Raw genomic sequence first — 72089 nt, 5'->3', positions numbered from 1 at the left:
AAAAAAATGCTTTGTGCTCTTTTGGGATGTGAGACAACCCAAAGGCCAGTTGCTCAAAAATACTTTTATTTTCCTAATCCTATGAAAACTTTTGGTTTGGTCGGAGGAATATCAATCAAAAATACAGCTTCGCCATCATAGTTAAAGATGAAATATATTAATTCCATTATTCCAATGTCCACTCAAAACTGGCAGAGGAAAAAAAAAAGTGAAAATAAAACAAAACTGTGAACTGTAGAGCTAGAGTTGTGGGGAGGGGGTTTGTTTACCCTTGATATGATACTGTAAGTCCAGCCACTTGTGAGTTGTCACATTGCAGGAAATACTGAACAAGCATTGAACAGAAGGCCAGAAGAGACGTTCCAATGCAGACCTTCGTTGCTCCGACAACATTCAGTTTAAACTTCTTCATTATAAACCCACCAGTGACAATTCCCAAAGCCACAGCTGGTAGATTCATAATGCCTGGAAAGACAAAAGATGATTATATTCATGATTGTTTGTTTATTTCAATTATTTATTTTATATGATATTTAAAAAAAGATTTTAAACATTTCATCAACGTATCAAAAATTTATAAATATAATAAGTATAAAAGTATTGGACATAATCATGCCTTCTGAAGGGTAACAGGGTTGACCATTTTAATTTAACATTAAAAGAATTGAAGAAATTCATGCTGCATCACTCAGTTAAGTTCAATGTTATGTCCACATACTGACACATGGGGATTCCCTTGGGAAACCCAATCACCTCTGAGTTGTAAAAGAAAAGGCCAACGAATATTGGTGAGTGGAATATCCATACCCAGCCACTTCCCCATACACACGGATATATAAGATGGCGTTGTGCATCCATTGATTCAGATTTTTGCTTCAGAGCTCAGTGGATGCAATTGTTCTTACACAATTTACGTTGAAGAACAGGAAGCTCTCTTTTGCTGGAAGTGATCACTATTTACGGTGCATTCAGCAGTGTTTCGCTGGTCAGAGTACGGCTAAATGCTGCAATAAGCCCTCCAAGCACACAGCAGCCCTGACATGGGCAATCCAGAGATGGAAGAGATTGTTTTTTCCAAGAAGGTGGTGACAGCACTACTCCTTCTCCCAGAGGAGGACATTTGCTGCCTTTGTTTTCTGTTCTGCTGCTGGTTCATCAGCTCATCGGTACCCAAATTATCAATGAAAGAGCAGTTTCCCCAGTCCCTGGGTCATACTCGTTGCAGTCTGGCAATCAGCATAATGATGCTTGATTACTTCCAGCCTTATCCTCTCCATTTACCACAGGCCAAGAGTTCACACCTCAAAGATGTGCTGCTTCCCCAAGCATTTCTGGCCAGGATCCAAGGAGCTCTCCACACTCACAATAATCCGCACCCCAGTGCTCCCCCTCACTGCCCCTCCACGGGTGTATCAGTTATCCTATGTCTGTGTACGGCTCCAAGATTGGTTTGCAGCAGTCAACCGGAAGGATGCATACTTCTCAGTCTTGCCTCATTTTGCTTTTGAGGGTCAGGCATACCAGTACAAAGTCCTCCCCTTCGGACTGTCTCTTTCTTCCAATGTTTTCACCAAAGTATCGGAGGGTGCCCTAGCCACATTAAGGGAAATAGACAAGCATATTCTCAACTTTATCGATGACTGGCTCATTGTAGCTTCCTCTTGAGATCTGTTGTGCAAGCACAGGGACCTGGTGTACTGGCACCTCAGCCAGTTGGGGCTTCGGGTCAACTGGAAGAAGAGCAAGCAGTGTCCCACACATTGCAATTCACTTCTGGTAATCCCATGTGTGTATTCTTCAACGTTACAGTTTCACTGTTGGTAAACCCATGTCTTTCCTTTGACAGAATTATTTCTTTCCAGTCTCTGCACTGGTAGTGACTACATCCCTCCTGAGGTAGGGTCTACCGCAGAGACTTTTCCATATGTAGTACTCCCCTGTCGGTCAGTCCATATGTGTTCTGCCTACATGACACCTCTCTTCGGAAAGGATGTGGTCTTCACTGCATCTTTCTCCACAAAGACTTAGTTGCACTTCCCCAGTCTAATACATGATCCTGGCTGAAGCTGAAGCTCTTTTGTTGTTGTTGTTGATGTGAAAAGTCACAAACTCAGGGTAAAGGAACAGCAGCTGTGAACCTCTGTGCGGAGAGTACTGTTCTTTCACAACCAGGCACTAAGCAGGTTAAGACTTGGGATGCCAGTTGTTACTTGGCACACAAGAGCTTGCCAACATCTGCATCGCTAACACTCATAACACAGTTTAGTGGTTGTGGCGCTTTCCATTAGGACCTCATACGTCAGTATGTTGATATAATATGGAACATGACTGACTGAAAGGAAACATCTAGGTTACATGTGTAACCCTTGTTTCCTGAAGCAAAGAACAAAGACATTACATCCCTCTTGCTATAACCTTGAACTACACCACTTAATGGCTGGAACACAGTCTCAACTCCTCAGCACAAACTCAGAGGTGAATGGAGCTCCCAAGGAAATACCCATATGCCAGTATGTAAATGTAACGTCTCAGTTCTCTCCTTCAGGGAATGAGGGTTACATATGTAACTGAAACATTCACTATATGAAGTCATTGTAACAGGGTTAACATTTTACAAAATGACAACACATTAGCTAAAATTATTTTTAAAAAGAGGGAAAAAGAAGCAGACTTTAACTTCTTTAAAATATGATTATAGCATTAAGCTATTTTTTTATTTATACAATTTTTCAGCACTGTAATAGGAATATAAATACATATAAAATGGATAAATTTGCGAATATACAGTAATATTAAATATTTAGAAACTCAGGGCTAAGGACTGGCCTTTTTTGCTGCCATTAGCTTATTTTTGTAAAAGTCATTTTTTACATATTTGAATAAGACTGATACAACAGTTCTTTTGTAAAAAGGCCTCACTATGTGTCTTTAGACAAACTTGACATTAATATTAAACAGAGAAAAATAAAATGCAATGAATGTACAATAAATGTAAACCCACCTATCAAAAATATGGCCCTCGATGCTGACTGGCCATAAATTTGCTCCATAAATTTTGGCTTGAATGTGATCATTCCTATAAAACCATTGACTTGCACAAAAGCGGTGCATACAAGGAGCACGTAAATTGTGTTGCTGAAGAGTGTTTTCAGTGATGGCAGAAAATCTAGAACATGTCAGGAAAAAAGGTTTTACATAAGTTGAAGAGTCATGTATGCTCAGTATCTTGATCAAATCTTATAAATAAACACATTTAAAATTAAATCATTAATGAAATGCACACCTTTAGCCAAAGCTACCATGGAAACTGGATCTGTTTTGTTGGGAGCAGTACTGTGTTTGTTGTCAGGAATGAAATGGTCCTGCTCACCCTCTAGAGCATTCGATTTTTTCTCAGTTTCAGTCTCACCCTGCTTAGGAAGAGACTTGGGAAGGAACCAAAAGGGAATTCCAGCCAGTAACATCACTCCACCAGTTAACAAAAAGCCTAGCCACCAAGCGCCAACCCAACGCGAGTCTTTGTGGTTGATGGTGATGGTATCTTTCAAAAAAAAAAAAAAAACAGACAAGCACATTATGTTCATTAATCAGCCAAAAGAATTTATAATTTGAAATCCTAACAAACAATATGACCGAGGACCCCTTATGTCAAAGGGTAACTGTGTCAACCAGTCAGTTATATAGAAAACTAGTTATCATAAAGTCAGGTCATTCATTAACAATGATGATCTATGTTGACTTCAGGTAATAATGTGTTACTGCAGAGTTATGATCTGCTCTTTGGCAAACTTTTTCAAAGTTAAACTTTTGAACCTACTTAGTAGAAGTGAACTGGCCAATTGATTAGACTAAAAGACAAACATCTACTTTTCACATACTTCATATGCAACAAGCAACTATGGTATACTAACACTGAAGGTACAAAGGCTAGTTTGCATGCATCAGATACCATTAAGAAAGGTTGCTGGGATTTTTTTCTAAAAATGTGCAAAATATCACAGTTTTATGTTTTATATATTTTCTTGCCACATTTTGTAACCATAAAAAATGAATATTTGATCTCCAATTTGGCCAAGGGATAATCATATGTAAGATCAGAGTAGGACAAAAAGTCATTATCAGTTCAAAAGAAATTAGTTTGCAGTCTTCATTGGTTGAAGAGGTGATTACCTAAGTCCACTGCTCCTATGTCCACATAGAGCTTGGCACAGAAAGATCCTAACATAAATCCAAACATGGGCCCCATTATTCCCACAGTCTGTACGATAGCTGAGGAAAAAAAAAAATCAATACAAAAATGCTGATTCACACTGACATCACTTAATCAGAGAAAGAGCAGGAGGGTAAGGTCAAGAACATGCCCAATTCATATTTTACACCAAAATTAAGACAATTTTGCATATATTTCTCATATTTTGTTTCCTTGACATTATATTCATGACAGTCGAACAACTAAAATGGAAACTGGTATGTTTTGACATCAAATGGGATTTCAGTGTAGCTAACAGGAGGTTAATAAGGCTTGAATGTATGCCAGAATTGATAATATATTGATTGAAACTGGTAATCAATCATACCCATGTAAAGAGCAGTGTTTTCTTCCCTCGAAAAATCATCCAGATAAGACAACCCAAGAGGCATGACGGGTGTCTCTCCTACCCCACGAAGCATGTTCCCAAGAAAGACATAGAGCCACAAAGAGGAACTGGCTGCTTTCTCACACTCTTTAAAAACAAAAGCACCACAAATGAACAACTACACACACAACTCTGTAACACACTCCAATATCAGCATCTGAAAGTAAGATCAAAGTCTACTTTTGTAGATTTTAAGTGTATCAGTTACATAGAAAGCAATCAAACCCAACATATTAGGCTTAGCAAATTTCAAAGTTCAGAAAAGAGAAGCTAGATAAGCAAACTAGAGTGACAGATCAGTGTTTTGGGGATTGTGGGCAGTACTATCATATTACAAGCCAAACATGACAGATGATTCCACAACTGAGCTTTTTCAAGTTATGTTTTCTCTGAATTATTGTTATTCCTTATAAATATGGATGGCAGTATTATAGTAAATCTTACAATAAAATTAGTATGTCTGGGTCATAAATCACCCAAAAATGAAAACAGTAAATAAGACATTTTTATTATGCAAAATTAAAAAGAATATATGTGACCCTGGACCACAAAAACAGTCTTAAGTAGCATGGGTATATTTGTAGCAATAGCCAAGAATACGTCAAAAATCATTAGGATATTAAGTAAAGATCATGTTCCATGAAGATATTTTGTAAATTTTCTACCGTAAATATACCAACACTTTTTAAATTAGTAATATGCAGTACTAAGAACTTCATTTGGACAACTTTAAAGGCAATTTTCTCAATATTTTGATATTATTTTGATTCTCTTTTTTTTTTCACCCTCAGATTCCAGATATTCAAATATTTGCATCTCAGCCATATATTGTCCTATCCTAACAAACCATACATCAATGGAAAGCGTGATTTATGTGATATTGCAAAAAATTGACCCTTATGACTGGTTTTGTTGTCCAGGGTCACATATGAGGTGAAATATGACCCAGACATTTCAACATTCATTATCTCATATTTCAGTTATTAGATTTTACATAGGATTTTTTGGAAGAAGAAACTTGGAGAGGCTATAGATCAGTTTCTTATTATTCAAAAAAGGGTTGCATTATCCCTTTGGTTTAATATCTTATCTAAGGTCTGTCTCGGGGTCAGGGTTAGACAACTTACCTGCTTGAGCTTCCGCTGTGGGATTTTCATTATCTTGTGCAAGACTCCCGTTGGTTAAGCATGGTAGAAAACTCTTTGTACCATTAGAGGAAGACACTGTTGACTCATATTTGTACCTGTGGAAAGCAAACATACATTGACACAAAAATGGAAATTCGTTGAAAACAACCTTGTTGATACAAACATGGTAACTCATATATAAAGCAGTTGACCAGTGTTCAAAAAAGAAACCTGGAATTGGCAAATGTTGTAATTTGTTTATCTGCATAAACTTACAGTCCTTGAAAGAAATGTGGTGCCGCAGTTATGAAGGATCCCATGGCCATGATTAAACATCCAGCTCCTATGAGTCGTGGTCTATGAAGCTTAGCACCAAAGTAACTCACAAAAGCTATTACAAGCAGATTTCCTGAAATGAACAAAAATTGGTATCCTATTAAAATCACCACTGGATTTTGACAAGGTTGTGATTTCACATAAATTTGTACAGTGTGATTCAGTTGAAAAGGTACAATGTTTAGGAAAAAAACTTAAGCATGAAGGTCCACCCCCATCTTATAGGGCATAAGAAGACTGTACGGAAACACTCAAATGAGATAATACAAATTTGCTACTAATTCACTAGAATGCCATTAGAGTGTGTGGGGTTTTAGCTTTCTGCTACATTTAGACCCAAAATAAATCATATTCTCACCAATTTCAAAACTCCCATCAATGAATCCAATCAGCGAGCTGGGAATGTCAAAACGTCTCTCAATCTGTGTGACAGAGCTCTTCATGTAGCTGCCCTGAAATGCTTTGGCAAAGTACACAAAAGACAAAGCAGCCAAAAACATCTGAAGAAAAGACACACACACACACACACACACACACGCACAAACAAACATAGTTGGTTAACAATTCATGTAACTAGAATCCACTATGAGTTTGTATACTAACAAACATTTTTTTTTTTTTTACTTTTTCTTTGTATGTGGCACATGGGTAGATCATATGAAAACATACTAATGAGATTTACAAACTACATACTAAAGTAGTACAAATGTAACAACCAATTCAAAGTCTAAACTGCCCTTACGAAAAATAAGTTTATTTAAGTGTGCTATTAGAATACTTCTTTTAAACTAAAAATAGGAGAGTATAATCTTGGTCTGCTTTTTATGTACTTCTCAGAAATATACTTAAAATGACATTTAAGTATACCTGACTTATACTTAGAAAAAGTCTAAATATTAAGTCTAATAATATTTAAGCTATATTTGTGCTCCTGGAATCTGTGTTTTCATTGTTATATGGTAGGGGGTGCTATTACACATCTTCTGTACAGAATTTCCAAAAAAACGCAAGTGAAGAAGAAACTAACACAATAGATGCTTCCACATGTAATCTAACAGCATCATCAGACATAAAACAGCATAAAAATTGTGTAACGTTATGGAATAATATGTCGACCAAGGAAGAGGTAATAATGTCTGTCAAGCTTTGGGGTGTTGATCAACTCCATCTACATTTTGATTATATACCGAGTTTTGCTACTAATTTAGTGTTCTTTGTCTGTTTGATTACCTCATTAATTGATCTTTACCATACATCTCTGCCATATGTACATCAACCTGACATAGTCACCACTAGTAAGCTACTACTAAATATATTGTAAAAACTTTAATTTGCTGTAAAGTTGCTTTGCAACGATATGTATCGTGAAAAGTGCTATACAAATAAATTTGAATTGAATTGAAGATGGTTTAGTTCAAGATAGTTTTAGCTGGTGAAGGTTGGTCTTTCCAGGCTCATCTTCAGCTGGCCAGCTATAAAGTGTCTCCTAAAACAAGCCAGCAAGTCAGTCTGACCAGCTAAGGCCTAACTGTCTTATGCTAGTGGAACCAATGACAATCACGTACACGTTGACTGTTAAAAAATTAAGAGTAATTACTTATTTAAAAATAAGCATAAGTACTTATTCAACACTACACTGGACAGATGCACTTGGCAGTGACACAGATGTTTAACCCATGTTTTGATGAGTAGTAAAACTAAAATCTACTTGCACCACCATGAGATTTCATTGTATGTTTATGGTATGTGAGTTAACCATTAAAAAGTTGTATTTTGTGTCAGAAGCCATGCTATTGATTGGTTTACACAAAAGGAGGTACACTAATCATCAACTGACACTAAAACTCTGACTTTGCACAAAACATTGACCTTCTAGAGACTAATTTCTTCTTAGCCATAAGGTCAGAAAATGTCCTAGTAGAATATTGTTTTGGAATGGGAAAAACCCCATGGTTTGAGTAATATTTGTGCAGTTGAGTAACATCTGTGTGTTGGGATCCTAGCACTAAGTAAAGTCTAGAGTTAAAGCGACCCAGAACTCACCAAACCTGCATGATTGTTTTGCACAGAATAAAAAAGTCAAACAGGAATAACAAAAAGGTGAGTAAATGAAATAGATTTGGGCAAACTAGATGTATTTGAATGTTTAGTGAGTCTTTTTGTTGGTGATACACTGAATTCAGTACATAAAGTGGCCACAAAAATTGCCTAATGCATGCATTTAATATGCAGTGACATTTACACATTTGTCTGTAACTTAAATGTCTACATTTTGTAGGGCCATTTTACGAAAAAATCTCAGAAGATGAGCTGAAACTATGCAGAGAAAGTCAATAGAAAGTAATTGCGTAGTGATGGGATTAAATGATCTGTAATCAGTTTCTTGTCTTTGATCATAATGGGCCAATGTAAACAAGAAACTGAAAAGCAGGAGAAGATAAGTCAAAATTACCTTTAATTTGGAGCAGCATGGCTCTCGTGCCGTCTTCTTTTCCACGCTCATGATGCCCTGGAAGCAAACGATACGAATGACAGATGACAGAAGGGTGCAGAGTGTGTTAACACCAGGTTCATTATAAAAAAACATCACATTGTTGTCATGCAAACAGCAGGGTCTATTGTTCACGGGAGTAAGGAAAAATCATTTGAGGGGAAAGACCCCTGATGGTGGAGCTGAGAGTGGATTCAGAAAGTGCACCACATTTCCTGCAAGAGGAAGGATGTTTGAAAAAATCAAAGTTTTCAAAAATCATAGATAGCAGGGCAAACTTTGTTGATGTTGGTTTGAAGCTGAAGACAATGAAACATGATGTCGGGAATGTTTTTTAGTTTTTTGTTTTTTTTAAAGAGAGTAAGAAAGAAAAGAGAAAGAAAACCCAATGAATTGTTTGATGCTATTGACAAAAGAAAATAAGTGTTTATTTAGGCTAAAAGAGACCAGGGCTACTTGCAACAAGTTGCTACAAAAAGGGTTTTGGACACAGTACAATTACACTGATATGGAGTCAGGCAATATAATGAAAGTAGATTTTAAATGAAATGTGATCAAGAATATTATTATTAACTAAAACATTGACGAAATAACTGTTCGTCATTTCTTTGCATGCCAGACTGGCCACTGTAACCCCTTACAGTGTGTCAAGCTTTTACTAAGATAAAATAAAACTAGAAATATTCACAGATATGACAAATAGCCCTGGTCATGTGTATAGTCTAATAGAATACAATACATATTAATACAGATAAATCATCTCTGCAAGGATCTTTTAAAAGACAACAAGAAAAACAGTCAGACAGTAAGAGATGCAGTGATCGTATGTACCTGTGCTGTTGCCTGTGTCCCTCAGAATGGATGGAGGACTCTGGCACTTTGCTCACAGGTAAGGTCTTATCATTCAATGTTATAACATCTTCTCTAATCAGTAACCAAACAGTCATGTCCATCTGCTGATCATGTCAACAGATCACTGCTCTACAGCGAGGGGGGCTGGGGTTTCTCAGTGGTACAGAGGACAGAGGAGACCAATGTCATCTCATATGCTTTGGACAAACAGAGACAGGACGCTGCAGTGAAAGGTAACTGCTGTCACTGGAAAATAGTGTGCGTGTGTGTGGTTTATTGAACAGCAGTGACTTTCACTCTAGTTCCTGTGGCTGAGAAATGACCCTTCACTCCAGTTCAATTACTTAATAAGGGTCAAAATACTAATTTTAAATTTGGGCACAGACAGATGAATGGAGTTGACTCACTTATACTGAAAAGTACAAATTGCAGAAATGTGTTTGGCTTGAAACTAAATCATCCCACACATCAGCAGCTAATTATTAATTGTGCATATTCAACACACACACAGGTTAATCACATATAACATCCTGTGATACGCCTATATGTGAAGTGGGTTGAGGGGTTTTAAAGCAAGTCAGCATAATTTCATAAGCTCTCTCCTTACAGCTGGTGACTCTAAGGTTGGTAAAACTAGAGATAAAGCACTAAACTTTTGTGCAATAGTACTTTGTAAAATAATAATATATTGTATTTGAGTAAATAATGATGCTAAAGATAAAGAGTACTCAAATCTTATTTCAAATGACTAAAATCATAACATTTGGCTGAGGGTATTATATTGAATAAATATGTATTTAAATATATGCATCACAAATATTATTAAATATTAAACTATTATTATGGCCCCAAAATGTACACTTTTACACATTTGGCACTTTTACCATTACTTAAAAGCCTCCACCTTCTTCTCCATAATTATATCTTAATATTTAAATTATTTCTGGTCAAAACAAACTTCTTTCATCATCTTTTTGGACAAAATTATTTGCAGCTTGGTAATTGCAGCTAAAGGCCTCCCATACAGAAAATGTGTGTACACATGAAACACATGAACAAATACACACGAAACACACACACACACACACACGCTTCTATGTTTTTATGGGGACATTCCACAGGTGTAACGGTTTTTACTGTACAAACTACAGTAGTCAGCATTTGAAGTGGATCAAAACCTTCCATCAAAGTTGTCCTAAAACCGAAACAATGCCTGTTCTTGTCTTAGAACAACTTTGATGAACTTTTTTGATCCACTTCAAATGTTGACTACTATACAATAGTAGTAGTAGTATAAAAATTTGTGTTGCAAATAATTTGCCAATATGAAAATAGTTATTTGAATGAGACTCAATATTCATAAATACATTTAAAATCTCAAAAAAAAAAAAAAAATGTTCCGACAATACCCTCTAGTGGCCAAAGGGCTAATTTATGTTTAGTAGATGTGTGATAATCAATTTAAATTGCATATCTGTGCCTTTAATACTACAACAGACCTTAATGTGAACATCCAGCTAACAAAGTGTTTTTAACAGTGTCACTAAAATAATGAAGACTAAAATATACTAGCTTGTTTCAGAATACACAGGCTATAAAATCAGATATTAGATGTGCCTGTTGTGTATGGAAATGTTTCTACTGCATTATTCTAAATAAATAGATTATGATCCACAATATTAAACGCATTTACAGTTAAATAGAATGAGGTCCACACATACATTTTAGAGTTTAACAAACATGAATTAAATCATATAAATGTATAAAATGAGATATATATTTGTATACCTGCCATTAATTTGTTAATCGTGTCCTGTACAGTTGTAGATTGCTGCATACATTTGTGGATATATATATAGAGAGAGAGAGAGAGAGAGAGAGAGAGAGAGAGTGTTGGGGAAAGTTACTGTTAAAAGTAATGCATTACAATATTGAGTTACTCCCTAAAAAAAATAACTAATTATGTTACTTAGTTACTTTTTATCGAAAGTAATGCATTACTTTCCTTTGCATTACTTTTTAAATCTGGGCAGGGCTTGCTTGTTTGTTTTAAATATAAAAAGTGCTGTTTTTGGCAAATGTAAAAGCCTTTTTACGCCAAAAGCCTCAGGCTTTGACAAAAGTAAATTAATGTCTGCACAGTAGACTGCAGAAGAAAAAAATGTCAACTCTTCGGCAATAAAAAAAAAAAAAAAAGGAAAACAAATGTTATATTATCTTGAGTAATTTTTGCTTATTAGTATGGTTGAATTGGATCATCGAAGGTCGCAGCAAAGACATTGGTTAATAAAATGGGATTAAATGCATAAAGGATATTTGTATTATTTAACATATTAAATTATTGCAGGTTTGTGTCATATTCCAAATTGAATTTCAATGTTTTGAATCTACTGAATACTGAATCTGTTTTTGTGTGAGAGATGAATTAATGCATGTTCACATTTATTCTACAACTAACAACTTACTCCCATTTTCTCTCAACATGGGGACAGGAGAGCTTTTAATCAATAAATGGAGGGGAAAAGTAATTGGCGTTACTCATTTGAAAAAAGTAACTCAGATATTTTCTTGTCAATTAAAAAGTAATGCATTACATTACTAGTTACTTGGACAAAGTAATACTATTACGTAACTCGCTTTACTTGTAATGCGTTACCCCCAACACTGTATATATATATATATATATATACATCTGTTTTTACTGTATTTTTATTGAATAAATGCAGCTTCGGTGAGCAATGAACAGTGTTGGGGTAAGTTACTTTTAAAAGTAATGCATTACAATATTGAGTTACTCCCCAAAAAAGTAACTAATTACATTACTTAGTTACTTTTTATGGAAAGTAATGTGTTACTTCACTTTTGCGTTACTTTCTAAATCTGCCAGGGCTTGCTTGTTTGTTTTTAATATAAAAAGTGCTATTTTTGGCAAATGTAAAAGACTTTTCACACCTAAAGCCTCAGGCTTTGAGAAAAGTACATTCACATCTTTACAGTAGACCGCAGAAGAAAAAAAAACAACTCTTCAGCAATAAAAAAAGGAAAAAAAATGTTAGATTATCTTGAGTAATTTTTGCTTAGTATGGTTGAATTGAATCATCGAAGGTCGGCAGCAAAGACACCAGTTGATAAAATGGTATTAAATGCATAAAGGATATTTGTATTATTTAACATTTAATTATTGCAGGTTTGCGTCATATTCTGAGTTGAATTTCACTGTTTTTATTCATTTTGAGGAATACTGAATCTGTTTTTTTGTGAGTGAGATGAATTAATGCATGTTCACATTTAGTCTACAACTAACATCTTACTCCCGATTTCTCTCAACATGGGGACGGGAGAGCTTTTAATCAATAAATTGGGGGAAAAGTAACTGGCATTACTTATTTGAAAAAAGTAAGTATTTTCTTAGAAATTAAAAAGTAATGCGTTACTTTACTAGTTACTTGAAAAAAGTAATAATATTACGTAACTTGCGTTACTTGTAATGCATTACCCCAACACTGGCAATGAACATCAGGAGAAACTAGATCCCCACTGTACTATGGTACAGTTCCCCTTCAAGGGAATCTCGATTTGTGCTGCGTCATGACGTAACATAAAACGCCGTACATGGAAGCTACAAAGGTAAGCTGAAACACAACACTATTAGCTTCTGGTCTTCAGCAAGCATTCTCTGTGTGAAGTTGTCTATCTGTGGTGTTGTGTTGTCAAACACGAAAGTGCAAGTGTAAGCACTATCACTCTTGTTCGGGATAGAAAATCCCACTCTGCTGCTTTTGCCCTAAAAAGAGTCAATTGCTGCAACTGTCTACCTCCAAGGAGGTGAACATTCTAAGCATCAAGGTGGGGGATTTTGAGTACTAGTCACCTTTTACAAGGATCTTCCTGAGGTTGTGACCTGTGTAGTGGGCAAGTTAAAGATTGATTGGCCATCTGAAAAACAAGAAGCTTAGAAAAAGCTTGAACATATGGGCCTGTATTTCTTTCCCCATACCGAGGTATCAGGATCATATAAAAGGCTCATGTTCTAATGAGTAATGCTAGTTACTTTGTACTCCTCTCCCCATGAGAGAAATCGGGAGTAAATACAGAGGTGTGTGTGCTGTGTAAACATGATGGTTACTGTAGTTCTAGGCTAAATGTGAACATGCATTTACTCACCTAACTTTGTGCAAAAACAGATTCAGTATTGCTATTTTATATATACTATTTTAGGAAGTAACGCATTATTATAATGAATTACTTTAAGAAAAGTAACTTTATCCCGACTGTTTATATAAACCTACATGAATAGCAGCAATAATGTTCATCCCACACTTGTAATTCATGGTTACACACAAAATCATAATACATTAGTTTATAGAAGAATCAGAAAAAAGACTTACTAGCTATGCACATGAGCAACAAACTTGATTTAGATTTGCGCTACTGATGTGAGTTTGGTCATTCTCACTTCAGCGCAGGTTTGCGCCTGACTCACGTGAAGGGTCTGTCCACTGACCACCCACCTGAATCCAGCAGAGAGAGAAATCACATATTTATACAATGTTCAATGTATTTTGTACTAAATTTAGTTACAGCAAGGTCTTTTAAAGGGGCCTCTAAAACTATACAAAACAAACAAAACTCCTATTGTGAGTAAATATGTGAACTATTTCCTTTACCTTAAGTCTTTCCGTTGTACTTGCACCTCGTCTTAACTGTAAAAAGTGAATAAAAACATACTCTAAAACTATTTTTGCAACATAGGGACATCATGAAATAATCAATGAAAATATATAAATGAAAATAGTTAATTGACACTTTTGAGTTTTCTGTATTTTCTTTTTGGATCTTCTTGTGTAATTCTTATCTGGGACTTACCCACAATTATAGCGACCCCGTGTGGGGAATTTAAGGATTAAATGAGGATTGAGGATTGAAAAAGGATTGTTTAGATGAGAGATGCTGAATCATCATTTGTTGTGTGTTAAAACAAATATTTGCTATAATTTAAGATCCCAAAGAGGAAATCTAAATAATTAAATAAAGTAAATAGAAACCAACCACAGAGACTGCAGGCACACGTTCTGATTTGGAACAACATTCTAATCCAAAAATTTAATTTTGACCACATCCCTACACCTAAACCTAACCTTACCCATGAGTAATCCCTAAAATCAGAGGAAATGATAGATGAATGACACTGATGTTCAAGCACCAAACACTGATTGTAAGCCTAAACTTCACAAAAACTATGAACTGTTTTTTTCAAATCTCAGTGGTTAATCACAGTGTTGTTCCCGGGTCAACAAAATGTTGATGCAGGAACATGTCGTACTTGGTAAAATCAGGTTCTGCGCAGGCACACACTGTGGAAAATTTTAGATAAAGGTGGTAAACTGGCTTTTTTTCCCCCTTGAAATTCAATCTTTTAATTAAGAGGTGAAATATGAAGCAGGTCTTGAACTGTGGGAATGCTTGAATTATTTAAAATTAAATCTTTCTCACTTGCCTGACATTTGGAAACTCCATAATCATACATCATTCCTTCACAACGTGATTTTGGAAGGTGAATGTTATTAGAAGGGAGCAACACTTTAAAAGTCTACTACTAAAGCATTTGGTAATGGAGATTAAGTTACAAAATCAAATGCTCATAGAAAACAAGTTTTGGCCAATAAAAATGCAATAACGTGATGTCTCCCGGTTTGCACAATATTTTTAACAGTATTTGAGAACATGCCTTAAAATGAAATATGGGCCACACTAATAAAACATAAGCAGAATAAATCTGCATAAAAATACTTTTACAATTTTTATTTAGAATTTTAAGCTAATTTAGCTACATGTTAATGCAAACCCAAACAATATGTAACAAGAAGCCTTACCAAACTACATATTTTGATTAGAGTATAATTAATACACACCAAAACCAACCTACCAATTCTATAAATTCAATATTTGATGAACCTCAAAGGATTCATGAAGACTCGCAGGTTAAATTTGTTTTACATAAATATTTAGGTTTTAAGATGGTGTTGTAGATACAGCAATGTACAAAATATAAGTATGCTACTACTACTTTCTGAAAGTACACTTTAATGCTGTTCTGTTTCCACAGGAGCCATTAGTAAGTATCTTTAGTCCAAACAAACATCAGTCCTCCTACACTGATGGTACATACTTTTGGTGGTTGACCAAGAAAAAGCAGGACAGGCCATAGACAAATTAAACAAAAGTTTATTACTTCAGCCCAGGTGGTTAAAATGGCCAAACAGCACCAACAACCACTAGTAGCCTCTACGAAATCAAAAACAGAAGTACATAATTAAATAATACTTTACCAAGTAAACCCCTAACAATAATAATAAAACAAAATGTACACATTATAAAAACTAACATAATACATAATAAAAAAAAACAGTTTTAACAAATAAACAAACTGAATGAAACAGAGTACAAGATCCCTCTGGACTGTACCATGTTGATAACGAGGATACAGTCCAGTTTACAACAAAATATCACTGGAAAGGAAAAATTGTTTGATCACCAATCTTGATATTTTTTGAAGGGATATTCTACAGTGAAAAGAAGAGAGAGGAAAAAATACAAATTTAGTATTTTGTTTAGGAAATTAGGAATTGGGAAAACAAAGGAGCAGTATGTAGTAGTTGAAATATAGAACCTAGATAAAAAGAAATTAAATATATTTTTATTATAATTTGTGCTGCCAATAAACGGAAGAAGTTGTCCAGTTTCCTCTGGCACAGCACAAATTTGGGAACTGAAGTGCCACCTCTCCCTTTGTGTGCTGACATAGGGAATGTGGCTGTTTGCTCCATAGGCAGCAGAATCTAGGACTCAAACTTAAAACCCAATGCTTACAGTTACTGACCTTAAAAGTGCACTTAAAAATATCCAACAGTGTCTTACTCATGGTGAAGGTAGTCACATATTGTAGGATTGCAGGGAGGTGGAATCGAAGGTGGTGGGACACATGGAACACTGGTGAGCACAGATTTGCAGTAGGGTTTTAGAGGGTCTTATACAACCCAGTCATATGCAGTCACAGCAGTTATCATCTTCGACTACACCGTTTCTTCATTTGCAAGACTGCCCACCAGGTAAAATGGAACAAGAGTATCTAAGGTTATCACATGTACCATGAACAATACGGACTCTAATGTGTCAATTACTTCCCATTAAAAGTTAAATGACTTAAATGTCATGTAACTGTCCTTGGGTGTTGTTTTGGAAGTGCTCCATCACCAGGTTGATTAACAGATCATTGAAAGATGTAAGAGAATCAAATGAACAGTTTGATGTAGATTTAGACCTGGCTACCACTGCTTTCAAATTTGAAGTCAATTTCAAATGTATGAAAAATAGAACACAAACAGCATCTAATCAATGAACAGATTTCACAGACAAAACATTTACATTTCACATAGATGTGGTAGTTACATTTTCAAAACACATTTTGGTACAGTACACACATTTGACTTTGGAAGCGTAACTTCAGATAGTGGTCTCCTGGTCTGGATTTTCATCACATTTTATGATAGCTGAAGTTCTATTCCTATTGGCAGTAGAAACACCATTGCCGTCCTGTTCTGGTTCTTTTAATTGGGCCTTCAGCGCTTGCTTCTTTTCACGATGAGACAGTCTATTGTACAGGACTCCACACAGCACAAAGGATGCAGCATACAGACCATAAATAAGCCCCAAGAAACAATTTCTGCAGGGCAAAAAAAAGAGACAATATATAAACTTCAAATTTTATGACTGCAAATTGTAAAGGTGGTGCTAATGTAAACACAAGCTCAGTATGAGTACAAAAGCAGAATTATTGTTTTTTAAAAGGGTTTTAAAAGGTATAAGCTGCACTACAGTGCTTAAACGGGAGACTCTCAAATTATTATGAGGATTGTTCTTCTCATTCACTAACAAAAGAGTTTTTTAAATTGATTTCTAGGACACTTTTTAACTTTATGAAGGGCAATATTTTCCTAACCTTACTAAATGCATGTGTCATCATTTACGTAAAATGTTTACATTTTATCAATACATTAAGTTAGATTAAATAGACTCTGTATAGTTGTTACCATTCAGATGAAATCATATCAACAAACTCCATCTTTCCACTGCAGAGGAAACACTGAAGCTGCGTCGGAAGTACCATTTAGATGTATTTACTCGGACTGTTTAATGAAGATAAGCGGTTCCATAAATGCATTTACACAATAAAAATTGTAAATGCATAAATAAGATTAATGTTTTACTTTTTTAACAAATAAATCATAAATGTTGGAAAAAATGAAATACTTTTAAATACGAAACCAAACCACCAGTAGGTGGCGGCAAGTCACTGTCTTAATGAGTGAGTCACTGATTCAACCAATTCGTTCAAATGGCTAATTCATTTAGTTAAATAAAGCAAGTGACTGTCTTTATGAATGGCCCACTGAATCACTGACTCACCCGATTCGTTCAAAAATGCTGAATCATTCAGTAATGAAACACCGCTGTGTGTTACTTGGAGATGCGTGACTCTTCTGCTGTGGCTTTTGTTAGCAAAAACAGTCAATAACGTGTCCAAAATGTAAGTCACTTAATATTAACTACTCGTTTATTGAACTACTGCTGTATAAAATCAATGTCACATTTTCAATCGTGCAGGTGCTTAGTCGTGTGATGTTGCATACATATGTAACCTACAATATTTATCTTTTTTTCCCCTACCACAGTATGTTTGTTCATGTTTATTTCTATGCGTGTGTTGTTGTGCCTTTTAGTTTTAATTTTTCCGCGAGTCAGATAGGCTGCACGAGCCTTGATACTGTCTGTTATCAGTCACCGTTTAAACTGAAAGTAATAAAATCAGAAACATTCTTACCCAAGTTTTGGTGCTGCCCTAGTTATTGTTTGTTATTGATGTTTTAATCAGGTTACTTGTCCGGTCGGGCAAGTAAAATTCTCTTTCACGTGCACCTTCACAAAATTCACTTGTCCCGGAAAAGTGGACATGTGGACAAGTGGACAAGTGTCAATGTTGAACCCTGATTCAACTTTGGTGTTTTGTACCTTAAAAAGTTGTGACCATATGGTAAAATACATATTATTGAGAATAAACTTCAGATAACCTTTGCCAGCACCAATAAATAAGATGAATCCATGCACTAATTGTACTGTAATTGCTTACTAGCTGCAAAAATTAAACATTTTTGTTTGTTTATTTATTATTTTTTAATATGGTAAATTTCTGAAAGTGCCCATGTAAGTTTACTAACCTGAAGGCAATGGAATCATAGATACGACATGCTCCTCTCCCTCCACACTGTTTTGTGCCCCATTTCAGACAAGTCCTGTCAATCAAGGCTCCAAAATAAATTGTAGGGGGAATGACACCTAAAAAAGTTCCTCAAATAAACTTTTTTTTCTTCTGTTGTTTTAGAATCTTGGGTTGAAAAGAAAAACCTCTTACCCAAAGTCCGCAAAAGCAAAGTATGCATACCAATAGCCAAAGACTTTATTTCTGGATTTACAGATCTAAGAAAAGAACAGTTGAGGACATTAATTCATTTTTTAAATTGTTTTTTTCTTTTTTTTTAAATCTGTTTCTCATTCAGAAGTTTCCTAAACAAATAATTCTAAAACAACAGTAATACAGGATGAAAAAAATACTGTCAAATACTGTATTACATAGTTTTTCTCAAAGACAATCAAATATTTCAAAGGTGCACTGTTGGGAATAGTCATTACCTGAGCATAATGATGTAACCTGGTGTAGCTCCACAAGCTGAGAAAAATGAAACAGCGACTGTAACCACCATGTAGAACTTAAACATGTAGTCACAATCACTCTTACGAGGGCATTGGCCCAGCACTGCTGACATATTTGCATGTAGGAGAAGTGACTCTCCAATGCAGGTGCAGTTGTGGAATACCTTTGAAAAGAGTCAGATTATGTCAACTACAAGCCATAAAGAAATTATGTTTTTTTGTTTTTGTTTTTTTTTTTTTGAGGAAAATATTTCAGCATTTTTCTCCATATAATGGACTGATATGGTGCCCAGATTTTGAACTGCAGCTTCAAACGTTCCCAAATGCAGTTGTAAATGATCCCAGCCGAGAAAGAAGGGTCTTTCGACATACCCTAACTGTCTTGAGTCAGAATAAACAGAGTTCAGGGAGAGTAAGGCAAGCAATTGAGATTAAAAAGTATTTAAATGTTATTTATTAATGATAGTAATAATTTGTTTAGCTAGAGAAGACCCTTCTTCCTCAGCTGAGATCATTTAAACTGCATTTTGGAAGTTCAAAATCGGGGCACCATATCAGTCCATTATATGGAGAAAAATGCTGAAATGTTTTCCTCAAAAAACTTTTACGACTTAAGAAAGAAAGACATGAACATCTTGGATGATAAGGGGATGAGTACATTGTATGTGAATCTTTGTCTTGGAAGTGGACTTCTCCTTTAAAAACACAAAAATTGTTAGGACATTTAAAAGATTATGTCACTTCCGGCACGACTCGTCGCCGCCGGTGCGTCACTACCGGTGCGACCACAGTATAAAAGGACGCCGGTAGAACAGGACGGTCTCTTCTTCGTCTTCACTGACCTTTTGTCTGTAACCAAAAGCTCGAATTGAGTGCATGTTTGCTCATGTTCATGTTTTCTCAAATGTTTTAAGTACGGCTCGCGTGTGACGATGCGTGGTAAGGAGCAAGCGCTCTTTGCTTGTCTCTTGCGAGAGACAAGCACACTCTGATACCCGCACCTTTCATACGGTCCTTAAATGGTGAGGATTAAGCGAATATCGGCTCTCGAGGGAGTTGAATGAGATCATTGCATTTATTGCTTGTTGCGAGAGGCAGACACGCTCTCATACCCGCTTACACAGGGCTCGCGGGCTGTGTGTGCGGTAGCCAGCTGCACCTTCAGTTCTCGAGGGAGTTGAATGCGATCATCACATTCAGTGCTTATTTCTTGCGATGGAATGGCGTGCTCTCGTAGCCGCTTACACAAAGCTCGCGGGCTGTGTGTGTGTGGTCGGGAGCAGCGCGTCCAGCTCGCGAGGGAACTGGATGTGCTCATCACGATGCATTCGCAAAGGAGGGAGGTGAGTCTTCTCTATACCCGAATTTGCATGAGTGTGTTCGCCTCTCGGGCATTAACAACGCATTTGCGGCGGCGGCTCCGTTCCGCCTGATTCCCGGGGGAATCTGGCACGTGGGCGGATTGTGTTCAGCTCCCGAGGGGGTTGAACATATGCTGCACGTTGCGATTGTGGTGTTAATTTTCTGCCATACTCGGGGGTATGGACAGAAAATAAAGAGGATAGTATAGCCATCTGAGGATGGTTATAGTTTTGCATTAATTATGTGGTTAAGTGCAGCTATCTGAGGCTAGCTGTGTGCTAACCTGTCCCTCCCTGGAAAGTTTAGCAATGTGCTCGCTGGGGCTGTGCGAATGGTCGGATGTGATTGCTGGTTCCATGGTTGGTCATGGGTCTCCGTCACCTGCTGTCGGGTGGGGCTGCATGTGTTGCATGGTGCCGTGCTTCGCTGGTAGGCTGCGCAATGTTGCGTGGCTTGTCGGTGGCCTGTGGCCCTGTGTGGTGGGTGCTGTGGTATGCACCGGAGTTCTGCGTCCATTCTAAAATCCTTTATGGTAAGGGATTCACACGCTATTGCCCGTACCCTTTCTTGAGATGGTTAAAACCCCGGCCACCTTGTGTCCCTCTCCAGAGCATCTGCCAGGCTAAAGGAACGGTATTACGCACTCTAGTTCCAGCGTGCTCTTTATTCACACTCAACCGAGTTGAGCAGGGAGTTACCACTTGCGTTCTGTAATACGGCTCCTGAGGGAACCTTGCAGAGCTGCGGTAGCTCCTGGGTGACATGCCAACCTAGGTAATCCTAGGCACTTGGCCATATCCCCTTAAAGGAATACCTCGGTTTCCAAGCTTGAGGCTCTACCCCGGGTCCAGTGCTCTGACCCTTGCAGGTAAGTTGGGGTATGCAGCCCAGGCTCTGGCCAGAGGGGATATGTCACTGACAGCCGTCACTACATCTCAGGGGCAACTCCCTTAAAGCTTAGGGAGTTGGTACTTAGTGCTACATGGCAGCGTGGGTATAACCGTTCCCCATAGCGACCCCTAGAGGACGCAGTTCGAGTTCCTCGAAAGGAACGTCTCAGGCTACGTATGTAACCCTGGTTCCCTGAGAAGGGAACGAGACACTGCGTCCTCTAGTCTCTTCGCCATGCTTCGGATGTGAGCTTCAGACGAAGAAGCGACCGTCCTGTTCTACTGGTGTCCTTTTATACTGTGTTCGCAAAGTGACGTCATAGGCTGTCGCCGGCCAACTTTGTTGATATTTTTGTATGTAGGCTTCAGACACAGGTCACGGAGATGGCGTTCCCCATAGCGACCCCTAGAGGACGCAGTGTCTCATTCCCTTCTCAGGGAACCAGGGTTACATACTTAACCTGAGATGTTATACATGGATGTTGTATACTATCAAAACAATGACAGCAGTATAGAAACATAGAGGTCTGTTGGTAAAACAGATTGAGCAACAGGCATGTGGATGTCTGAAAAAGTGGAAATTGCTTACCATCTCCTTGCCAACCCCAGTGGAGGTTTGGCAGCCAGCAAGGCAGGGTGAGGCATAGGTTAAGTCATTGCTGGCACATATGGGATCCCAGTGCTTAAGAGAGCAGGAGCAACCCACGTTACATTGAGAAATTAGTGTATTCTGCTCGTAGGACACATCTGGAGCCCTGTTGGAAATACACTGAATAATTAAACCACTTAAAATTCTGTTTATTTACAGTAAATAGAGTTAAAAACGACCCAGATAAAAAAAAAAAAAAAACCTGCACTTCAATAATGTACTTAAAGTGCTCTATTTCCATGCACTAAATTTGTACTTAACATACTAAAAACTATTCTTTAGAACTTCTTACGATAAACTTAAGTTTATCTAAGTGTTCTCAACTGTGTTATTTTAGGACACCATGAATTTGAACTAAAATGTGTTTTTAACATACCGTCTCTGTATTTAAAAAATGTATTTAGTTACCACTTGTACACTGTAAAAACTTTATACCAATTTCAATTTAAAAACATAGGTTTAGCAAATGGCTTAAAATTTTAAGTTAAATCAACTTAAAAGTACAAGTCATTTTAACTGATAAGTTAAATCATCTTAAAAGTACAAGTCATTTAAACATATTTTATTATAGTGAGTTGAAATGACTTGTACTTTTAAGTTGATTTAACTTAAAATATTAAGGCAGCTGCTGAACTTACATTTTTAAGTAGAAACTGGAAAAAAAAATTACAGTGTTGAACCCATCTTTCTTACACTAGTACACTCAAGTGGTAATTAAATACATTTTTTAAAATACAATGAGTGCAGGTTACGACAACAATGGAGGAGCCCCTGGGCAGCAGGCATGGCTGAGGGCTGGGTAACTGACTGAAGAGGGATGGAAAAACTATGGAGACACAAATTCACGGGAGATCATAGACGAGGCAGTGGGAGAGGGAGGTTGGGCAATCAGCAAGCCCAAAACAAAATCAGGAATGGTAGGGGTTAAATGAAAATTGAGCAGCATTTCACAGGACACCAGCACCCACTCCACCAAAATGTCAAGGCTCCCTTGTGGACCCTCCCTGGACAACTGTGCCTTTGTAGCAGTTTTCAGATTGGCATACAGGAACAAATATAAACAGTTGTCTAGGAAGGTAGATTGATATGCAAGGCCAAGAAATGCCTCCCGGTGTTCCTCAATGAAACAGTTTCCCTGCTCATGGCACAAAAGATGCGGAGATGTCCATGATGACGGGAAAATGGCACACCAAAATGTGAACTCACTAACCAAAATACATTTCAAATAATACACTGGTCCTGCCTTCTGTCAAGGTTTGTAGGCAGGACAGTCCAAGTAGTGTGTGAGTGTGACAAATAACTTTTAACTGGTAGTGTATAAATGCTTGAAGGCAAAAGCAGTTACTATCAAAATTGCTATTGTTACTGTATTTTTACACATTAAGAATTGAGTCTCTGGGACCAAACAGAACATGAAGGTTAAAAGATGCAATTCCATTATTCCATTGACTGCTCAAAGCTGCCAGACAGAATGATGGTAACAAACAATGAATTGTAGTAATATTTATGAAGTGTTTACCCTTGGTATGACACTGTAAGTCCAGCCACATGTAAGTTGTCACACTGCAGGAAATACTGAACAAGCATTGAAGAGAAAGACAGAACAGATGCTGCAATGCAGAACTTGGCTGCTCCAAGAATATTCAGTTTGAACTTCTTCATTACAACCCCCCCAGTGATGATTCCCAAAGTCATAGCTGGTAAATTTAAAATGCCTGGAAACACAAAATTGTAATGAATTCATGATGGTTAATTTATTTAATTATATGGATATAATAATGATAAAAAGGTTGGGGGCACATAACCTCAATTTTTTTTTTCATAACACATTATGCCAGTAAAAATGGATATTTAGAAATTTAAGGCTGGGTTTTTTGTTGTCAAGGCTTTGATTTTTGTGAAAATTAGTGTTTAGGTTTGTTTGTTTGTTTGTTTGTTTTACATGTATGAAAAAGAGGAACACTAATTGGCACTCATTTTGTATAAAGGCTTCACTATGTGTCCTTAGACAAACTGGAAATTAATATTAAACAGATAAATATAAACTCACCTATCAAAAATATGGCTCTTGATGCTGACTGGCCGTAAATTTGTTCCATGTACTTTGGCTGAAATGTGATCATTCCCATGAAACCATTGATTTGTGTGATAGCGGTGGTAATGAAGATCATGTAAACTGAGTTGGTAAAGAGTTTTTTCAGTGATGGTAGAAAATCTAGAAGAAGAAGAAAAATAAGTTGAAGGGTCATGTATGCTCAATATCTCAAACAAACCTTATGAATAAACATATTTAAAATTAAACATTTAATGAAATGCACACCTTTAGCCAGAGCTGCCATGGAAACCAGGGCTGGTTTGTTGGAAGCAGTACTGTGTTTGTTGTTTTCAGGAATGAAACTGTCCTGCTCACCCTCTAGAACATTCGATTTTTTCTCAGTTTCAGTCTCACCCTCCTTAGGAAGAGATTTGGGAAGGAACCAAAAGGGAATTCCAGCCAGTAACATCACTCCACCAGTTAACAAAAAGCCCAGCCACCAGGCACCAACCCAACGTGAGTCTTTGTGGTTGATGGTTATGGTATCTTCAGAAAAATAGACATGGACATTTACTCATATCAGTCAAAAGTGTTTATAATTTGAAATCCTAACAAACAGTACTACCGAAGTCAGTCAGTCAGTAATTATATAAAAGACCAGTTATCATAAAGCCATGTCATTGATTAAAATGATAATCTACTTTTAAACTTGTAAAAGTAACCTGGTCAATCGATTAGACTAAAAGTCAAACACCTACTTTTAACATAAATCACATACAACAAGCAGCTATGACATACTGTAATAACAGACAAAGAGCCATTAACAGTAAAAAATAGGTTTGCATTCCTCACTGGGTAAACAGGTGAATACCTAAGTCCACTGCTCCTATGTCCACATAGAGCTTGGCACAGAAGGATCCTAACATGAATCCAAATATGGGCCCTATCATTGTCACAGTCTGTGTGAGAGCTGAAAAAAAAAACAATATAAAAACACTGATTCACAGTCACCACCAAGAACCATGAAAGTTACAAATTAAAGTTTTTGATCATGTTGTTTCAATATTTCAACTATAATTATTTAATTATGTTTGACTTTAAGGGTGTTATACTTGTCACAAGAACAGACAGAGCACAACAAGCATGTAATGGTCTTAGTGCAGGGTTTAATAAAGTGCAGAGCAGAGGTACAATGATATAAACAGGTAAGTGACAAATGGCAGAAAGGTTATCAAACCTAACTTGACAATAAATAGTTCTTTATCTTGCATGTTGGGAATAGCTCAACAGAATCAACTGTGTTTTGTGCTGGCTTATTTGGAGGAACTGACGAGGCTGGTGACAGGTGTGGTGATTGTGGAGTGTGCACAGGTGGATTGCAGAGAGGATTATGGGAGGTGAAGTGTGCTAAGGTGACAGGCATAGTGAATGCAGTTAGTGATCATGACAGTATTCCCCCCTTCCAGAAGGCGCAACCTCATGCAAAACAGAATCCAGGAGGAAGGGGAAGGGGGAGAGGAAGGGGAAGGGGAGGGGAAGGGGGAGGGGAAGGGGGAGGGGAAGGGGGAGGGGGAGGGAGGGGGAGGGGGAGGGGGAGGGGGAGGGGGAGGGGGTGTCCTGGAGCTGTGACAAGTAATAGGCAGGAGGAAGGGTGTCCTGGAGCTGTGACAAATGATAGGCAGATGAACAGGGAGAGCAGGAAGCCACGGCAGAGTTGGCAGAGCCGGCAGAGTAGGAGGCCTGAGCAGGGCTGATGGGACAGAAGACCTCCACGCCACAGCAGATGACCACCACTGCAAATTTATCAAGATAGATTTCCACAGTGGATTTGAAGACCTCCACATCAAAGAAGATGAGATTGAAGACCTCTTCAGCTGAGCAGACAGAGCTGAAAACCACCACGGTGGATTATGTGAATCTGGAAACCAACACAGTTTAGATGAGAAAGGGGATTCCCACAGTGGGTCAGGCAGAGCAGGAAGCCACCAAGGTAGAGCACCAGACCACCACAGCAAACCTGGAGAACACCACTGAGGCATAGGTCAAGCTGGCAGAGCAGGAGAATCCCCATAGTGGAGCTGAAGGCCATCATATCCAAGCAGACAAATTTAACCCCAGGCAGATTGGTTGGTTAGAGACCATCAGGAGGATTAGCTTGCTTGATATGGGTGACAGGCTTGAGAATATCTGGAGTGGCTTCTCTGAATTGGCTTCTCTGCATCTGGAAAACTGATTTCAGTGGACCAAATGAGACAAAAAGATAAGCAGAGAGTGCTGGTTCCATCCATGGCCAAGACAAGGGAACATTGATCGGCCTTCGTGGCCATATTGAGGAGGCTTTGATCGGCCTTTATGGCCATGATGAGGGCCACATAGATTGGTCTCTGTAACCATGCTTGAATAGGCATGTACTACATGGCTATGTCAGAGCAAACATGTAACTCAGGGCTGACTTTCTGGTCCCTTCAGACAGACAGGAAACTCTGGAATGATCTCCATGGCTGCATCAGAACAGACAGAAAATTCAAGAACAACCTTAATGGTCATATCAGAATACAACTCTGGGACGAGAGTGGGCAGTGTGATGAGGTCTGGTATGAAAGTGGGCACTGGGCTGAGCTCAGGGTCTAGTGTAAGCTCCTGACTGAGTTCAGGAAATTGAATGGGCTCTTTGTAGAGTTCAGGGAGTTGTGCAGACTCCTGATGGAGTTTGGGGCAATGAGCAAACTCTGGAGCGAGAGTGAGCTTCTGAGCTGACTCATGGGTTAGAGCAGGGATAGGCAATGTTGGTCCTGAAGTGCCGACATCCTGCAGAGTTTAGTACCAACCCTGAAAAAACTCATCTGCCTGTAGCCCTAGTAATCCTGAAGACCTTGATTAGCTTGTTCAGGTGTGTTTGATTAGAGTTGGAACTAAACTCTGCAAGTCATCAGCACTCTAGGACCGACCAAATGGGTAACTCAGGGCTGACCTTCATAGTTGCATCCAAACAGACAGGAAACTCAGGAACAGTGTTCATGGCCGCATCCCCTGGTGAAAAAAACAGCATATACTAGTAGCTATGTTTTAATGCTGGGGGTTAGGTATGTTTTGGTGCTGATTTAAGCTGGTCCTTTGCTGGTCTATGCTGGTCCTTGACCAGCAACATGACCAGCATAAACCAGCAAAGGACCAGCTTAAACCAGCAAAGGACCAGCTTAAACCAGCACCAAAACATACCTAACCAGCATCCCAGCATCAAAACATAGCTACCAGCATATGCTGTTTTTTTCACCAGGGTCAGAACAGACAGGAACTTTGAGAACAAACTCAATGGTCATAGCGGAATACCACTCAGCGATGAAAGCGGGCACTGGGCTGAGCTTGGTGGCTAGTGTAGGCTCCTGACTGATTGCAGAGAATTGAATGGGCTCTTTGTAGAGTTCAGGGAGCCAAGTGGGCTCCTGACTGAGTTCAGGGGAATGACCAAATCCCAGACTAAACTCTGGAGCGGACTCTTGGTTTAACTTTGGAGCATGAGTAAGCTTTTGAGCTAAATCATGGGTTGGAACATACTCTGGAGCAGACTCTTGGTCTGGGGACAATTCTCATATGAACTCTCAAACTGGAGAGGAATCTGGGGTAAACCTACTGGTGGGTAAGGACTCTGGGCAAACTCTGATCCAGTTTTGGGGGGTAGAGCAGGCTCTGATGCAGATTCAGGAACTGGGACATGCTCAATACTGAACTCTGGAGCTGGAATCATCACTGTACTGTGCTCAGGGGCTGCAGCTAACACTAGACTGTGGTCATAGGCTGGAGCCATCACTGCACAATGTGCTCAGGGGCTGGAATGGGCTAAGGAGTTTATGTATTAGTGTAAACTCTGGAACTAGCTCTTAGGTCACAATGGATTTGAGCTAGAATGGAATCAGGGATGGACTCTTAGGCTGGAGTAAACTTGTAGACTGTAGCAGGCTTGTGGCCTGGAGCAGTGAAAAGACATGGAATAGGTAAGGGTATTCATATTAGAAGCGAACAGACCTAAAACTGCTAAACTGGGTTTCGTGGATCTTTGAAGAGACATGATAGGAAAATACCCCAATTTAGAAATCAGACTCACAGGAGCTGCTCACTTGGAAAGATCCTGCTCCACCTCACCTACGATAAATGAAGCCACATGATGTCTAGAGACAGTTCAAGAGTGATGCCCAAACCTTTGCTGGTGAAAAGAGAATCTTGTCTAGCCCAGTCCAAAACAGAGTCTTTAAGCTGTAATAGACAACCTATAGATGTACTGCAGATGAGCAAACACTCATAAGTGCAAAAATATAAGCCTTCCAGATGTAAATGCAGACATCAAATAGAAGTCTCCGTGATGTATGTGTACTATCAGGGCTGTAAGTATTTGTATTAATAATCAATAAGTAACAACAATTAAGATAAAAATTGGTAAGGTGAAATTGGTATGTTTTGACATCTAATGGGGTTGCAAAGTAACTAGAAGGATGTTAATATATGCTTGAATGTATGCCATAGTTGGTAATATAATAACTGAAATGGGTAATCAATCATACCTATGTAAAAAGCAGTGTTTCCCTCCCTCGAAAAATCATCCAGATAAGATAACCCAAGAGGCATGACGGGTGTCTCTCCTACCCCTCGAAGCATGTTCCCAAGAAAGACATAGAGCCACAAGGAGGAACTGGCTGCTTTCTCACATTCTTTAAAAACAAAAACACCACAAATGAACAACTACACACACAACTCCAATATCTGCAAGTCTACTTTTGTAGATTTCAAGTGATTTCAGTTACATAAAAAAACAGTGAAGCCCAATATATTCAGCTTTCCAAAATTCGAAGGTTAGAAAAGAGAAGCTAGATTGCTTTGCCAGATCTGTGTGCAGGGGATTGTGGGTAGTACAATCATATTACAAGCCAAACATGCCAAATGATTCCACAAGTCAGCTTTCTTATCATATGTTTTCTGAGAATTAAGTTATTCCTGGGTTATTTCTTATGAATGTGGATGGCAGCATTAGGGTGGATCTTACAAAAATTGTATATATGTCTGGGTCATATATCAGCCAAAAATGAGAAGAGTAAATGAGATTATTATTATAAATAATGAAAAAGAATATTTGATTGTGAACCCAGTGTGACCCAATATGACCCAAACATTTCAACATTCACCAATGTCCCATAATTCTGTAAATTAGTATAATTTAATTAAATATAAAAGATTTATATAGGATTTTTTTATTTTATTTTATTTATATTTTTTGGAAGAAGAAATTTCTCTAGAATACCGTTAAGTTTATTATTGTGAAAAATTAGTTGCAGTATCCTAATATATGGTTTAATTATCTTATCTGTCTCAGGGTCAGGGTTGAACAACTTACCTGCTTGAGTTTCCACTGTGGGAATTTCATCATCTTGTGCAAGTCTCCCATTAGTTAAGCATGGTAGAAAACTCTCTGTACCATTAGAGTCAGAGAAATGTGAAATTGTTGTCTCATATTTGTACCTGTGGAAAGCAAACACTCATTTGACACATATTATTTATCTTTTATCCTTGTAGACACAAACACGGTAACTAGCGGGAGTTAAAGAGTAGTTGACCAACTTACGGTCCTTGGAAGAAACGTGGTGCCGCAGTTATGAAGGAACCTATGGCCATGATTAAACACCCAGCTGCTATGAGTCGTGGTCTATGAAGCTTAGCGCCAAAGTAACTCACAAAAGCTATTACAAGCAGATTGCCTGAAATTAACAAAAAAAAGATAACCTGTTAACATCACCACTCATTTTAACCATAAGGAGAGAGATAAATTGTACTTGTACTGTAACTTACTGCAATACAGAGTATACTTAAAAGACATTTTGAATACATTGGTACTAAAAAGTATTTGAATACTTAAGCCACACTGACAAATTTATGAATGTCACTATTAGATAGCATAACAGTTACAGGTCATCTGTATTTTGATTTTACTTTTTACTTTAGTCTATTTCCTTTGTCTGTATTATTTTGCCCATACAGGACCTTTGCTATTTCGTCTCTTATGATGACGACTGCCTGTGTCTGCTTTTTCGGAGAAGCCTCAACATAAAAACAAGACTGCACTTGCCTAGAAATGAGTTTCTAGGGACTTTCATGGCGTACATGGAGTAGGTTCCCCTCAAAAATGGTCCCCCTTTTACCATTAGTGAGAGTGAGGAGGAAACCAGCATGTCAGCCACAGCCACCAGCCCAGCGACAACGAAAACAGAGCCCACCACAGATGCAGAGCCAGAGTGATCAAAGTAGCAACAATGAGGATTGAGATCTGCCTGTACTGTCTCCTTTTAGTCATTCCGCTCCTCCCGTGCTGGATTGACCTTTAACTGGGCTTTGTGTCCCCAAGCTCAGCCAAGTGGCGTCAACACCCGAGCTCCACCTCGAACTTCCAGGCCTGTAACTCCACCTTTGCCTGTCAAGCAAATTCTCTCCCTTGACTCCACCTGGGACCATTGTCCCTACAACTCGACCAGGCTTCCTTATCCTTCCAGCTCTGCCTTTGTCACTCTGCTGGCTCCACGGATTTCCAGTCCACCGCTTGCACCTCATCCCTTCACTCCTTCAGCTCCATCAGGCTCCTCCTTTCCCCCAGCTCAAACTTGGTCCTTGATCGCTCCGATTCTGCCTTAATCCAGCCCCTGCATCTCTGCCCTCCAGCAACTTCTGTCTCACCCGGTCTTTTCAGTTCTTCATTTCCACCTGGGTCTCCGCTGCCAGCATCTCTATCTCTGTCAGTTGTTTGCCTGGTTCCAGCTGCCAAGCTTCCACCATGGCTTCTCGCACCTTTGACTCCACCGTGGACTTACGTCCTGGGGTTCCAGCTGGGCTCCTCCCTTCCTCCCTGGCTCCTCCTACCACTAATTCCTCCCTGGCTTCTGCTGTTCTTAGCAACTCCCTTGCTCTTCCTGGTGGCTGCTCTGCCCTTGCTCCTGTGGTCATCCCTTTTGCCTGCCCTGCCCACCTCTTGCGCACACCTTACTCATTGATACTTACTCATTACTCACTAATCAGTGTTTGATTGGTTTGTTTCAGTCTATTTAAGCTTTGCTGCTTTCTGTTCATTGTCAGATCTTATTAGCATGATCCTTCACCCCTAAACCTAATCGTCAGTGGGGCATAAGAAGATTGTACGAAAACGTATAAATGAGATCATATGAATTAGCTGACAATTCAACAAGTGTATACAATCACAAATTGCCATTAGAGTGTGTGGGTTTTGAGGGTTTTGTATAAAACCCATACACTCTAATGGCATTCTGTTACATTTAGACCCAAAATATGTCATTTTTATTCTTACCCATTTCAAAACTTCCATCAATGAATCCAATCAGCGAGCTGGGAATGTCAAAACGCCTCTCAATCTGTGTGACAGAGCTCTTCATGTAGCTGCCCTGAAATGCTTTGGCAAAGCAAACAAAACACATGGCAGCCAAAAACATCTGAAGGAGAGAGAGAGAGAGAGTTAACATTTGGTTAACATGTAACTAAAAAAGTGAGTGAGTTTATAAAGTGTTGTGGTCCTTAGCATTGTTGCTAAGTTGTTGTTAGGCTTTCAGAGTGGTTGCAAGGTGGTTAATAGGTGTTAACGACAAAAATATATTCTGGTCCTTCAATATGTGTGGGACTCCTTTAAATGTTCATATATTTTGGAGTGAAAAAAATCCAAAAACTGTAATTCCAAAAGTAGTACTGCAGTAGTGCACAATTTAAAAAGCTTCACAATGTAAAATTTAAAAGGTTTGAATAGTGAATATTAATATTTATGCTTGAATTATTTATCACATTCCCAATAGTTTAAGATGGTTTTTGCTATTGTAGGTTGTTCTTTCCAGGCTGACCAAGGTAATCTAACTAACCAGCTGAATCTAACTAACTAGGTAAACTAACCAGCTGAAAAGTGCCCACCTAAAACAAGCCAACAAACCAGTATTACTATTAGCTAAGACCATGCGAGTTTTAGCTATTTACTGTAACTGAAGTACTTTTTGCATAGTTCTGTTGAACCAATGACAATCACTCACAGGTTGCCCACTGAAAATTATGAATTACTTTGATAATGACCAACAAAAATTTGTATGACTAATATGTTCTTTCTGTTTTGTATATTGTGGCATATATTTGCATTCCATCATTAAACTCAGTGATGTCAGGCCAAACCTGTATGACTATTCTATTCTATTCTATTCTATTCTATTCTATTCTATTCTATTAATTTATTTGTTTGGAATTACATGAAGACAGGTAAACAATGGAAGAATTTAAAGAGGTGTGCAGAATAAGAACGGGTAGTTAATTGCTTTAAATATGTCCAACTAATGTTTGACAAACAAAAATTGTACAAATGTGTTTTGTCAATATATATTCAATGTACAGTCAATTCAAAAAATTTTCAGACACCAGATATAATTTTTTTTATATTTTTTAACTAGTGGGTGCAAGACACTATAGTTGATTTATGTAAGTGATGATAGCAAAATAAAGTAAAGTGTGACATATTATACCCAAAGATTCTTCATACAGTGGCCTAATAAAACTGCTAAAAATTTGGGACCAAAAATTATTCAGACACTTTGACCTTTTTTTTTTTTTTTTTTTTTTTTTTTTTTTTTTCTTTAATTGCTAAGGTGACCTTTTTACACCACAGGCTGAACAAAATTAAGCATTGCTTGGCAAATGGTTAATAAAGTATTGATAGTTGTGTAAATATTGTCATACTAACAGTTTAACAGTTTTTGAATTTTTGGTTCTGTGAATGAAGTTATCTGAAGTTATCTTCAATTTGATGAATTTGTTCTGGCACAGTTCTTTTTATATTTTATTACCATTTTCTAAATGAATAAACTGTGATAATGTAAGAAATGTTGTAATAAGGTGTCTTAATATATTTAGTTTTGACTGTATATTTATAGTTTACTGGTATGTGTGTGTGTGTGTGTGTGTGTGTGTGTGTGTGTTGTTTTCAATATTTTTCTTGAAATCTGTTTTTTTAATATAAATGCCAATTGATTTAATGCATTTAACATGCAATGAAATGTACACATCTGTTTGTGATTTAAATTTCCAAATTATTTTTGAGGCCACTATACAAACTAAATCTCAGAAGATAAGCTGAAAGTATGCAGAGAAAGTTATAAGAGAGCAACTGCATAGTTTTGTGTATTTCATCAAAATGAGCCAACGTAGAGATAAGTCAAAATTACCTTTAATTTGGAGCAGCATGGCTCTCGTGCCGTCTTCTTTTCCACACTCATGATGCCCTGGAAGCAAACAATACAAATGACAGATGACAGAACAGTGTAGAGAGTGTTAACACCAAGATCATTATGAACATCACATTATTGCCGTGCAAATAGCATATTTTCCAGAGTCTATTGTTTACAGGAGTAAGAAAACATCTTCTGAGGGGAAAGACCCCTGAGGGTAGAGCTGAGAGTGGATTCAGAAATTGCACCACATTTCCTGCAAAAGGAAGGGTGTTTGAAAAAATCAAAGTTTTTAAGAAGCATTGACAGCATAACAAGGACTTTGTTGATGTTGGTTGAATGAAACGTGAAACAATGAAAAGTGAACATTCCTGCTTTTGGCAAAAAGTGTTTATTTAGGCTAAAAGAGACCACTTGCAGAGGGGCCAGTTGCATAAAAGGTTTAGACCAGTCTTAAAAGTTAGCCATCAAATTTTTTTTTGTCTTTAAGAATTGTCAAAAAGTTTTACAATTTGGTTACATAAAAACTTAGATTAGTCTAAGTTGAATTCAAAATATAAGACTGATTACCCCTTAGTTAACTACTAGTTGGTCAAACTAGTTCTTAAGACACTGTCTTAACATAGAGGCTAAGTTTATGCAATTGGCCCCAGGACTCTAACCATATTATGAAGATATTAACTGAAAGGTGTAACAGGGATCAAGAATCTTAATATTAACAAGAATAGTTTGCTTCTTCTTTTTTTTATTATTTTTTTTTTTCACTTTTTTTTTATGAAAATCCCAAACGTTGTTTAATGGCAGACTGGCCATTGTAACCCTTTATAGTGTAGCAAGCTTACATACATTTATTCAAAGATATATTGAGATGTGACAAATAGCTCTAGTCATATGGTAGCCTGACAGAATACAATGCGTATCACTAAAGATATATCTTCTCTGCAACATGTGAAAACAGGATATTTTTAGAAACATGAGACCGGTCAGACAGTAAGAGATACAGAGATCATACCTTTGATGTTGTCTGTGTCCCTCAGAATGGATGGAGGACTCTGGCACTTGTACACATGTAAGGCCTTATCATTTAATGTTATTACATCACCTTTAATCAGTAACCAAACAGTTCAGTCATGTCCATCTGCTGATCATGAGAACAGATCACTTCCCTACAGCAAGGGGGCTTGCTGACCAAAGGACAAAGCAGACCAATGTTGTCTCATGTTTTTTTTTGTTTTTGTTTTTTTTGACAAACAGAGACGGGATGCTGCAGTGAAAGGTGAGTGCTGTCACTGAAAACAGTGTGTGTGGTTAATTGAACAGTGAAGACTTTTATTTTAGTTCTGTCAGGACCGCTATCGTCAAAATGATAGACACTTAGCATACAGTTTGTTTTGGCGATATGATTCTGTTCTGAGCAAAAACTCCCTGCCCATCCACACTGAAAAAAAGTAATTTGTTAAGTTTACTTAATTAAATTGTGCAAACTTGTTGCCTTAATTCAATTAAGTAATCTTTACTTAACTGTATTAAGTGTAATTTAAGTCTTATCTACGAATACATTAAAAGTAAAATACTTATTTTGAGTTCAGTTTACTTAAGCCATTTAAGTTTTGTTAACTTAATTGAATCTGTGATCTGAGGAACATTGAGAGTAACTCAGAATCACTGATTCCCAGAATGCATTGGGGCATGAATAAATTATGCAATTACATTGTTTTACTGTTGTTGTTGTTTTTTTTTTTTTTTTTTTTTTTTTTTTTTGCTGTTTAATGTCAGTAGTAGCACAACAAAAAGAGCAAAAATGGTTAATGTTAAATAAATAAATTACTGAATTGTTACCATTGTTGCGGTTAGTGCACTGAATGTTGAAATCTGTGTGTGACTGAAGTGTGGTTGATTTATTAAATGTTACAGAATTATATCAGCCCAATTAAAAGTTTCACAAGGTATTTATAAAAAACAATAAAATCATAAAAGGTCTTTAATCAACATGAAAAGTGCACTAGCTAGCTATTTAACTAAAAGTTAGATCACCTTTTTTAAAGCAGTCTATTTACTATTTCTTTTTATTTGAAATCAAACAACTGCGATTTCATGATGCATTAATGCATTGATAGAAAAACAATTATGAACATTTTAATGAAGTTCCAAGTGCATAACCAAAGGGATCACTAACCACTATAATGGTGAGATCAAACAAAAAAATATTTTAGGAAAATGAACATCAATTTACAAAGTCAGCTTATGTGATGTTCTCTCAAATTTTTCAGTTGTTTTGACAATTTAACATTCAAGATGACTTTGGGAAATGACTGAATGCAACTAGAAAAAGATTACTTTCAAAGTGGAGGAAATGAGTAAAAAGCCTAAGGCTAAAAATGGCCCCACCTCAAGAACATTTTTTATTTTCTTCTTCTATTGTTATGTTGCACATCAGCAACATTTTAGTGCACCGCTGCCTCTCACTGGTGTATTAATGGTATTGGTTCCTTTGTGGTTACTTGAATATTTTAAGTGTTACTCAAAACAGCAAGTAAACTGTTTTATTTGCCTTGAAAGTAGCTGTAACTTAATGAAACCTAGTAAGTATAACAACTAAGTAAACATAACTAATTATAACTAAGTAAGATAAACTGTTGGATTTTACAGTGCATGCAGCCTGTCATGAATGAGCAGTGAGAGCAGCAATAATAACCCCCAGTGTAAACAGAACTGAACAAAGCAGATATCACTAATGTACTTGATTTTTAAGTGTAAGGCATTATTCAGATAAAAGGAGTCTGATTTAATGAGGAATAATCAGAGTCCAAGTCCTGACTGTGGCAAAAGGAGGAGTTGGGGATGGAGGAGGGTGTTTTGCTCCTGAGAATGCGAAAAAGCTGCCGGTTAATACTGATTAGGGGTTATATAGCAATGCCACGATAGGTGTCATATTCTTATAGGTAGATGTGATCAGCTGAGAGTCAGCTGATGTGAGCTTGACTCATGTGACCTGCCAGAATTAACGCTATATGCTTAATTTCCTGTGTCTGAGAAATTACCCTTCACTCCAATTCAAATACTCAATATCAATCAGAGTACTGCAGTTCCAGAAAATACAGATTGGATTTCTGGAATAGATTTCCCACAGGAGTCATCCAAAGTATATCAAAAACTAAACTAAAACAAATTCCACAAGTGTCAAATTAATTTATTATTGAATTAACGATTATTGTGGATTATGAATCCATAAAGTGGATTACAAAAGCTTTTAAAGCCTTGACACCTGATATCAGGTTACAATCACACGTTTGATTTGGACATGAAATCACATTCGGAATACAGAGTACAAACACAAAATAGTTCAAATTAAAGTCATTATTGAAATATATTGCACATTACCGCAGTAGGTTTAAGGCAAAACGAGATAAAATAGTAATTGTTATTGTTGTTGTTATTATTATTATTATTATTATTATTATTATTATTATTATTATTACAAAAAAAAAACATTGATTTTGACAGATGATTGACAATTAATGACACATGAAAGAAATGTGTTCATTTAGTTTGAAACTAAATCATCCCACACATCAGCAGATAATTATCAATTGTGCATATTCAACACACACCAAAGTTAATCACATTAACTAACACTTTCATACATTTTTAGGTAAACTTAACCTTCAACCTTGCATTCACAGCCTGTGACATGCTTGTATGTGAAATGGGTCGAAGTGTTTTTACTGCAAGTAAGTGTGATTTCTCTCATCTCATAACCTCTCTCCTTACAGCACTGGTGACTCTGTTCAAGCTGCAGCGTCCCGTTAGCATGAACCCACCTACAAGACAACACAACAATCAAAGCACTGAACTCAGGGGCCACATATACAAATTCCAGATAGCACATGTACGTCTGCAAGATGTCTGTTAAAAATCGCTTGATCTGAAAAGCATCTGTTGTGTATAAACATCTGACAGATGTCTGTAAGATGTCAGTTTTACATACATTCTAAATCATAAACATCCTAAAGACATCTAATAGACATCTGTTTGACATCTAATAGGAAACTTCCTATAGATATATTGCAGATAAGCAAACGCTCAGATGTAAAAGCAGACATCAAATAGACATCTCCGTGATGTACGAGTGCAGTTATATGTGTCATTAACATAGAGTTTGTAAAACAGAGATAAAGCATTAAACTTTTGTTGCTAAACTTTTGTACAATATTACCTGATTAACAATGTTAATCAATATTGTATATCAATTGTATATTGTATATCTGTACAATATTAATCTGATTTCAGGTGACTAAAATCATAACATTTTGTTATTACATTTGTTTGTTATTTTGAATAAATATGTATTTAAAAATATGCATCACAAATATTTGGCACTATTATTATTTGTCAGTATGAAAATGCAAGTATTATAAATAAAAATCATAAAAATATTTACAAAATGGGAGATGAGACTCAATACTCATACATACCTTTCAAATCTAATATATATATATATATTTGTTGTGGAAAAGTGACAAGTGTTCTGACAATACCCTCTAGTGGCCAGAGGGTTATTTGTCAAGGAACTATTTAATGTTTGGCAGATGTGTTCTATTTGCTTTTAGCTGCATAGTTTCTGATGCTACCACAGGCCTTCACATTAACATCCATCTAACAAAGTGTCTCTAAAATATTTGCTTATTTGAGAATAAACAGGCTGTAAAATCAGATGTTAGACATGCCTGTTGTCTGTCTCACACTGGCCCTCACAAATGGGCAGCTCGACTTCCTCTGTGCAGTCAGAAATTGTGAGGTTCATCCTTGTCAGTCTGGCAGTGCATGAAACATTACCTATAATACAGAGAACAAAATGTCAGTCAGCAGCAAATCATGACTCAAATCAAGTAAAAATAAAATAACCTTTAAATTATATATAATAAAAATTGACAACATAGTTACAACATTGTTTGACTGCATGTTCAAAACCACAGAAAAGTAGTAAGGCAAAATAGGAAACATTAAAAATTGTATTATTTTTTTACATAAAGAAACTCATTTTTAATGATGAGGTATAATCCTTTACTGACTGCTCTTAAGCTTGGTTACACTCACAGTAATTTCTCATGTTATGTACATTTGTGTAAACCTACATGAATAGCAGCAATGATGTTCATCCCACACTCGCAAATCCTGCATACGCACAAAAACATAATACATTAATTTAATAGAAAATAGAATCAGAAAAGGAAAGACTTCTGAGCAGTTTGTATCAGATTGTGATACTGATGTGAGTTTAGTCATTCTCACCTCAGCGCAGGTTTGCAGTGGACACACGGTTTTCTCAACCTCCATTCCTGTCTGACTACAGCTAAAAGACTCACACGGACGTGAAGGGTCTGTCCACCGATCACCCACCTGCATCCACCAGAGAGAGAGAACACATATACATACATTGTTCAATGTATTTTGTGCTAAATTTAGGTACAGCAACGCATTTTAAAGAGGTCTCTAAAACTATACAAAACAAACAAAACTCCCATTGTGAGTAAATATGTGAACTATTTCCTTTACCTTGTAAATCTTTCCATTGTACTCGCAGCTCTTGTCAACTGTAATAAAAGTTAAGAACACATACTCTAAATCTACTTTTCCAACAGTAGAACACATGAAATAATCAATATAAAAGAATACGTATTTATTCCCAGCTCCAGTGGCACTCTACACTATGTTACTCCATGGGAAGATAGCAACATTACCACAGATCTGATTGTCACAGCAGTCGGAGACCAGGATGGAGTAGGCGCTGCAGACTGGAGCGCGTTCTTGAGGTTTGGGTATGCACTCTTCAGTTCTGGTCTGGTTATTACATGTGCATATGTGGCAGTTTGATTCCCATACTGCCCCCACCTTATAGGAAGATAGTAGAATACTGATATACTGGATCCGAAATAAACATCTGTTTACAGATATTTTTAAACAGACGTTTATGGTTTACTATTAAACAAACTCTTACCGGCATTGGCTCACCCAGTGGTCCTTTACATGCTGAAAATTAGATAAATATGAAATAAATGACTTAATTTAGAGAATAAAACATTATTTTTTTTTTTTTTAGGAAAATCAGGATTGGCCTTTAAATAAAAATTTTTGTTTTGCACTATTTGGTTGAATTTTTCACTCACGTGTGCAATCAGGCACACAGATTTGCTTGTGCTCTTCTGCAAGTATCTGGTCATCTGGACAAAAGCAGCCTGATCTCAGACCAACCACAGAGGTTGCAGACACACGAACACTGAGGAGACAATAGAGTGATGGGCGTGAGGGCATACATGGAACATCACGCTTACCAGCAAACATGCAATCCTAGTCCTAACCATAATAAATAAACAAACCTCTTTAAGAGAAAAATCTACACTCTAAAAAACTCTATTGGGTTGTTTTTAATATTTTACCCAGGTGCTGGGTTATTTTTTTAACCCAAATGCTGGGTTCAACTTGTTGGGTAATTTTATTGGGTTATTTTTATTATTTTTTCACCCAGGTTCTGGGTAGTTTTTCTGTAACTAAGTTGCTGGGTTATTTATAACGCTGGTTTATTTTTTTCTACCCAACAGCGGTTAAGCCTGTCTCTGACGAAACAACCCAGCTGCTGAGTTACAGTAAGTGCAGTGCTGCAAGTCTGCAATGATCCCGTTGGGTCATTTTATTGGGTTGTTTTTAATTTTTTTACCCAGGTGCTGGGTTATTTTTTTAACCCAAATGCTGGGTTCAACTTGTTGGGTAATTTTATTGGGTTATTTTATTTTTATTATTTTTTTTACCCAGGTTCTGGGTAGTTTTTCTGTAACTAAGTTGCTGGGTTATTTATAACGCTGGTTTATTTTTTTCTACCCAACAGCGGTTAAGCCTGTCTCTGACGAAACAACCCAGCTGCTGAGTTACAGTAAGTGCAGTGCTGCAAGTCTGCAATGAGCCAGTTGGGTCATTTTATTGGGTTGTTTTTAATGTTTTTACCCAGGTGCTGGGTTATTTTTTTAACCCAAATGCTGGGTTCAACTTGTTGGGTAATTTTTTTGGTTTATTTTTTATTATTTTTTTACCCAGGTTCTGGGTAGTTTTTCTGTAACTAAGTTGCTGGGTTATTTATAACGCTGGTTTATTTTTTTCTACCCAACAGTATCTCTGACGAAACAACCCAGCTGCTGAGTTACAGTAAGTGCCAGTGTTTCAAGTCTGCGGTTTTTCGGCAGAATTGGGCTACATTTACACTGTTGCCGCGGGTAGTTTTTGATGTCCGCGGGTTAAAGCAGCCCCAGTAAAGTCATATTTAGCCCCTGAAATGCAAATTTACCAGGGAAACACAGACACAAAAACGTGTATTTTATCCCCCAGAATGCGATTTTTAACTAGGTACCCCCCTCAAAACATGATTGGGCTAGTTTTGGGCTAGTTTTGAGTAGCAATTGGGGGGGTTTTGTTTCAAAAACCTGGCAACCCTGGTAAGAGTGTGGGCGTTTTTGAGTCCTCTACAGGTGAGAACGGTTCACAGCACCGCTGATTTGGAGTACTTCTTCAGTGAAAATACATTTGATTTAATTTATAATGTCTTTACTGTGCTGTAAACTGTTATTTTACGCAACATAAGGACCAGATGTCAGTGAGCTGCGTTAGCAGCGGTCATTTCACATGATAGAAACAGCTTTTGCCTTGCATAAAATAAATTGATTTTATGTGTTATAGTACTGAGTTTAATTTAATTTGATGTTAAAATGTTCTCTAATGTCAGTACTGTTGGGCAGGTTTTGGAGTCAGTCACAGCATCTTTCAGCTACAAGTGAAATGCAAGGCCATGGTCTGTAGTTCACAATTACCCCGGCAAACAGCAGCCCTTCACCGGTTCATATTACAAAAACACACCAGCACAAGAATTAGCGCAATTTCGGTAAAAAGTGATTACAGAGAACAGTTGAATACACTAAAATTAAAATGGTACTTTTAAATATTACATTTTTATGTCTAAAATGCTTATTAAATGTATGTAATATTGTAAACTATACTCACCCAAATAAATTTAATTTGTCATGTATTTTGTCCATGTGTTCTTGCTTAATAATAAATGTGCGTCTTTTGATTATTGCTGTTGCCTCTAGTAATTCCAAAGTCCCTTTAAGGCAAGTCATTTCACTCGGCCGCCATCTTTGAAATGCCTCTTGGGCATGCAAGTGCAGCTCCTATCTCTTTGAATGGGGAAACATAAAATTCTCCAAACTGGTTCAACTATTCAACGATTGGCCCTTTCAAGGCAGGGCTTATTCGCCATATTGGGCATTGCACTTTCTCCCATTCATAAGTATAAGGAGTGCACAGTCTTTCTATATATGAAGTCTTTGGTAATTCTGTGTTTTTTTTTTTTTTTAAGTTCCAGTCCATTTTAAGACAGCAGTAGTTGACTTAAATAAAATAATCCAGCATGTCTGGTAAAAAAAACATTTAACCCAACCAGCTGGGTTAAAATAATGCAGCATGCGTTCTGTCCAATATTTACTCAGCGCTGGGTTGCCTAATAACCCAAGTTGGGTTGTTTCTAACCAAGCATTTTTTAGAGTGTAGAAAAAGTTAAATTTGGTACAAAGGCGTTTTTCATTGAAATTCAATCTTTTAGTTGCGAGGTGAAATATGAAGCAGGGCTAGAACTGTGGGAATGCTTTAATCTTCTAAAGTAAAATTTTTCTTACCCGCCTCGACAGACATCATTTGGAGACTCTCGACACTCATCATACATCATTCCTGGAGGACATGTGATCTCTAAAACGCAGTGGAATATAATTAGAAGACAGCAAGTCTACTTTGGTATTGTAGATTAAGTTACAAAGTCAAATGCACATTTAAAAAAACCCAAAGCTTCATCCACTTTCATAAACCTCTAAGGGTTTTTGCAAAGATTTGCAGGTCTTTCAACTCATAAACATTTAGATTTTAAGATGATGTTAATATGTTGTAGACAACAGTGTACAAATTTATATTTGTTTAAATATAACTGTGCTACTACTATTTTCTGAAACTGTGCTTCCATACTGTTTTCTTACCACAGGAGCCATTGGTAAGGTATCTCCAGTCCACACAAATACCAATCCTTTTGCACTCTGATGCTGCGTACTCCAGAGAGGAACAGGCACCAACACTACTCTTGTATGAACAGTAGTCAAACTGGCAATTCTTCTCCACGTCTGTAAGATTGATCCTTTCACCACACTCTGCAAACACTCTGAGTAAAAGATGTTAGCACTTGTTATAGTCACAATGCAACAAGCCAAGCAAAACTATGAAGTTGTTTGTCATATTCTACGGGGGCGAATAATCTTTTTTTTTATTTAAAAAACCCAGCTGTTATGTTAACCTCAGTGGATACCCCAACAGTGGCTTACTCATGGTGAAGGAGGTCGCATATTGTAGGATTGCAGGGAGGAGGAGATGGAGTTGGAGGTGGAGGTGAAGGTGGCGGAGGAGGGACACAAGGAACATTGGTGAGCGCAGATTTGCAGTAGGGTTTCAGAGGGTCTTCTACAACCCAGTCATATGCAGTCTTGTCACAGCAGTTATCATCTTCAATTACACCATTTCTTCGAATGCACGACTGCCCACCACAAACACCTACAAGATCAAATGGATCTGCCATGAAACATCTATTTAAAGTGATATCATGTACCATGAACCATACACTGTCCAGTGTGCCAGTTAGTTTCTATCAAAGGTTAAATGATTTTAATGGCATACCACACTGTCCTTGGGTGTTGTTATAGAAGTGCTCCATTGCCAGGTTGATTAACAGATTGTTGAAAGATGAAAGAGAAACATAGGAACGGATGGGCTTGATGTAGATGTTGGCCTGGCCACCACTGTTTTCAAACTTGAAGACCTGATTTTCATATGGTGGTTTTATAATCTCCTCATTCAAAGTAGACTGTAAAAAGATAGAGACCATCTGCTTATCATCATAACTCCAAGGAACTATCATCCCAAGTCATTCATAGAAATAGACCAGCAGAGAACTTTTATTGTTAGATATTTGCATGTTTGAGTTCCTTGAGTTGAGTTCATTTTCTTTGAACTTTTAGAGTTGAGGATGTTTGGTTAAAATAATAATCAATCTGATCTCATGACAATTTTTTTTTTTGTGAAACACTAAATACGTACCAATAAGTACGTATCACTGCAATTTCCAACAGAAATGTCCACTGAGTGATGCTAAAAAAGTGTTTTTTTTTTCCTCTGAACAGATGAACGTGCATTTTATGTGACGTTGGTTTTGTATGTCACCGCAGTTCTGACTTGAAATGTTCATTGAGTGGTGCTGTAAGTCTAATGCTCTGTGATGTTTTAAAACAACGTACCATCTGCACTACACCTAACCTACCCAATAGTATGAACAAAAGCGAATGTGGTGTAAAAATGCAATTGCAAGCATGCCCGTTTTAGCTTGTTTTTTGATCTCTCATCTTTCATTTCTTTCATTGTGAAACATGTTTTTCACGGGATTCCACATCCTAAGTCCAGTTCCGTGCCTGGATGAGCTACCAAGCAAGCTTGTTACATCCAGCGTTGTGTCCATTTTTGGACACAACTATTAACCCTGCCAAATTACACACAATCACCCACAACTAACCCTAAACCGACCAGTACTGTGGGGGTAGTAATCTGGCAGGGGTCAACACCTGAAAGTGAAATACATGGAGCTGTAATCATGTGTGCGATAACGATTACAAGTGCGAAAGCAATTACAAGTGCAAAAACGATTACAAGTACTCACTGTTTAGCACCTCTAGTGGTTTATATCAGTGATCTGTACTTATTGTTATGTATTTCGTGTCTTGCAAAAAAAAGTTCCCACAGGTATGTTTTCGATCCAAATCAGGCAGTAAATAATGGTTTATGTAATCTGGTATTGACAATAAAAAGCTGACCGTAAAGGTCAACCAGACAGTCTGTTCCTGTCTTTTAATTAGAATATGAAGAAATATGGGCCACACTTACATATAAATGTATGGCTCTGGATAAACATACCTCTACTGTGAACTCCTCTGTTACCATAAGTGTGGCAGTATCATTCCAGTACTTTAATTTAATTCCCCTAGAACAAGAATTATCAATTTCCGGCACACAGTAGTAGTTGTCTACAGTAATGCTTAATCTATGCTGCAGAATTTGCTCCTCCACTAGAGTGTAGGTGCAGTTATCCATGAAGTCAAAAGCGATCCCCTGGAAGGAGATGTAGTGTGGGTCTCCATAAACCTGACACTCGCCTGAGAAAGAAACCAGGAAAAATAGATAAAAATTGATGTACAAGGAAAATTATACTAAGTTTTGTAACAGCATTTCTTATTTTCTATTGGCTAGACAAACAGATAGCCACACCACTAACTAGTCCCAGTGGTTTAGTCAACGTTTATATGACTTACAGTCTTTACTTACAGTCACACTGACAGCGATCACAACAAGTCTCTTCATCTTTAACAAAAGACATCTTGCTTCTAGGGCAATCAGTCCTGATTCTTGTTGTTGGACAGGCAATGGGAGCTACCTCAATCACTCCACCCTTACAGACTTTATCAGTACAGTCTTCTCTCCAGGTTTCTCCACATGGCCAGCTTTGGTTTCGCATCACATCTTTACACTCACACACTAATTTAAAGTAAATAAAATAAATAAACAATCATAAACATAAACTTAATGATTCAAAACCCTGGAGTTATGTTATCTTGTAGTAGTGTATTTGTAAGTTGAATACCTGAAGTTGTATGTTCAGTGGTGGGTGCTGTAGTACTGAGTAGAGATGTCGGAGAAGGGGTCATTGCTGTAGGAATAATAGTCATAGACACTTCTTGAAAAAATCCTTAAGACATGTAACTTAATTAATCCAAAGCCTGGGGTTATGCTATCTTGTAGTACTGTATTTCTAAGTTGAGTGAGTAGTGCTGTTACCTGGAGTTGTATGTTCAGTGGTAGGTACTGTAGTACTGAGTAGAGATGTCAGAGAAGAGGTCATTTCTGTAGGAAAAATAGTTATAGACACTTCTTGAAAAAATCATAAAGATATTTAACTTAAATAATCAAAACCCTTGGGTTATATTATCTTGTAGTAGAGTATTCATGAGTTGAATGAGTGGTGCTATTACCTGGAGTTTTATGTTCAGTGGTAGGTACTGTAGTACTGAGTAGAGATGTCAGAGAAGAGGTGATTGCTGTAGGATTACTAGTTGTAGACGCTTCTTGAAATGAAGTTTTACTGCTGATAGTAGGGCCAGTGACTATTACTATTCCTAGTGGAAATGAGAGAAAAACAGTAACCAGTAAGAACAAAATACATTTGTGTGGTATTTTTAGCTTTTTAGCTTTAGTTTTGTTGTTTTGTGTTTATAATAATATTACTGGCTTTGTACTTAAAGAAACCATTGCTTAAATGTTCATTTTAGTACAATTTTATTTTTGTAGTGGCTTCCACACCTGGTGTAGACACTGTTGACACTGTAGTGCTATATTTTACTGAGGTTGTAGCTTCAGTCGTTGGCTGAGTTGTGGTTGTGTATTGTTTTGTTGATATGGTTGGTTGAGTTGTGCTCTCACTTGTTGGTGGTTGTGTTGTGTATTCTGTTGTACTTTCAGAAGTTGGTAAGTGTGTTGTGGTTGTTTCTTCCATTGGAGTCGAATACATTTCTGTTGTTCTATCAGTTGTTGATGGGCGTGTTGTGGTTATGTGTTTTGTTGTGCTTTCAGCTGGTGGTGGTGGTGTTGTGGTGGCTTCTTCCACTGGAGTTGTATATGTCTCTGTTGTAATTTCAGTTGTTGGTGGACGTGTTGTGGTTCTGAGTTCTGTTGTGCTTTCAGTTGGTGGTGGTTGTGTTGTGGTTGTTTCTTCCACTGGAGTTGTATATGTTTCTGTTGTACTTTTAGTTGTTGATGGGTGTGTTGTGGTTGTTTCTTCCACTGGAGTTGTATATGTTTCTGTTGTAGTTTCAGTTGTTGATGCAAGTGTTGTGCTTTCAGTTGGTGGTGGTTGTGCTGTTGTTGTTTCTTCCATTGGAGTTGTGTATGTTTCTGTTGTAATTTCAGTTGTTGATGGACGTGTTTTGGTTATATGTTCTGTTGTGCTCTCAGTTGGTGGTTGTTGTGTTGTAGTTGTCTCTTCCACTGGAGTTGTATATGTTTCTGTTGTACTTTTAGTTGTTGATGGGTGTGTTGTGGTTGTTTCTTCCATTGGAGTTGTGTATGTTTCTGTTGTAGTTTCAGTTGTTGATGGAAGTGTTGTGCTTTCAGTTGGTGGTGGTTGTGCGGTTGTTGTTTCTTCCATTGGAGTTGTGTATGTTTCTGTTGTAATTTCAGTTGTTGATGGACGTGTTGTGGTTATGTGTTCTGTTGTGCTCTCAGTTGGTGGTTGTTGTGTTGTAGTTGTCTCTTCCACTGGAGTTGTATATGTTTCTGTTGTACTTTTAGTTGTTGACGGGTGTGTTGTGGTTGTTTCTTCCATTGGAGTTGTGTATGTTTCTGTTGTAGTTTCAGTTGTTGATGAAAGTGTTGTGCTTTCAGTTGGTGGTGGTTGTGTTGTGGTTGTTTCTTCCATTGGAGTTGTGTATGTTTCTGTTGTAGTTTCAGTTGTTGATGGAAGTGTTGTGCTTTCAGTTGGTGGTGGTTGTGCTGTTGTTGTTTCTTCTATTGGAGTTGTATACGTTTCTGTTGTACTTTCAACTGTCGATGGACGTGTTGTGGTTCTGTGTTCTGTTGTGCTCTCAGGTGGTGGTTGTTGTGTTGTAGCTGTCTCTTTCACTGGAGTTGTATATGTTTCTGTTGTACTTTCGGTTGTTAAAGGCCCTATTGTGGTTCTGTGTTCTGTTGTGCTCTCAGTTGGTGGTGGTTGTGTTGTTGTTGTTTCTTCAACTGGAGTTGTATATGTTTCTGTTGTACTTTCAATTGTCGATAAACGTGTTGTGGTTCTGTGTTCTGTTGTGCTCTCAGTTGGTGGTGGTTGTGTTGTTGTTGTTTCTTCAACTGGAGTTGTATATGTTTCTGTTGTACTTTCAATTGTCGATAAACGTGTTGTGGTTCTGTGTTCTGTTGTGCTCTCAGTTGGTGGTGGTTGTGTTGTTGTTGTTTCTTCAACTGGAGTTGTATATGTTTCTGTTGTACTTTCAATTGTCGATAAACGTGTTGTGGTTCTGTGTTCTGTTGTGCTCTCAGTTGATGGTGGTTGTGTTGTGGTTGTTTCTTCCACTGGAGCTGTATATGTTTCTGTTGTACTTTTAGTTGTTAGTGGATGTGTTGTGGTTCTGTGTTTTGTTGTGCTTTCAGTTGGTGGTGGTTGTGTTGTGGTTGTTTTTTCCATTGGAGTTGTATATGTTTCTGTTATAATTTCAGTTGTTGATGGACGTGTTGTGGTTGTATATTCTGTTGTTCTCTCTGTTGTTGGTAATGGTGTTGTGTATTGCTTTGTGCTCTGTGAGGTTAGCGGTTGTGTTGTGGCTGTGTGGGTTATTATTGTTGTAGGTGGCTGAGCTGTTGATGTGTAATACATTGTAGTAGTAGTAGTTGTAGATGTAAATATAGGATTGCAGACGATTTGTCCTTCAATGCATTTACTAAGCAAAAAGAAAACAAACTCTAATTAATAGTAAGTCCATAGTTTGTTAAATGTTTTATCTTAAATGTCATTCCAGCATTACAACAAGAGTGTACAAAATGGCTTACCAGCATGTATGAGAAGTACACATTTCATCAGGAGGTGAGAACACTCTGTTCCTGAAGTTACAAGTGCAGTTGTCCAAAGTGGTGCATTTACCTAGGTTTTTATCATAATATGGGGTCTCCTCAGGGCATTTCGGGTAGCAACCTGAAATGTCATGCATTGCTTGGTGAACATTCTGGGTTTCTAATTTTTAGCAGAACAGATGCATTATTACAACAGTGATATCAAGAAACAGGAAGAGACAGGGGAAAAATACCTTCAAGTTTTCCTGTAAAGTGGTTATTAGTGCCACAGGTCTTAACCTGGCCACAGGGATTGTAATGCCAGGTGCACTGGCCCACTTCATTGTAATAGTCACAATACACCGCTGTGGAGATGAACAAAAACTGTAATCACTTGACTAACTCGTTAATAACCCCGGTAAACCTTTACCAGGAAATGCTCATGCTGGGAAAAATCCTAATTGTTTCCAATCCAATAATTACAATAGAATACAATACGTACGACACAAATCAGGGGTTCTCCAGTTGATGCAGACGTCCTTTCCACTGCATGCCTCTGCGTAAGCTGCGACAGCAGTACAGAAACCGAGAAACTTTCCCTCAAACTCACAAGAACAGGACTCCAAAACACAGGCTTGGTAATAAGGTTCTGGATCCACCTAGTAAAAATTCAACAGCTATTGACTGATTCAACACTTGTTCCAATTTTGTCATGGCAAAAAAAAAAAGTTACAAGTACATTGTGTACCTGAATGAACTTCCAAACTCAGTTCATTGAACTTTTTTTTATATTTGATATACAATCAGTGAACCAAGATTAGCACATATCGTAAAAAAACATTACTTCATTGACTAATGGCACTTCAAGGTACCTTCAGATGGCAATCTTTGAAGGTGTCTGATCTCAGGATCATACATCGCCGCTGGGCCCAGGCTGCACAGTAGGAGTGTCGTTCGCAGGGAAATATTTCATGAGTTACATCTGAGCATGGTGGAGCTGCTGTCTTCCAACTATTTCCAAAGTCCAAAACACTGAAAACTTCTGAAGAGCTGCTTGTCAGAAGGTCGTTTGTAACCTTTCCATCAAAGTTCCCACAAAGCCCCAACACTTGGCCCTAATGTTCCACAGTTGAAAAAGAACATTGCATGTCTTCACCACTCAGTAGCACACATTTCAGAATATATATTCCTTGTTGTTCCTGAACCAACATTACTATGAAACTATCATAGTCCTAACCTTACATATCCACACCATCCCTAACTTTTCCCTACACAGGAGATTGGATAGATATGGATAGATAAGAATGTTGTTCAAGTCCCAACCTTGGCACAAAGTTCAAAATAAAGGTAGCTGAAATCAGATTTGATCCAGGGCCAACAAGGATGTTAATTTAGGTATTTTTACTTGTGATTTAATCAATGATATGCATTTTTAGAACATCTGCCTTTAATAGTCACCTCTTTCCAAATTTTCATCTTTCTATTTAAGAGAAGTAGTTACATTTCAAGACTTTGGAAAATAGTCATTTTAAGTACCAGATCTACCACAACACTTAAACCTAACCAAACATGTCCTAACCAGGCATGATGCAACAAAATTTTAGCAAGAAGCAATTTGTGTGTTCACAGCTAATGTGAAAATTGGGAATGATGGAAAAACAATCAATCCCAAAACACAGCCAATTAGAACAGTTGTGTTTGCAAACCACTGCACCTAAAGAGTGTAGAAACAAAAGGGCTGCTTTCACTACAAGCAATTTGCTGAAACAAAGCAATCCGGTGTCATTCATCATGTGAGGACTGAATATTAATATAATATTATAACAAATATGACTTCTTACTCTCCACTGAGGCTCTAGTTGGATGGTAACCCTGGTATGTTTGTCCCAGATTACAGTGATGCCCAGTCTGGGAACTGAGATGATGATGTAGAGGCCAACAGTGTGGATGAAGTACAGGGGCTCTGCCAGCAATGCGTCCCCTGCCTGATGTCTCTCGGTCACCTTCATATCACTCAACATCAGAGTCACTGCACCCTGCAAGTTTTTACAATTTCATAAATACTGAGTGCATTATCATTTTTACTTAAAAGAAAGTTAAAATATTGACATCATCCAACAGCAATTTGTATGTGCACAGATGGTCATTTACCAAGAGCTCCACTGAGATGGCGCGGGAGCATGTCAAAGACTCGTCACAACAAGGAACACTCTCAGTTTTAATTGCAAACTCCCCACTTGAACCAGCGTCCTTATACAAGAAATATTAGAGGTTAAAATATTTGCAACATTTTGTTAAGTGTTACTTAAAGCATTTGTAAAGTTTTCTAGTATACCGTACATAAACTAAGTCAGGATGTATCGAGTTAAAGATATCCTTGTAGAAAAGGTAATTTGTCACGTTTCAACCACTCACCTTGACTAGGGTGTACTGACAGTGGCCATCGAATCTGTACCATCTGGAGTCAAATGTGCGGTACTGCCCATTTCCAAACACCTCACATACTCCTGAACATGCCTCATCTACACAAAACCACTCACCACCTCTACATGTGCTGAGAGACACAAAATCACATCATTAAAATCGAGAGGTCAGGTTTTCTCTGAACCATGAACCAATAAAATGACTTTTGACTTCATTGCAGACCAGAATATCTCAAAGGATACAATCTTTAAACTCTAAAAAAATCATTTATTCTTGTGATCATTTAGAATATTAAGGTGCCAGGTTTGAATATGTTGTGAATGTAATTTGAGGAAGATTTTCAGTGAATATCACCTCTGAATATCAGATTTGAAATATTTTGCACAAGCCGAATGAACTACTTTTATGATTGTTTTGTTTTGTTGTCATTTTGATAATCTTACTATCTATTTACTTTCCCAGTTGGAAAACAAGCATCTTGAGCATTCTACAAAATGACTCCTTTTTTGCTCCACAAAAGGAAACTCTATGGCTTTGGAATGACATAAAGGTGGGTAGATATTCTTTTAAAATGTGTGAACCAAGGTCAGGGCTTGAAGGCAGGGTTCTTACCATATTTTACAGTTTGTCTCCACACTCTGCCCTGTTTCGTACACTCTCCCGCTGAATTCACAGGTGCAGTTTTCATGAGTCACACAACCACCGTTATGATCTTCGAAAAGGCCATCTGGACAATAACAGCCACTGATACAGCTGTTATCATCACTCTGTGAATATAGATCTGTAATTTCACTGAGAATCTTTCAGAAAATTAACACTATCACTTTTTAGAAAAATGCTTACTGCAGGTTTGGTCAAGCTTTCACATGTCCTATAGGCTGTGTTCACTGGTATTTGTGAGCAGTCCACACAAATCTTGTCCACTGTGCAATCTAGATATAGAAATAGAATATTTAACAGAAATACTAAAAAGTGTCTATCTACACACTGCGTAACTACACACCGGTACTACAATATATCCCTGGTTATTTTATCATAGTTTGATGAATTACGCATACAACAATACCACAACGTTAACTGTAGGCAGAACTGATTTTAGTGAAAAAGGCACATTGAGGCATATATATCTATATATGTGTGTTCAGAACAACCATAAAATTCTATAGTGCTATTTAGTTTAAATACACGTACTAAAACATATACTAAAAAGTGATTCAGTAAAACAAATGTAAAACAATGATTTCACACTTACTGCAAACTTTAGGACAATGAAGCTGTCCGTTTTCACACAAGCTGTAATACAAAACAAACATTCTATACACAGCATCACCAAAAAAAAAAGAAAAATGTACTCAACATAGCACATCCTCATCCTCAACTCAATCCTACTAGGACTGCCCTCGATTAAGATTTTTCTGATCGACTAGTAGTCGTGCATTTTACACATTAGTCGACTATTAGTCGCACTTTTATTAATAAAGCATATAAATCATAACAATGAGCCCTTGATTGCCTACATAGCCTAATAAGTGCTCAAGCACGATCAAAAAAGCTTGCCACAGCACACCAGCAGATATAATAAGTATTAATGTGTCAGGGAATAACAGCAAGAACACTGCATTAACAATTTATTTAGAAACTAGATATATAATTTTTTTTATATATAAATTTTCTTGGTTTTTAGGTTTAAGACATTAAATCGCATGTTTCATACAGAGTGCATAATCTCAGAATACTTGTTTTCTATTTGAATTGGTTTATTTAAAAGTAGACATTTCATTCTCTACAGATATATTTTTAAGTTAACAGAGACCAAGATGGCAGAAAGCGCATCCTGTTTGCTTTAATTATTTTACAAAAGCACAATGTTTTGTTGTTATTCTGAGTGCACACAAATAAATGTAGAGTCTTTACAGATTCAAAAGATGTATTATTTTTATCTGTATGAGCAAAAATTATGGAGTATTTTTCTAGGTTAACATTACATTGAGTGACCATGTAAAGTTGCTACTACATACATCTTTCAGATAAAAAGCCATATTTGAAGTCAATGAATGATAGGTGAGCATTTGGATGTCCTGCCCAATGTACTATATTACCTCATAGACAAGCCGTTAATGGACTGCGTGACTTTGGCACTTCCTGTGAATTTTTTTTTTTTTATCTATGACTAAGCAATTAATAAATGTTGGTCGACCAAGCCTTTTCTCGTCAACTAACAGTTAGTCAACTATTAGGGACCAGCCCTATCCTCAACATATTCTTACCATTGGCGTCCACCGATAACCACTGGACCTGGAGGTGTTATGCCTCCTGGGTGGTGGCAACTGCACAGTGGGAGAGGGCTGCAGGTCTGTTGGTTGCTCAGGTGAGAGTCTGACGTGCATCCACATCCCTCCACAGGGTCATCCACCACCTCACAGGTGGCATCAGGGCCCGAGAGGGAACGACAGGTACGGTTACATGCCAACGTGGTGTAAGCAAACCTCAGGTTGCCCATGCACAAAGGAACTGAAATCCAGAATGATCATTTGTGGAGTGAGTCATACATAGATGTTAAAAAATAAAACGCTTTTATTTTAAAGTTATGTTGTTACAGTGTAATTACACAAATAATTATGAGTAAAATGTAAATGTATCACAAAAAAATAACAAATGTTGGTTAATTTTGCTAAGGTTGCATAATTAACAATTATAGGGGAAAACACCTACAGAAATACACATCCCTGAAATTCACTGTATGATTTTCACATTGAATAAATGTCACTCACTGCAGTTTGTTTCTGCTCTCCAGTCCCCAACAGTGATTCCTTGAGCTGCACAGGCTTTTGCGTAGTTGCCAAAGGAGACACACAAACATTCTTGTAATGCAGTTGTGCACTGACATGTTCTTTTTACACATGCCTGAGAAGAATCAGAAACAGATTAATAACATGAAAACAACCATGACTTTCAAAATCATAAAATGTGCTTATATTTATTTCCTTGCCTCAACAAAGGGTGAAACAGGTACGTATTCATGACACACAGCAAACACTCCTTCTGGATTTTTCAGTTGGTCGCAGTTTACCTCAGCAAACATCTCTTCAAATGGAATGAATATAAGTGGTTATCTCGAAAAGTACTTTTAATATGGTTAAGCAGTTAGGCTAAATGACAAGTACCATTGTCAGTGTTGATGCATCCAGGAATTAGGGTACAAGTGCCCATTGACCAGGACTGGGCGAAAAGCTGAACTGAACTTTCTATGATACCACTAAAAGTGGTAAAGTCATCGCTGGTGTCATTATTCAAAGTTCCACAAAGACCTATAATAAAAACATTTGCTTTAATATCGACATTCAAACTTGACTGACTGATGGAATTCTATATATATTTACATTTTGCTAAAAGGCTTGTATGAATAAAGATTATTCAAACCTTTAGTATTTTCGGTCGGTGGTAAATTCAAATATATTTGAATTTCTGGAGAGATTTGAACTTGCATTTTCAGGCCAAATGAAGTCTGAACTTGAATGAACATTGAAGACTGCCAAAAGACTGTCGTAGACTCTGAAACAAAAACCAACAACATAGCAGCATTGGAAAGCGAATGTGAATGTTTCAAACTTTGTCAAGCTAATATGAATATTTCAGATTTATTAATCTACTATGACAAATTCAAAGTGCCTACCAGTTTGTGATAGGTCACTGATTTCTATGTTATTCAGTTGTATGCTGTTTGCAGAGAAGGTATATCTTTCCTGGAATGAAAATAATTTTTTAGGGGAAGTGACACAGTCACAATGTGATATCAAAATTCAAATGTAACATCAAACGTTAACGCAAGTTAGATACAGACAGGGATTTGAAGGTCAAATGCTATTAGTGAACTCCAAAGCTATATAATGTCTGCCTGGTTTAAACTGTCAATTGTAATTATAACTGTTAAGCATGTGGTTGTAATGACCTAATACTAACTGAGACAAAACATGAAGTATTTATACTTTAAAAAGACACTGAAACAACAAAAAGTTGATCAAATATTGTGAAAACTTGGTATAATAGTTATGTCACATGTAATTACTGTAGTACTAACAGTAAATTATGCATAATTACAATTAAGTAGCCCTAAACTAAACCCTTGTCCTAAACTTAACCCTATAGTAAGTACATCTAGTTGACTAATATTACTCAGTACTTATTTTTGTAATAAAACTATAACAATGCTGCGTTAAAATAAAGCATAATCAAAGACCTTTCCAGTTACATCATCTGAATCAGACAAAATCTTTGCATATTTTGTCAACAACACCTAGATACACATAGAAAATGAGTTTAAAAAGCCTGCAAATGTAGGTAAGTAAAATAGACAAACCTGGTTGATATTAAGATATGCCTTTTCTATGACAACACCTTGCCCAGAATATTGAATGTTCAATGTCCAGTTAACCCCCTGGGTTACATACAAAACATTAGACATTTTAATATCAGAAAATGACAAGATATCAAACTTTAAAGAAAAAATCTATTTCAGTTACCTTTGCGGCCACAAAGGTGCATTTGTCAAGCATAGAATACTGTTTGCCATCAAATGTAGTGATGAACTGGCCTTCAATAATACATTTGGCTGGACATGTGTTTGCAGAACATGCCCAATTTCCTCTGATGCAGGTACTGTGGGGATAAAAACAACACAAATGTCTAAAGCGGTTTTCCGAATTTCTTTTTACACAGATTATATTCAAATGTCACAATATTTGCTTAGGTTTTTACTTACAAAGATGTTGTCTTTTGAAAATCCTTGTATGAGTGTATGTTCTTGTATGATTATAACACTAACATTTTACAGTAATGATTCAATACAAAAATTATCCAGGTTTAATTCATCTCAGTTAGCTTTAATCAGTTTTAATTTTGACAGCCCTAAAGAACTAATTAAATTGAACTGAAACCGGAAAACTAAAAAAAAAAATAAAAAATCATAAGGTGAATACCAAAAATAAATAAATAACTCTAATAGTGGAATTATTTAAAATCTTATTGGCAAATAATTACCATGTCCCGAACTGGTGGAGGAAGCTATTAGGAAAAAATCTTACCAGGTCTGGCACTTTGTTCTGCGTTCCTGCCCAGGTTCATACATTTTCTTTGCATGCACACATGGACATTCTTCCACACTTATGGAATGGTAACCATCAACACGATCATTCAGGACCTTACCTGGGATTAGGAGAGATATTAATTAAATAAAACAATATTTTTTTATTTAAAGTATAATTTTACTGCAAATCAAGGACCAACCTTCAGCAGGCAGGCAGGTGCTGGTGAGTTCAGTAGTGTAAATCTGTGGGTTGCTGCAGGTTGGCGGAAAAGCGGGACCCATCTCTACATAGTGCAGGTCTCCAGGACAATGAGGTTGGTCTGCAAACAAGATGAACCATTAGCATTATTAGTAACATCGTAATGTGTATATATACAAAAATGAATATAATATATTTTCTAAGTAACATGTTAAAAACTGTGGATCTTACGGCAGTTGGTTTTTGACCTCCACACTGACCACAACGGACTGGAGCTCCCGCACATAAGCGAGAGTTCTTTAAAAAACGAGCAGTTTGATTCCTGATGCCATAATCCATTCATATTTTTATAACACAGATTCAAGTAGGTTTTATATTTAGTTGCGAGACATTCGTAAGCGTGAGACATGATCTCTTTGCAAACCTAAAGAAACAGAAATGGTTAGTAGGCATTCAGTGGATTTTCAGTGGTATATATTTATTGCCTAATGTATTTGAATATCTTGTAATCAATCGCATACATCACAAGCATAACACAAAAGTTATTCCTTTAGCGATACTATGATAATGCATTATACAAGCTTTGTAGAAAGTGCTGCACAGTAAAAACTGTTTGTAATTGTAACAGTAGAAGACTATATAGATAATATAACATTTAAATTTAGTCCAATTTTTCATCAAAGGAGAAGTCCAAAACAAAAATTTACAGATAATGTACTCACCCCATGTCATCCAAGATTTTCATGTCTTTCTTTCTTCAGTCGTAAAGAAATTATTTTTTTTGAGAAAACATTTCAGGATTTTTCTCCATATAATGGACTGATATGGTGCCCCGAGTTTGAACTTCCAAAATGCAGTTTAAATGTGGCTTCAAATAATCCCAGATGTGGTTGTAAACAATCCCAGTCAAGAAAGAAGGGTCTTATCTAGCAAAACGATTTGTTATTTTCATAAAAATAATACAATTTATATACTTTTTTATGTCAAACGTTCATCTTGTCTTACTCTGCTGAACTGTTTTTTTTCCAGTTCATGACAGAAAAACTCGTCCAAAATCATCCTATACTGCTATTTTACCTTTTTTGTTAAGGGTGTTTGATCTTCTTTGCATATGCACTTTGCAAAGACTGGGTCGGTACTTCTGCAATGATGTAGGATGATTTTGAAATGATTTTTGAAATTGAGGGAGAAAATACGATTGGAGTTTTTGACATACCCTAACTGTCTTGTGGCAGAATACACAGAGTTCAGGGAGACAAGACAAGATGAGTGTTTTAGATTAAAAAGTATTTAAATTGTATTTTTTTAATTAAAATAACCGATCGTTTCACTAGATAAGACCCTTCTTCCTTGGCTGGGACCATGTACAACTGCATTTGGAATTGCATTTTGGAAGTTCAAACTCAGGGCACCACAGCAGTCCTGAAATGTTTTCCTCTAAAAACATAATTTCTTTGCAAGTGAATAAAGAATAACATGAATATCTTGGATGACAAGGGGGTGAGTACATTATCTGTAAATTTTTGTTTGTGGAAGTGGACTTCTTCTTTAAATGTATATTTTTTACGTTTATTACATTACGTTTTTATTCCACTGTGCAGAAACTCACTGCGTTTGTCAGCACAGTAGAGTCTTGTATCAGGCATTGGCCATCGAAGAAGACACTGCTGGATATCAGCTGCTGCATAGTTTCTGTGAACAAAATCGTAATGATAAAACACCACTAGAAAGTATTACATGCTTATATCATAAAACTCACCGTTTAAACAGCACGTAACAACTGAACATACTAACCCGAGCTGTTCTGGTGCCCACAAAGTCCACTCATACCCTCCACTAAATTCTGGTCCAGTTGCACCTGTAAGAGGTGTGCTCAAAGATTACATATAAAATACAGTACGGCCAGGGTCATTATAATGTGATAATCACATATTTTTATCCTATTGGTTAAATCAAAGTTTTTGTAATCTTGCAGACCATTGTCTTTAATGGTAACTCACCCGAAGTGAACTGACACCATCAGCTAAACTGTACCATGTGACAGACAATGGCAAAACTTTGCTTTGGAGCCTGGTATAGATTCCATAATGAAACACATGCTGATAGGTGTGGTCATATGGAAGGGAAATACTATAAAAAGATGAACAAGTTCAAACATTTTATGTGGATATATATTAACAAAGAACATTTTAATCAATAAATACTTATATAAATGTAGTTAGTATGTTTATGTACATGCTCCAAATTGGTATCTTGCATGAAATGGTATGAATAAAAACTACAGTTATTTGCTTTATTAATAACATGTTTATTATGCATTTATAATATGATAATTACAACATTAAAAGTTCTTTAACACAAACAACCCTTTTCAGAAGTTTTTATCTAACTAAAATCTAAATGTTGGTCACAAATGTGACTCTTAAATCTCATACCTGCTGCCTTCCACGGTCACAGTTTTATTGTGAATGAGGGTCGTGATTTTATTCACAATGATCTCCACTCTGTCCATCAGACCATCCGGTCCACGCTGGACGATGATATGACAGTCCACTCCAGCATGAGTGAAGTGTGTGAGTGTTACTGGACATGACGTCTTCAGATGAAACACAGTTTTGTTGAAGGTATGAAAGATGCCGCTTCCATACGTTTTACATACATCTGAACCAAGAAATGAAAATAAATAAGATCCATAGTGGACAACAGATCAATAAGATCAATAGTGGACAATAGTTATTTAGTTTCCCAGTTATATTAACAAATCTTGGATATGCTGTTGGCATAGTTAGGCATGATTAATTATTGTATTAAAAGTAGATAAATGCAATACTTTCTTACTTTGAGCTGTAAACACAGAGTGGATGTGACCTGCAAATGAAAGCAGATAAAGGTTACAAACAAGATGAAATTCTGATTACCTTTCTTCACTTCAACATAAATAAATAAATAAATTGTTCCATTTATATCTAGCCATAAATAAAACATAATACTGGCAATAATAAAAAGTAAGAATTAAAACATTAATTATTTAATAAAACATTTAATTTAAAAAATGGATAATTAATAATAATACATAAATAACAGTCGCTTAAATTTAAAATTAATTATTCATCATTAAATTAAATGATATAAATCCTTTATTAAAGTAATTTAAATGAGCTAACCTGAGAATACAATAATTATTCCTAAAAGTGCTGCCTCTCGTAGAGCCATGCTTTCCAGTGGACACTGGTGCAGAACTGTTTTAGGAATACAGAAATTCTTCTCGCAGCCCTTTTATGATGAGATCCACTTCGCTAATTTGAATAACATGAGGAAACAGTCACTATAGATTAAACATTGACTATATTCACTTTAACTAATAAGGGGGTATGGAACACAAAAGCTAACAAAGGGCCTTTTATCTGTTCCCATTAGACAAGCGTATAGAAAATCCAAAGATTAATGTTGGAATTCCCTTTATTTGGCACCGCTTTGTTGTTAACCTGTAATGGTGCATAGGTCGTATTCTGTTTGACATTGTACCTGGTTCTGCTCTGTAAACAGGTGGATTTGATTTCAGGAACAGGAATACTGCTAGCCCCCTGATGAGAACACGATCTTAAAACTCAATCACGGAAAAAGCAAATCCTTTCAAATGTGTGTTTAAAGGACACACGTAACTCTAATCCCAAAACTGGTTATTCATTGATGCATGTTTCCTTATCAACAACATGAACATTTTAAAACTGCTTTAAGAAAACATTTTTAGAGGGACAAAAATGTGGGGGATTGCCTTGTACTCTTGTGCAGTTATAGTTTTAAAGAGGAGATACACATCATTTTTTTATTTTGGTCATTTTTAAAAATAATTCCATCCTTATTTGTAAAACTAGTATAAAAATAAAGTAAACAAAGTATTTTTGAACTGCAGAAAGTTTTCTGTTAGGGGTAGGGTTATGGTTAGGGGTAGGTTTAAGTTAAAAAAAACGTATAACTATTAACTACAAACAAAGACTGCATTGTAGTCTTGTGTATTTACAGTTTTAAGGAGGAGATATACATAATTTGTAACCTGTTGGAAGCTGGAAAATCTTCCATTCAGTTCCTTTTTTTAATTATTATTGTCATTTTTTCCCCACAAATAGGTGAATTATTACATCCTTCTGCTCCAGGATAAAAAGATAATTATGCATGTGTATGCCAAGAACCAGAAAAGATCCTTATAACAACATGACTATTTAATTGTGACAGAGGGTTAATATTAGATAAATATTACCTAAACAGATAAAGCTGGTTAAGGACATCCTTTAGAAGTGCTCAAAATAGCATACAATAATATTGAGTCTGTAAAAAAAAAACTATAAAAATGTCATTAAAAAAAACATTAACATGTCAAAAGCTAGACATTAAAAAAAAAAAGAAAATTAAAATGCTTTCATTTTTTATTAAATTTTTTTTTTTAATTACTATTTTTAAAATTTTAATATTTTAAAAATTACTATTAAAAACCCACAAATTTATAGATACATGCTTTTTTTTAAAGAAAAATGTAAAAATACATTTTTAATTAAAAAAAGTTGTGAAAAAGTAACTTATAAACTAACTTATAAACTATAAACAGCTTGTTTATATATATATATATATATATGTCATTTTTATGATACAATTATTTTATTATTTTATTACATAAATTCGACTGATAATTGTATTAAAAACTGGCAAAAATCTAAAAATAAACCTGAAATAAAAAGAATTGATTCACATTTATAGATCAATGTAATTATTATTAATCACTTTTTATATAAAATATATATATATATTCTATATATAAATATATATTATTAAATTGACAATTTTATTGGAGTATGTTTTTTCCAAGATTACTGGAAAATACTTTTTCAGTCTTTCTACTTGAAACTATCATGTTTAAGTCAGTGTTTCTTGGTAATTATTTGTGAAATTTACTAGCAATTTCTGAGTGAAAACTGTTTCAATATATATATATATATATATATATATATATATATATATATATATATATATATATATATATTTTTTTTTTTTTTCAGAAAGTTTTTCAGAAAATGTTAAAAAGGTGACCACTTCAGACATATCCTATGTTACAGGGACAAAATGTCCTCACGAAGATGGCATTGTCCAAAATCTTTGTCTTTGTGAGGACATTGGTCCCCATGATGAAACAAGGTAATAAATATAAAAATAATTCCTTTTTTTTATGTAAATATGCAGAAAGTTTCATGTGAGGGGTAGGGTTAGGGTTAGGGTAGAAAATACAGTTTGCTCAGCATAAAAACCATTATACCTATGGAATATCCCCATAAAACATGGAAACCCAACATGTGTGTGTGTGTGTGTACCTGGTATTTATCATGTTATGGGGCCCAAATGTCCCCACAAGGATAGTAATGTCAGTAAATTTGACCTTGTGGGGACATTTTTTAGGTCCCCATGAGGAAACAGCCTTATAAATCATGCAGAGTTTTTTTGAGAAAGTAAAAGTGTGTAGAAAGTCTCTTGTGAGGGCTAGGTTTAGGTATAGGGTAGGTGTAGGGCAATAGAAAATACAGTTTGTAGAGTATAAAAACCATTACGCATTATGAAAAAAAAAACATACCCATATATGTCAGCTGTCCTTTAACACCAAAGTAGCCACTAAACTTGTGAGTAAAAAAAATAAATCCCAAGACTCAGACTGTTCAAAAGCCAAGAGGCTTGTAAGAAGTTTAGAGATGCCATTTGCGAGGTCTGTTCTGTCCAGCAGGTGGCAATATATCTGTTTGTCTGGTCTAAGGTGGTGTTGTGTCATCTACAGTATAAGTCAAATCTATCACAATTATTATGCTGTTTTAGTAAATGGAGATAAACATGTTGACAATATGTTAAAAGAATCAGTCCACAAAGCTGTATCCAACTGCAGAAAGAAGTTTTTTTTTTTTTTTTCTCAGAATGTAAGCTAATCAACAACAATCACCTCATCAGCACAAGCTGTGTCCAAGAATATCCATGTTCTCAGTGAAACGGTGTTGATTTACAATCATTTCCTACAATCTAAATAACCACACTTATGGTCCATACTCATCCTAGATTAGCACTCTTATCATGAAAAGTCTGTAACCTAGGTGACTGTTTGAAAACATGAAGGCTAGAATACTAAATGCTCAGTACAGGCTTCTGGAGGAATATAACTGAACCATGAAAAGAAACATTAAAGTCACTGAGAGGTTACAACATTAAAACCATTGAACTGAATAACATTGATTGTATCATTACAATGGCACCTGTCAAAAAGTGGGATATATTAGGCAGCATGTGAACAATTAGTTCTGCTGGGAAGCCATGGGTCTTGACATTCAGGTGGATGCTACTTTGACATGTACCACCTATCTAAAGATTGTTTAAGTCCTGATGGGACCCCAGAAACCATAGCAGTGCCCTGGTAATAAATACATTTTCATTTAATAACAAAACAAATGAAATTAATTTCTAAATTATTTACAAGTATTATCCTTTAAATAGTTTTATATGAAGCACAACTTTGGTAATAAAATAATTTGAGTTCATGGACTCAACAGCCAAGGGCAATGCAGACACTGAAAGTGACACATCCTCTTCAGTATTCACATAATAATTGATCATTTTTAGTAACTGAGTCTTAATATTTTACTTTTGGTCCCCAATAGTGTTGCACAATTACAGACCCAGAAACATACTTGCAAATGCTGTATAAATAAAAATATACTGAGTATCTATCACCATGATGCAGTGTTTACAGAAATTAGCTTCACATCTAGTTCTAGTGAGACCAGCTGCATGATGGGCCAATGCACCTACATCAAAAGAAAAATGTTGTTGAATTAACTGATTGCACAGCTAGAAATGATCTTGTGTCAGTTGAAAGCCGTTAATACGACCATAAGACGGAAGACGAGATGAAAGGCAGAGATCAATCAAGACTCTCAACCTCAAAATAAGCTCTTTTGTAAAGAGACAGATTATCCATTATGTACAAATACAAGCTCAAGAACATGTGTGTGTGTGTGTGTGTGTGTGTGTGTGTGTGTTTTCCCAGCTGTAGCTATGAATGCTGGGATAATCAGATAATAGATGATCAACAAATACTGATATATCATTATCAAGAATTCTGTGCATACGCCATTAAGAGGCGTATGAAAGCACTCAAATCTTATTGATTCTCAAGAGCACATCAGTGGACCAAACAATATCTTTCGGAGATTGTAGAATCTCATATGAGTGATTCCCCACTGTACTTGAATCAATAAAAATAAAGACCATTAATTAGCTCTCCAGCTGATCAAACAGTTTTGATCAACAGCTCTTCTCAGGATATTTTGTTTCCTGCTCCATGCTCTTTAGTGAGAGAAACCCAGCTCAGAGCGTTCAACTCGCACTTAAAAGTTTCACTTCCATTTTCAAGAGAAAAGAACAATGTGATTCTAAACCTAATCCTCTGTGGTAAGTAGATAGTACAAAAACATACGAATAAGATTGTGCAAATTCATAGCCACCAAGTTGTCAAAATGAGCTTGGTTCTGTTTCTTTTCCTTTGAGTTCCTCCTTGTTTTTTGTTGTTTTAATTAGTAAATGTCTTTTCCATTTGGATCCTTCTTCTTCCTCTTCTCTGAGTTCACAGGCATTACAGAGAGTTCAGGGATGGACCCGATGGCTGTGATGGAGTAGACACAGAACACAGAGAGCCGAGGGACAGCCTCAGTGGCTGGGATGGAGCAGACAGGGAGCACAGAGAGTTCATGAATGGCCTCAGTCACTATGACCGAACAGGCAGGGGCAGCATCACTTGCCATGACAGAGCAGGCAGCTTAACACAGAGAGTTTAGATATGTGAATGACTTTGATTGTACTAAAAACAGACATTTTTGTTCCGCGTTATATTAGGTGGCCTATTATGAACTTAAATTTAAATTAATCATTTGATACAATGCACTTATTGTGTACATATGTTTTTACATTGTACTTATATTTTAAATTGATATAAAAAATACCTGCATGTAATTACATCTGAAATTAATTTCTGGAATTACACCTTAACCGACCCTTAAACTTACACATAGCACCAAACCTGTCCTTAACCTTACCTGTATCCCACCTCAACATGAAAACATCCACTTTGAAATTTGCTTTCAAAAGCTTGCATTTTCGGGCCACCCAAATGCTGTTTTTGTATAAACGAAAGGCCAAAATGCATAAAACGTTTTCAGTTTTTAGTTGAAAATGGTAAATTGCCCCTCAGTCAGAAATGGCCTTCTTGGCCATGACAAAGTGAAAAAATGGTTGAGCCATAGTTGATGTCACTGCCTCCAGGCCATTATGAGAACCACAATACTGGGTATTGGAAGTACCTCCAGGACCACCGGATTTAGGAGTGCTGAGATCACTAGACCAGAGAGCACTGAGACCACAGGACTTAGGAGCATGAACACCACTAGATTTGGGAACACTGAGATCACCAGACCAGAGAGCACTGAGACCACTGGATTTGGGAGCACTGAGATCATCAGGACTTGGGAGCACTGAGACCACTGGACTTGAGAGCACTGAGACCACTGGACTATAGGGAGCACTGAGACCACTAGACTTGGGAGCACTGAGATCATCGGAACTTGGGAGCACTGAGACTACTAGACTAGGGAGCACTGACAACACTGGACTTGGGAGCGCTGAGACCACTGGACTAGGAAGCACTGAGACCACTGGATTTGGGTGCACTGAGACCACTGGACTTGGGAACACTGAGACTACTGGACTTTGAAGCACTGAGACCACTGGACTAGGGAGCACTGAGACCACTGGACTTTGGAGCACTATCATTGGAACTTGGGAGTACTGAGACCACAGGACTTGAGAGCGCTGAGACCACTGGAACTTGGGAGCGCTAAGTTTGGGACCAGCTCTGTGGCCATTTCTTGGAGCATATAGACCCTCCCCTCATATTTACATTTGCTTGTAGACATGCATTTATGTACTCATATGTACAAGTACAAGTCCTTAAGCATGCAAGCGTCCCAGCCAGTGAGAGCACAAAACTGCTCCATGTACTCCTCGATGGTGCCTCCCTGATGGAGGTCTAGATCTGTTGGATCAATTTTAGTCAGTTGTTCTGTATAGTACCTGTGAATTCAGAGAAAGGAGAGGATCCAAATGCAGAAGACAATATTAAGTAAACCAACAAAACTTAATAAATAAAAACTTAACAAGGAACTCAAAGGACAAACAAACAACCAGACTTACAAATGACTAAACCACAAACCACCATGAACAAGGGAAATATTAGGGCTCATTCTGCATTCATGCCATGTCATAATTATGATGACAACATGTGACATTCTACTCAGAGATGTTCATGTCTTCAGATTTGGAATTATGCATTTCTATGACAACACAATCACTGCCTAAACCTGGGGTAGGCAAGTTCAGTCCTAAAGAGCGGCTGTCCTCCAGAACTTAGCTTTAACCCTAATCAAACACACCTGAACAAGTAAATCAATGTCTTCAGGATTACTAAGGCTATAGCAGAGATAGGCAACATCGGTCCTGGATTGCAGAAGTCCTGCAGAGTTTTGTTCCAACCCTGAAAAAAAAACTCACCTGCCTGTAGTTCTAAAGACCTTGATTAGCTTGTTCAGGTGTGTTTGATTAGGGTTTGAGCTAAACTCTGCAGGCCATTGGCACTCCACGACCAAAGTTGGGCTATAGGCAGGTAAGTTTTTTTTCAGGGTTGGAGCTAAACTCTATAGGACAGCAGCCTCTAGGACCGAACTTGCCTACCCCTGGCCTAAACAAATAAAGCGTCTAAATAAATCTGCGTCAGTCAGGTGATACAGCAGTCACATGGTACAAGTTCAGGAAATTCCCAGTTTACAAGTTGTCCTTACAAATTTTATGAAGACCTGATGCTTTTTACAAGTCGGTATTCCATAATTGCAGTAATTATGACAAGGTGTGAATGCACCATACACAGTAAAAGTTAAATGCAAGGAACACGTGGGGAGATAATCAAGAGTAAACCAATGAACAAGAAGACTACAATGGACTACTTAAAGGAACTTCTCAGTCTATGCTCAGTGTTTTAATGTATGTTAAGAATTGTATCCAATTATCTCTATTACAAAATGATTTGATTTTGTTTAAGGAGACTTTAATGAGATATAAATGTGAACTTATTTTCCTGAGCTTTGAAAAAACAAACTCTGATCAATACTATTATCCCATGGGAATTGCTAAGATGCACCATTACAGCCTAATGTAGAATTATCATGTTTAGTGCAGGCAGACCCAGCTGTCCACAATCTGTGTAGTGGAAACATGAATGTCTGGGAATAACAGTACTTCTTATTTATCCTGTATGTGCATTAGAAGTTCAATTTGATTTTACATTTATAAAAATACAAAACATAAATAAATAAAAAAGCTAAATGGATTGTTTATTTCCAAGTAAGACTGAAGTGAATTTAATAGCAAACGCATTTTTATTTAATTTCATGCACAAGTTAATTTAATTCATAAGGCTCCAAGAACCATTATCAAAGCATAAAAAATGGAAAATGGAAAAAAGATTAGTTAACCATAACCTTTAATCTTTATCAGAATCTAAAATAAAAATTAGAAACATTTAATGTCCTTGACCAAATGGTTGAGGAAACAAGCTGCTTGTAACATAATTTCAAATTTTAACATTTATAAGTTTGTAATTTGTGAAAGATTTAAAAGGTTATTAGATGGTCAGGTCATATTCAAAATGAAACATAATTAAACTGCAATTACAGAATGACTGACAGGTCCGTAATGACAATTAATTTCATATCTGGCTCATTCCCAGTTGGCACCTTTTAGATATTGTATTATAATAATACGGTGGATAAAATAATAATAGGGTAGACAAAATAAGAGAGTGGACAATATTATTTTGGTCTGAACTTGGTTTTGATAGAAACAATAAGTAAAACACTCATAAAGAAGTTACTTCTTTAACATAAATTACCTTCTCTACTATCATGTACACACTCACTGTTCACTTAATGGTACAGTAAATGCAATAATTTATATATATATATATATATATATATAATCTATAAAATAGAGAGATATACTTATACACTTGATGTGGAAAACAATCATTTATAGTAAATGTTGTATTTATGAAATTGATATCCTGGGGATATTGGAAAAAAAATAGTCATATTTAGTGGTAAGTGTTTTAAAATTATGCAATTATTATTACTATTATTTTTTGTATAATTCAGTCTAAAGTTTAAGTTAATTCAAAGTAATTTTAATTTAAGAAAACTTAGTTAATTGATGTTAATCCTTTTGAATCATGTTGCTAAATATACCTGGCTTGTCATCTATCATGGAGGGCTAAAATAAACAAACAAACAAATAATGTGTCCTTTCAACATTCATGTAAAAAGTATATATATGTGCAATAAATTTCATACATATATAAACATACAACGTTGTGAGATTATTGTTTACAAGAAGAGGAGGAAGCTATTTGGCCAATAGATGGATTTCTCTGCACGTGTGTGTTGGTGTGTAGTTCTTGACGCCATGCCCACGTCACGATGACGCTGAGCTCTACCTTTGCCTTCACTCTCATCACTGTCTGATGCTTCAGACTTGAGACTTCAAGCACAGAGCAGTGACACAACTTGTGAGGAGTCAGACTGGACAGACCATTCATAAAACCACACCAACAACACAAGAGCACATCAAGCTGGACTCACATCAGCCCACTTCTCCAGTTCATCCTCTTTGACTCACTGTGCACATTTACTCTTGCGGTTTTTCACTTATGTCCCGCAAATCCAGCGATGACTATAATCTGCGTAGTATGAGCAATCTGATGGGCGAGAGGAGGAAGCGAGCGTCGGATGATGGAGAGCGGAGTCTCATCAAAGCTCCGTCCAGCGCCAGCCTCAGCAGCGCTGGTCCCTCAGCAACGTCTCCAGCGCCCGCGGACCTGGAGCGCGCGGCGCGCAAACAGTTCCAGCAGGATGTCACGCCGGGTTTCGTCTACGTCCTGGCCGTGTTCTCCGCTATCGGTGGCTTTCTGTTCGGCTATGACACTGGGGTGGTGTCCGGAGCGATGCTTTTGCTCAAGAGGGACATGAATATAACTGCCCTGTGGCAGGAGCTGCTGGTGTCCGGGACTGTTGCCGCGGCGGCGGTGTCTGCGCTGCTCGGCGGGTATCTCAACGGACTGTTCGGACGGCGGGTGTGCATCCTCACGGCCAGCTTCACCTTCGCCATTGGAGCGATAGTGTTGGGATCTGCTCCTAATAAGGAGGCTCTGCTAGTTGGACGGCTCATAGTGGGACTTGGGCTGGGTAAGTAAGACACACCTGACAGATGCTGATTCATGTGTTGACATCAGAAAAGTTACTATAGTAAACACGAGGTTGTTTGGGGTCTTGCCCTATTGTATTGTCTTTGAGCTTTCCTTGGTTTAAGCAGTCTAAAAACAAAATATACAAATGATCGTCATACAGTACCACTTTACTGTAAAAAGTGCTGTAATTGTTATCTTAAAAAGTTAATTCGTTGTTGGTGTAACTAATATATTTAGGTTGATTCAGTAACATTAAATAACATTATTGGTAACATGATTTAAATAAAATAAATTACTTTAGGTGTTAACATAGGAATCACATTTTTAGGTTTCCATTCTAGTGATGGGTAAAAAAAAAAGTTACTAATACCCAAATGGTGGTAATGACAGATTATGAACATTTTTACATATTTTAAATGGAATTATTCCGTTATTTTTGTAAACAGATATAGTCAGGTTAATTTAGTGTTAGAAAATAACACTTTAGACTTGAATAAAACCATATGAAGCACTTCATAAAGTTACCCTTTAAAAATAAAAAATAAACTGCATCTATAAACTCAGATCCTGCTTTTCTTTTTAATATTATTTGAATATCCTGTTTTGAAAATGCTTTGGTAGCTTTCTCTTTTCATACATGCAATTTCAGACTGTATCTTTTCAATTTCTGTGGACTGTTTTTTTTTTTTTTTTTTTTTTTTGTAGAAATGTATTTGGATGTTGAATTTGGTAGTTTAATAGTTTACCTTTATTAAAAATGTGTACTTATGATATTTCTTTTAAAATACCATGTTCACCTTATATTTTATATTAAGGATGTTCTTGACCAAAACCTTTGTCTGCTTAGTAACAAACAAATAACAATAACAATAACAAACAAACAAACTATACATACATTTTAAATAAATAAATAAATAAATAAATAACTTTATTAAGAGCAAAAATATTATTTGTGGTAAAATTATACTAAAACTGCAGAATATATATGTATATTTTAATTTTATACAATAATTTTCATACATATTGCTTATATTTACTTCACTCTATGTTTAGATTTTTATTTTTCACGCCCTCATTGGCTTCTCCTACTCCAGACACCCTGTGCTCCAATTCCTCGGACCACTGAATCTCGTTTGCGCTCACACCTGTTCTCCATTTACCAATCACCACACACACACACACACACACACACACACACACTTATACAGACACATGCCATCCCCTCTTGGTCTGCTCTCAGCAGAGATATTATAGGTCTCACTGCATTACTGTGATCTTCCTTGCTACGCTATTGGAGTTATTTCTGCTTGCTTTTCATCTTTGTGTTATCTTGTGGCCTTGTTGTAAGTGACATTTTTTAGGATACCTTTATTCTCTTGTCTCCTCTTTGCAATAAATTCTCAGAATCTGGGCTTCTTTCACATTTCTTGTGTAATTGTTCTCAGGACAGAAGCCTAGACCAGCAGACATTGACCCAGCGGGATCCATCTCTATTTAGGATACACTTAGTTTTCAATCTATAACCTAAACCTGGGTTAAAAACCTTGTATTGTGGTCATACGGGGCTCTGCAGAAGACAAATACCCCAACTCAAACATCAAAATCAATTAATATAGCAAAATAACAGCTCATTAGCTATGCGCATGTCTGAAATTTTCAAGTAATCCTGCAGTTGGAAAATGCTGCAGTTGGAGGATGCATTCTAAGGTAGAAAGGCATCAAGGCACGTCCGAGTCCAATGTTAGTTTTGCTTCCTGTCTTCTAAGATGCCTTTTTAAGACAGCATAGATGTATCCTTTGATATAGATATCCCACAATCCTACAACTTCCATTCCGTGACAGTTGAGCTAAAAAATAAAAGCAGTATCTGAAATTTGTGGTTGGTGATCAGTTAGTGTTTTGACTATTATAGTAATTAAATATTTGATTCATTTTTTTACCAAAGCTCAGCCTATTTTGTTGAAGTTTATTAAGCCGTTATGCCTCAAAAGTCTCTCCGAAATCAGTTTCATGAGGTGCCTTTGTGTGCTGCTTGCATTGCCTGATAAGTTTTCGGAAACAGCCCTTGATTAGCTGGTTCAGCCGTGTTTGACTAGATTTGGGAACTCTGGGAAATCTGCAGGACAATAGCTTGTCTTTTTTGTGTTTAACGTCTGTGTTTTTAACTTTTCTGCCTTTTGAATAATGTTTCAATAAATGCACAGTTAGATTATTTAATGCATGTTCAACGTGGCTGATTTTTCTAAAGGATTGTAGACAGTCTTTTTAATTGCTTTGCTTAAAGAAACCCAAGTGAGTCATAGTGTAAGATCACAGGCTTTGATGAAATTTCACGCAGTGTTTCATTGAAAATTCAGACCTATTTTTAACACAGGCAATTAGTACAGAGTCATAAGGATTCACATGATTTGATTGGGTGGTAAGACTGACAGAGCTCCAGGAGCTGAAGTGGTTATTCTCATTAATGTATGCACCGCAAGGAGCTTCCAAGAATCCCGTGACTATTTGGAAAGCGCAATCTGGCCTGGTGCTTATTGTCTAGGATTACACAGTGTCATTAAGGAAGATTGGTGTTTTCTCAACCCTAATATTGCCTGGCCGACTAATGCTTTCTTGATTGCTCAAATATAGAGATTCACCATTTGACCCATTACACTTGAAAGCATAATCCATATTTGTAATTTTAAAGATATTTTGCATTATTACTTTTAAAGCCAATCATCGGTTTTTGTGTAGTAGTCAATAACCATGTGCATTTTCTTCAGGAAAAATGAAAATGTAATGTTTCCATTTCAAGTCTATTTTCAGATTGTTTTTATGAATAAACTGTCTTGTAACTTTCTTGAAAGGTCACTGATCTGATAATTGACCACTGACTTCTGATTTAAGCAGTTGAGCCCAATTACTTCCACACTGACCTTTGCGAAAACACAAAACCAGAAGAGGGCAAAACCAAGAGAAGTTAAACTATCAAATTAATTACCTTTTCCCCAGCCCATTATCTTTATTTGACATAGTTAAGACAGCAAAATACAGCACATTGTATGGGTTTACTATGTTCTTTCATTATACGAGTCAAGTCATTAATGCAGTGTTTGAAAACCCCGTCTCAAGGGATTTAGGCAATTCCTCGCCCTAGCGTTCCTTCAAACTGGGCGCGGAGCTTTGTGCTAATCACAGATGGTGTAAAGTAGCAGTTCAGTTGGTCTGGTGTGATCAGTGGAGAAGCTAAGCTCTTTTGGCAATCGACTGCTGTCTCCATGACTCCACCATCCTTGTGGAGCGAAAGGCCATTAGAGCGATGGCCTCTCACGTTGAGTGTCTGGGGTAGTCTACTGAATGAAGTGGATGTGTTTTTCCTTTAAGACACTGTCTCTAATAATAGAGCACAGCTACAGCTTCAGTCTGGAGTCTTACACTAATGAGTCCGCTCTCTAGTTTTGAAGAACAGTAAACCTAAGCAAAAGCAACTACAGTTTACAGCAGACATACACAAAACACCACAACAACATAGACGGCCAGCACTTCCTCCGACTGACTCTTACATCATTAGGGCTGAGCTGCAGTATTGTGATGTACTCAACTGATATCAGTGAATTGATACTTGCTAAGTATTCCCTAGCGCTTTTAAGCAGATTTGCTGATGGCCATTAATGTTGAAATATAACCCTCAACACACTGTATCTCTCATGCAACGTCAATATCCTTGTAAACTTCGATTCATTTGTTTGTGTTTTCAGTACATATTGACGTTTTAAAGCCTAGTGAGCTGCCTCGCTGTCTACATGCGTGGCTACCTTCTGAAGCAGCTTCCTAACTAAGACAAAACCTCATAATTGACTCTTCTACTTCAGTATAGAAACCTTGTTACCAGCAGCACAGTAATAACTCTCCTCAAGC

At 36.9% G+C, this 72089-nt stretch overlaps 4 protein-coding genes across 10 annotated transcripts in view; 1 reads left to right on the top strand and 3 right to left on the bottom strand.

Annotated features, from left to right (window-relative positions):
* Positions 1–9561, bottom strand: part of LOC127163807 (solute carrier organic anion transporter family member 1C1-like) — a 13428-nt gene extending 3867 nt beyond the window's left edge. Inside the window, exons 1-10 of the mRNA XM_051107255.1 lie at positions 9423–9561; positions 8553–8609; positions 6459–6600; positions 6041–6173; positions 5765–5880; positions 4578–4724; positions 4171–4269; positions 3284–3541; positions 3002–3166; positions 270–465 (exon numbers count right to left, since the gene is read on the bottom strand). Coding sequence (XP_050963212.1) covers positions 270–465; positions 3002–3166; positions 3284–3541; positions 4171–4269; positions 4578–4724; positions 5765–5880; positions 6041–6173; positions 6459–6600; positions 8553–8603 — 1307 coding nt within the window. The 5' untranslated portion in view covers positions 8604–8609; positions 9423–9561. The remainder of the gene's footprint in view (positions 1–269; positions 466–3001; positions 3167–3283; positions 3542–4170; positions 4270–4577; positions 4725–5764; positions 5881–6040; positions 6174–6458; positions 6601–8552; positions 8610–9422) is intronic.
* Positions 9562–15650: 6089 nt separating this feature from the next.
* LOC127163806 (solute carrier organic anion transporter family member 1C1-like) lies at positions 15651–34459 on the bottom strand. 3 transcript variants are annotated; one of them, XR_007827545.1, is made up of 16 exons: positions 34405–34459; positions 33390–33446; positions 31487–31628; positions 29759–29891; positions 29531–29655; positions 28704–28850; positions 25019–25117; positions 24433–24693; positions 24163–24327; positions 23632–23827; positions 22053–22218; positions 19191–19375; positions 18913–18977; positions 18719–18836; positions 18325–18512; positions 17032–17166 (listed from the first exon to the last, which is right to left on the bottom strand). XR_007827545.1 is itself a non-coding variant. In XM_051107252.1 (15 exons), exons 2-15 carry the CDS (start codon positions 33438–33440, stop codon positions 16947–16949), a joined length of 2073 nt encoding a protein of 690 aa, XP_050963209.1. In that variant the 5' UTR covers positions 33441–33446; positions 34405–34459; the 3' UTR covers positions 15651–16946. The 3 variants fall into 3 exon arrangements, 2 of the variants coding, with proteins under 2 accessions (XP_050963209.1, XP_050963211.1); XM_051107252.1 differs by lacking the exon at positions 18325–18512 and having other exon boundaries at positions 15651–17166; XM_051107254.1 differs by lacking the exons at positions 17032–17166; positions 18325–18512; positions 18913–18977 and having other exon boundaries at positions 18717–18885.
* Positions 34460–36555: 2096 nt separating this feature from the next.
* On the bottom strand, positions 36556–59091 carry LOC127164137 (mucin-2). Of its 4 annotated transcripts, none has more exons than XM_051107870.1 (46): positions 58984–59053; positions 58658–58687; positions 58255–58480; positions 57820–57949; positions 57614–57677; positions 57429–57511; positions 56051–56243; positions 55821–55940; positions 55619–55739; positions 55058–55193; positions 54895–54972; positions 54211–54280; positions 53958–54089; positions 53702–53845; positions 53527–53621; positions 53309–53441; positions 52805–53048; positions 51790–51830; positions 51381–51469; positions 51150–51304; positions 50529–50667; positions 50265–50363; positions 49955–50149; positions 48986–49228; positions 48616–48772; positions 48368–48478; positions 48114–48255; positions 47352–48004; positions 45879–47240; positions 45551–45694; positions 45357–45422; positions 45163–45228; positions 44847–45056; positions 44439–44677; positions 43152–43338; positions 42803–43028; positions 42464–42642; positions 42113–42182; positions 39560–39669; positions 39391–39422; positions 39134–39284; positions 38949–38986; positions 38685–38792; positions 38528–38567; positions 38120–38228; positions 36556–37213 (listed from the first exon to the last, which is right to left on the bottom strand). In XM_051107870.1, exons 1-46 carry the CDS (start codon positions 59030–59032, stop codon positions 37051–37053), a joined length of 7572 nt encoding a protein of 2523 aa, XP_050963827.1. In that variant the 5' UTR covers positions 59033–59053; the 3' UTR covers positions 36556–37050. The 4 variants fall into 4 exon arrangements, with proteins under 4 accessions (XP_050963827.1, XP_050963828.1, XP_050963824.1 ...); XM_051107871.1 differs by having other exon boundaries at positions 47463–48004; XM_051107867.1 differs by having other exon boundaries at positions 45879–48004; positions 58984–59091.
* Positions 59092–67322: 8231 nt separating this feature from the next.
* Positions 67323–72089, top strand: part of LOC127164329 (proton myo-inositol cotransporter) — a 70095-nt gene continuing 65328 nt past the window's right edge. The window contains exon 1 of one of the 2 annotated variants that reach the window (XM_051108198.1): positions 67323–68187. In XM_051108198.1, the coding sequence (XP_050964155.1) occupies positions 67653–68187 (535 nt within the window). In that variant the 5' untranslated portion in view covers positions 67323–67652. The remainder of the gene's footprint in view (positions 68188–72089) is intronic. The other variant, XM_051108197.1, reaches the window with a different exon arrangement.

The sequence above is a fragment of the Labeo rohita genome, chromosome 4 (assembly GCF_022985175.1).
Source record: "Labeo rohita strain BAU-BD-2019 chromosome 4, IGBB_LRoh.1.0, whole genome shotgun sequence".
Lineage (NCBI taxonomy): Eukaryota > Metazoa > Chordata > Actinopteri > Cypriniformes > Cyprinidae > Labeo > Labeo rohita.
Note: the sequence above shows the minus strand (reverse complement) of the source record. Positions and strands in the feature narration are given on the sequence as shown.

Coding starts and splice junctions, on each gene's coding strand:
- LOC127164137 (XM_051107867.1), bottom strand. CDS start 59,032: ATGGCTCTACGAGAGGCAGCACTTTTAGGAATAATTATTGTATTCTCA. Junction 55,740..55,820: donor CACCTGCCTGCCTGCTGAAG/GTTGGTCCTTGA, acceptor TCCTAATCCCAG/GTAAGGTCCTGAATGATCGT. Junction 38,987..39,133: donor CTGTGACAATCAGATCTGTG/GTAATGTTGCTA, acceptor CTTTTATTACAG/TTGACAAGAGCTGCGAGTAC.
- LOC127163806 (XM_051107252.1), bottom strand. CDS start 33,440: ATGAGTGTGGAAAAGAAGACGGCACGAGAGCCATGCTGCTCCAAATTA. Junction 29,656..29,758: donor CCACGTTTCTTCCAAGGACC/GTAAGTTGGTCA, acceptor TGCTTTCCACAG/GTACAAATATGAGACAACAA. Junction 22,219..23,631: donor CTTACAGTGTCATACCAAGG/GTAAACACTTCA, acceptor TATTTCCAACAG/GGCTCCAGATGTGTCCTACG.